The sequence below is a fragment of the Nicotiana tabacum genome, chromosome 11, assembly GCF_000715075.1.
Source record: "Nicotiana tabacum cultivar K326 chromosome 11, ASM71507v2, whole genome shotgun sequence".
Taxonomy (NCBI): domain Eukaryota; kingdom Viridiplantae; phylum Streptophyta; class Magnoliopsida; order Solanales; family Solanaceae; genus Nicotiana; species Nicotiana tabacum.
The window spans coordinates 153,405,076-153,466,023 of record NC_134090.1 but is presented as its reverse complement, the minus strand read 5'-3'; the positions used below and the strand labels follow the sequence as shown (position 1 = coordinate 153,466,023).

Genomic DNA, 60,948 nt, shown 5'->3' with positions numbered 1-60,948 from the left:
GTTGTGTTCTGTACCTTCTGCCGGCAATTCATCGTCAGAAAATGTCACTCGGTTTACCTCGAAGATTTTGTGCACTATTTTCTCCAAATGGTTCACTGAGAGCTTTTCCGGAACATGGGCTTCATTCAGAATCTTCATTAATGCCCGACAATGATCACTTGAATGGATCAACAAGGATAGCAACGAAATCTGGGCCGGGGTCTTCCTCAACTGTTCTACAATGGAGTAGTCCTGTGCCTTCATCTTCTTCAAAAACTCCTCTGCTTCTTCCTCCGTCATTGGCTTCTTTATTGTTATAGGATTGGTCCTTCTCAATTCTGCGGGAGCAAAACACCTTCCTGAACGAGTTAACCCCTGGGCCTCGCATACTTCTTCCACAACCTCCTTCCCCTTATGCATCACTGTCACTTGACTGTAGCTCCAAGGCACAACTTTCTCACTTGTTATCGGCAACTGCATTACTGGCATGATAACAACTGGTTCTACGTGGGCCCCCTTCACAACTAACATTGGTGTGCTTGGTACTCCCTGCAGCACTACCTTGACCGGCTTTGGCTTCTTCGTAATAACAGACGAACCTTTCCCCATTACCACAACTGGCTTGTCATCTACCCTTCCAAACTGTACCACTGCCTTTCCACTGGTCGGCTTTTCACTTGGACTAGCACGAATCATCATTACCGTTTGTGAGGGTTTCTTGGGCTTCCCTCCTTCGTGCACTAGTTCGATCATGTGGGCCTCATGGTGCACCGGCAACGAGTTCTCATTGATGTTGGGTGCCTCTGGTGCCTGAACCTTGATCCTATTTGTGTCAATAAGATCTTGTACGGTAGTCTTAAACTTCAAACACTTCTCAGTATCATGCCCGGGAGCCCCCGAACAATATTCACACCTTATCAAGTGATCCAGATTTTTGGGAAGGGGATTTGGAAATTTGGGATCAATAGGACTCAATAGGCCTAATTGCCTCAATTTGTGGAACAGAGTAGTATAGGTTTCTCCCAGCGGAGTGAATGTTTTTTGCCTGTGCACCTTTTCATTCCTGAAAGCCTGATTTCCGCGGAAGCCTGGCCCTGATTGATTCCTGTAGGCCCTTAGTGGTGGATATGTGCTTTGCGGAGGTGGGTATGTGTTTTGTGGAGGTGGATATATATTCTGGGGAAACGGCGCATGCCATTGTGGGTGAGCCGGAGGCTGGGTGTAAATTTGGGCGTGATGGACGGAGAAATGTGGCTCTTGTGGTGGATAATAGGGTTGTGGAGGGTCGTATGGAGTGTGTGGGTAATTTGGGTGATGGGGTCTGGGTTGGTAGTAAGGGGAAGGACCTCTGGATCTGGACCAAGTACCTGCTTCGACTGTTGCGATCTCCTCTCTCTTCTTTTTCCCAAGCGCACCTCCCGTGCCGCTTTGGATAGCCTGAGTTGTGGCCTTGATTGCCGAATAGCTCATTATCTTGTTGGACCTGAGTCCCTCTTCAACTATACCGCCCATTTTTACTACTTCGTTGAAAGATTTACCAACTGACGTCACTAGGTGACCAAAGTAAGTTGGCTCCAAAGTTTGTAAGAAGTAGTCCACCATTTCTCCTTCCCTCATTGGTGGATCAACTCTTGCTGCTTGTTCTCTCCAACGGAATCCGAATTCCCTGAAGCTCTCTCCAGGATTTTTCTCAAGTTTCAACAGTGTGAGACGGTCAGGGACGATCTCAAGGTTATACTTGAAGTGACCTGCAAATGCTTGTGCTAGATCATCCCAGGTATACCACCTGCTAGGATCCTGCCTCGTGTACCATTCCAGTGCGGACCCGCTTAAACTTTGACCAAAATAAGCTATCAGCAGCTCATCCTTTCCACCTGCCCCTCTCATTTTACTACAGAAACCTCGTAGATGTGCCATGGGATCACCATGTCCCTCATATAGATCAAACTTTGGCATCTTAAAACCTGTCGGAAATTGAACATCGGGGAATGGACACAGATCTTTGTAGGCCACACTAACTTGGCTGCCCAATCCATGCATATTCCTGAAGGATTGCTCCAGGCTTTTCACTTTACGAAGCACTTCATCCTGCTCCGGATTCTTAGCCGGCCTCTCAGTTTCTGCCGGGAGCTGAAGGTGAGGGGTGTAAGTGTATGGCTTGGGTGCTTTGAAGGTGAGTTCGGGAGGATAGTATTGGTTGTCGTGAACCTGAAACACTGGTTCATCGGATGATTTTTAAAATGTGGCGGGTGGAGGTGCCACGAAGACAGGGACAGTTGGCGGAGGAGGGTTTTGTTTGGGTGGTGGAGCTTGGGGATTATAGGAAGTTTCCCCTTGATAGTATTGGGCAATGGGGAAGTTCGTTGATGGACCAGTGGGAGGGTGTTCCGGAGTCCGAACCGGTGAGAGGGTAGGAGTAGGGGGAGGTATTGGTGATGTTTGTCCCCTAGCCCAGGCTAAGTGCATCCCAGCTATCTCTTGTCTCAACCTGTTTACTTCCTCCTTCATCATTTGCATCTCCGTCTTTTCCTCCTCAACACTTTTGTCTGAACCAGACATACTTTTCGGAATGATCCCTTTAGATCTTGTGTGGTAATGGTAATCTGCCAGAACGTTCTAACGAGCTAACTGTTTCAAAATCTCTGGATCAACAACAAACTTGTTAGCGTTAGAGTTTAACACATATTGCAATTTCACGTTGGGGATGCAATGTTCTTAAGCAGTTTAACCATTTCTATCATGTCTTTGTTCTGACTGCATGCGTCATTCCGACTTCTTTTAAGTGCCTCCAAACTTTCCTTTTTTAGTGGTGGTCGAATCTTATGTGGATTGCCTACGTATCATGTCCCCGCATGAATCAGACCGAGCGTAGTTCTGCCACATAAATGCGAATGCAAATTTTGGGAATTTTCCATTTTCTTTACTGAAACATTATATTACAAACTAAACATTTTTTGGGAAGGAGAACAAACCCGAAGTAAAACCAATTACGGACTTAAAAAAATACTACTGACACATTTTGATGCAAAATAGAACATACAGACAGACAACAGACTCTAAAAACAAAAACACTGACTCGAACTATAATTACATTAAAGCTCCAAAAGTTGGTGCCCGCGAGGCATCGTTCGGCCTTGCCGCGGGCTTAGGTGCGAGGTCCCTTTCAAGTTGCTCCAGTTCGTACATTGTCCGCTTGACAAAAATCATTACTGCTGACAAGAAGGTAGTGCGGGTCATGTCTTCACACATTCGGCATCTCCTAATGATGGCATGGGCAATAGTCCCAATCTTGTTTCTGGTTCGACCTTTTTCTATGAGAAGGCGCCTTATCTGATCACTACGGCCCCCCAAAACCTGAGAATCCTGGAGATGCTGCCTCTGCAACTGCCGTAGTTCATCTTCCATTCGAGCCAGTAAATCGTAACAGTGTCCACTTTTGATTTCATAAGCTTCAGCTTGCTTAGCTGCCTTGTCCTCAAGGGTGGTCATTTTTCCTTTTAGTTTGGCGATTGTTTTTTCATATTCCTTCTTCACCTGCTGCAAGTACTGTGTGCGCTCTTTTGTTCTTTTTGCCCATTGTGCCCGGAGCGGTGCTACGGCACCCTCGGATTTCTTCAGGTCATCCCAGTGCTCAATGATTTCCTTCTTTAGTCTGTTAATCAATCTTTCATCCGACCGACTCCTTTGCTGGTTGTCAGCATCTATCCTCATTTGTCGGATCTGAGACTTGAGAGCCTCATTTTCTTGGGCTAATTTGTTCTTCTCTCCTTCATCGGCAACAACTTGCACCCTGTTCTCAAATTTCAGATCCTTAATATGTTGTTTCAGCTTACCTACTTTGGCCTGATATTCGCGCTCTTTGGCCAACTAGTCCCACGGTTCTTGTGACGCCTCGACGAACTCTTGAATGTGAGGTTTTTTGGTTGGCCATTCTGGCTCATCTCTTACAACGTCTCTCTTCCTATACCAGGCGATATAAGCAGGTGAGACTTCGCCTCTGGATAGGTCGTGCACTTGAGTGTTTACTGTTAAGTATTGGCATTCATTCCATATAGAACGGACGGTTTCTTCATGAAATTGGCCATTGGTGCTAACCTCGATTGCATAAACACTGAGATCTTCGTCTTGGTGTACCACCTGACACCTCCCTAACTGTCTCATCACCCGGCAAGGTGCATAAGGCTGAATGCCTCGGAGTCCCATTAAGAGGAAGTAAGGACCCGTGGCGGGCATGTAGACAATTTCTTCAACAGGAAGCCAACCCAATGTCCACCCTATTTGTGCTGCAGTGATGGCGTGAAGGCAAGATACCCAGTCTTCAGACCCTTCTGGCAATTTGAGCCCTGAAACCCTCGTGTTATATCCTTCAATGCAACCTTCGTTTGTAAATCTATAGCTCATATACTGAGGATGATGAAACAAGTGCTCGATCATCCACATCTGCAATAACAAATTGCATCCTTCGAAAAAATCTGCCCCGACTTTACAGGCTGTGAGAGCTCGGTATATCTCACACACTATCATAGGGTCAAGCGTGCTTTTGTTGTTAGTAATTAGGACCTTGACGACTCCAACCACCTTCAAATCAATATTTTTGTCTTTTCGAGGAAACACCACAATGCCCAAGAATGCTACTATGAAGGCGAACCGCCTATGTTCATCCCATTTTGTCCGATTCCCTCTGCTGCAAACCCCGCTTTCCAGATCGTCGAACCCTCCTATATGCCCATACCTCTGGTATATGAACTGCAGAGTAGAAAAACCTCTATCCAACTCAGAGTACGGGACTCCCTTGCTTATCTTCAGTAGATCCATGAACTTGTGCGAATTGACAGCTCTTGGAGCAATCAGATATTTGTGCCTTAGCCCCTCAGTAATGTCCATATAACCTGCTACCTCTTCTAAGGTTGGGGTGAGTTCAAAATCTGAGAAGTGGAATACATTGTGGGCCGGGTCCCAAAATGTAACCAAAGCCTTTATGATGTCACATCTGGGTCTGACGTTCAACAAACTGGTGAGACCTCCCAGATGTAGTTTGATCTTATCTCGCTCTGACTTTTCCAAATCCTCCCACCACAAGCGCAACTCCAAAGGAATCTTGCTCTTAACTGTTACCGGCAAACTTGGACCCGGGCTCATTCTGTATGTGTGTTTGGGATGATTAACACTCATTGGACTCAAAGAAAGAATAAACTAAAATTGACACACATTTAAATAAAACTCCGGTCTTGTCAATACGGCCTTTCAGCACTTCGAAGAAGATTTAAAGGCTGTGTTTTTCCAATCGAAAAAAACCTTGAAAATGACCAAAAGTGGCTATTTTTGCAAAAATAACCTTCCGACGTCTTTTTAGGGACATTCAGCTATTTTTACAAGAATGGAATCACCCGACTTATTTATGACGAAAGATTAAAAATTTTGACATTTTTTTTTGCTATTTTTGCAAAAAGGGGAAGTTGGACCCGATGAGGGCTGCCTACGTCTCTCACATCCTGTGAGAATCAAACCGGCGTAGTTCGGGCAACGACAATAAACTAATTCTGAAAACAAGACTTGTTTAAATAAATTACACTAAAAAACATTTTCACAAAATTTTGGCAGAGTTCGCTATTTGGGCACTGTTTTTTTCCAGAATTATCTCTCTACACTGCTATTTTCTTTTTCTCTTTTTTCGATATTCCATTATTTTCAGAAGCCGGTCAGCATGCAAGTCTGCATCAAATAAATGCGTAAAACAAACAGGATGCAATAGGATGGTCTTTTTCATTTCAGGTCGCTTGTCCTAGACAGACCCAACCCCCGTGTTGAGTCCCCTAAGTCAAGTGCACATGATGCAAATAAGCGTTCCTACTAAGGATCCGGCATGAGGTTCTGTTATACTAGGTTTATCCTGGGTGTTTGTTCTAGACCTGGCTTACCCAAGCGGACAACTCGAGCCGAGGATGGGGACTGCGTACCGGTAACCAAAAGATCATTCGGTTTTGCAACTCCTCCGAATCCTCGTTCTATTTTGTGATATGACACTAACAGAAAGAAGTCACGACCAGCGTGCACTCCTCAAGAGAGAGAAGAAAGGGATTTCGTAGCAGTTTATATATACAGTTCAGATAATATCAAAGCGGTAAAAGCAAAATTTTAGCACATTAAGACGAAACATGTAATAAAATCAGATAATAATAAATAAAGCCAAATATAACAATCCATCTAAGCTCAAATTCTGAACTCTGAACCAGAGATTATGGGTTCGTTCCCCAGCGGAGTCGCCAGAGCTGTCACACCTACTTTTCGCCCGCGCCACCGCAAAGGGGCGCAAAAGGGAGTTTTTTCCAATTAAAGGACAATCGAAACGGGATTTATTATTTAATTCAGAGTCGCCACTTGGGAGATTTATGGTGTCCCAAGTCACCAGTTGAATCCCGAATCGAGGAAAAGATTAACTCTATTTAACAGTCTGCGCACCAGAAATCCGGATAAGGAATTCTGTTAACCCGGGAGAAGGTGTTAGGCATTCCCGAGTTCCGTGGTTCTAGCACGGACGCTCAACTGTCATATTCGGCTTAATTATCTGATTTTTATACAATTATGAACCTATGTGCAAATTTTAACTTTTAACCGCTTTTATTATTATCATTATTATTTTAACAGAGAATTGCAACATCGTGAAAACATATCTCGAACCACGTCACATCAATGTACCCGTAGTTATCGACACATTTCGACTCCGTTGAGATTTGGATTTGGGTCACATAAATGTGCACCCGAGTTTAAGAAAGTAAATCATAAAAGGCGTGCCTAACAGTGACTAACGCGTTATTACTTTGGGGAAGGCCGTGAAATCTGCTAAACGGCCCGTCCCGAATTCTATGTATTCATGATATTCCTTTATTGAGGTCCCCGCAGCTTGTGCATTTTATTTGACGAGGCTCGACTTTTTTTTTTTTAAAAGTAAGCCTAAAGCAACTATAATTTGCTATTTTTATTGTCTCTAAAGTAAAAAGAAGTCCTAATTAATTTGTTTTAATAGCTACTTCCCCTTTAAGAAAGAAACTTATAATTAATCCGCATCGGGCCTCCAAGGCCTACCCGTGGGACAGCCGGCTTTCATATCCAAATCCAAGAACAACTTTCCTAATCAGTTAACTAATTAACAATGGTTACAATTATTAGCTTAATAATACATTACCATTAATTTCCAATCTCGTGTTAACTATTGGCCATTGTCTATTACTATCAGATTGAAAATGTGTACCATATCATTATTACTACAACTAAAATATATTACTTGTCTAAACTACAACGATACAAGTTTACGCATTACAAAATATTGTCTAAAACTTGTCTAAACTCACTAACGACAATATTGTCTAAAACTTACATAAATATATGTATTATAAAATATATATAAAAAAAAGTTACGAGAATACACAGATACAAGTTTAATTCTTAACAAAATATGAATAACGGATGCACTCTTAATCAATAACCACATTTAAACCCATACTTGCTGATTTCAGCTTGCAGCTTGCTTCTTATTTCAAAATTAATACTAAGAAATAACACTAAACCAATATGACTATTACATAATCATATTCCAAAATCCAAACAGTCTCAGAATCAAGCAGCCCAAACACCTTATAAATAATCCTAATTATACAGTCGTCTATTATTCATGTAATATAAACAGTCCTACTTCAAATCCATGCAGTTCATATCATGTCAACAAGCCAACTAGTTAAAAAAACTAAATAAGTACAGCCTTTAACGAACTATAACTACAAGTATTCAAATGAGCTCAACTCTGGCATAAAACTACATTTTTCACTCCAAGGTTGAACTTACATCAAGGGAATTCGAAGCATGTACCTGGTATTGACAATACAAGAAGAGGATCAGCAGCAGCAGTAGTAACGAACAGCAGTTGCAACAGCAGTGCAACAACAAATAACCAGCAACTATGAACGACTCCAAGTATAGAGCAGAAGTAAAAGGAAGAAAAGTTCTAGCTATTTCAGATCCTAAGCGAGGCAATGAAAACAGTAGCTATTCTTTTTCAACTCCCCCAAGCTCTCCAAAAATCAATCTCCCTTCAATCCTAATCCTTCTCTTATATATAGCCATCCAGACCTGCCCTCTCTTTCCCACTTAACTGCCCGACCCCCTCCCCCACTAAAAATCTGCATTTTTCCACTTAAAAACCCACTAAGGAAAGCTTTCCCTTATTTTCAGCCCCCATTCCCTCTTGTTCCCCATTACCTTATTAATTTAAGGACATTTAATACCCCACTAATAAGTCACTAACACTAAAATATTACCCTAACTGTTCCATTCCCAAATCACCCCTGAAACCCCTTTAATATTACTGCCCCAATACAATCTATTCATCCGTATTAAAACCTTTTAACTCTAAAATATGTTCAAGCAAACAATGATCTAAAACTAAATCTGATTAACAGTTATAACCAATCCTCCTGACAACTAAATGACTAAGGTTGAGTTCCAATTGAAACCAATGAACTGGTTGAGTTCCAATTGATACCAATGAACTGAATTTAAATCACAACACAGAACTCAACAGAATCATTAAAACTGAAACTGAAACTGAATCAAAATCAATCATGAATGTAGGGATTCTAAGTCAAACCTATACAAGAATTCAGGATCATTGTCAGCATATTGACAATGCCCTGAAGCTAAGTGTCTACAGATCAGTACATACAACATTCGACCTCAAACCATTTGACGAAACTACTAATAAAACTGAATTAATCGACGATAACTAATTAACCGATTGCCTACAACAATTAACAGCAATCAATCAGAAATAGATAATCATGCAATTCAAGCAACATTGACAAGAACAGGGATTTACAATAAGACTTAACTAATCGTCGAAACTTATTCGAATCGATTAAATAGCCTATAATTATACACAACAACGAACAGAACCAAATTCGACCAAATAAAAAGGTCTGAGGCAGAAGAATAGAACAATCGACAAAAATTAAAAAATCAATATAACAATACTAGACAAATAAGCAGACATTTAAAACATCAAAATAGAATAAAAGGAAAGAAGGAAAAATACCTTAAATGGAACAGAGAACAGACGAACTTGAATCGACTCTGACTTGAACTTTTTGAGGTCAAACGGACCTTAATCGAGTGTTCTCAACTGAGAACACTTCGACTAAGGTCAGTTAAACACCCAAATCCCCTTAAACTTTGGACAGAAACCAGTTTTGGTTTTCTAGGGTTCTTACGTTTTGATTTGGGGTTCGATTGTTTCTAGCCAGATTCGAACCAAACCAACGGTGGTTTGGTCATGAGGGAGGTCAAGGGGTGCCAGGGTGTGAGTTCAGGGCGGATTGGGGTAGGTCCAGGTTTTGCTCGAATCTTCAAATGAAGATTCGAGAAGTTTGAGGATGATTCGAAGCAAATGGGTACTGGATTTGGATTGGGGGTGGTTAGATGTTCTAGGGGTGTTAATTTGGTGACCGGCGGCGTTGTTGCCGCCGGGTTTCAAGCGAAGGAATGCCATGGCGGCTAGGGTTTGGGGAAGGGGCTTCGTCTCTGAGAGACGATGATGAACAGGGGTTTGGACTAGGGGGGCTGCGTATGAGATTTCATTTATATAGTGGGGGGGGGGGGTGGTTTGATCTTGGCCGTTCGATCAAGAGAGATCGAGGGTCCAGATCAGTTCACTTAATTCAAACGGCGTCGTTTGGTCTTATTAAGAGATCGGGTTATGGGGAAAGGCTGGGACCGTTAGATCACTGGGAACGGACGGCTTGGATCAATTGGCCTGATAAGGCGTCGTTTTGGTTAGTCTGAGGGCCTGCTGGACCGTTTGATCTTGGGAGATCAATGGTTTAGATTTTGCACAACAAAACTACGTCGTTTGGGTGGTCTTGGTAACAGACCAGATTGGACCGGGTGAGGGGTATTGAATTGGGCCTGGTTTTGGGTTGTTTTGGACGATTTTGTGTTTGGGCTGGGGATTTTTGGCCCAGATCTTGTTTCCTCTCTTTTATTAATTCTCTCTTTATTTTCTTCTTATTTCTTTTATTCATTTTGATTTCTAAATTATTTTCTAAAATCATAAACCAAGTTAACTTACTAAAAATACTAATTATCTTTTAATAACATTTATCACATACAATTAAATGCCAATTAACAATAAAATCACCCAATTCAACATTAAATGCTAAAAATGCAAAGTCCATTATTTTTTATGATTTTCATTTTCATAAAACAAATCACTGGTTAATTAATCCTAAATTGTAAATGCAAATGCAACACATATATTTTTGTATTTTTTCAGTAGTAAAAATAGAATAAACATACACAGACAAATACAAATAAATCACAAGCAACACACAACTATTTTATTTTGAAGTTTTGTGGGGCAAAAATCACGTGCTCACAAGAGTTACCATACATTTACCTTCAACCATTATACATGGGCACTTATGACTACATGAGTCCTACATTTTCTTTCCAAAATCTCAACTTACTCATGGCCCTCAAAATTTGGCTATCTTTACAAATTTTTAGAATTTTCGGCAGAGTTTCCCCTATAACTAGGACTATACAAAAACTTTAACCTGTCCAGAACAAGCCCTCACACGGGTACCAATAACAATATCGCTCAACAACCAAAAATACACAATATAATATACCATCTTGAACCCACTTGGTCGTACATATACCATAAGTGCATCAAATTTAAATCTTTAAAACTTTTAACTAGTGACATATATGAATACCATTCAATATCAATAATAGCTACTACACATAGCTCCCACATCATTATTATACATGCATGTATTTTCTTTAGTCATGCATACGTCAAGCTGTACCTGAAAAGTATCTTCAAATAAACCAAAAATCTTTCTGTGATTGGATGTCCTTAATAAATATTTTTTTTTGGTAATGTAGAGTGGCACATTTCTATGCTGCCTAAATTCTCAGCTTTCTCAAAGCTATGGCTCATGCTTGGTGGGAGCAAAATTATATTGCCCACTTGGTACATGTAAACTTATCCATTCCGACTCATAGTCTCGAAATTTTCTTATAACCAATACTTTCAAATTAGTCTGTTGCTCTTTTTGAGTCCTGTTTCCAGGAAAGGTTTTCCCACTTAAGACTTTTAATATTCTCTAATCATCAAAACTATTTTGGAATATCTTTTTGTTCCCTCCAAAGATTAATAAGATATTTGTCTCAGATTTATCCATCATATGGTAATTTAATACATACTTTCGCTCATACCTTTAGAGCTCATGCTAGATTCATAACTTGATAACTATTATTACCAACAAGTTTATTCTGAAAGCAATTCAACTCACTTCATTCGATTTCATGACACTAGTTTTCCACCTAATCGCGTACATCCGTGTTCCAATTTTATTTCTTAACTTTTAATAATTTCTTGACCTTATTGAGTATCTTGTGATATTTTTCTACTAAAATTTGGGATTGCATTTATATCCATGTTCACCATAGATATGCTACCGTAGCCCGTACGTTTACAACAGTCGAGAGTCACTGTTATCACGATGGTACTTGCACCCTTTTAATATTAGTGCTCTTCTTTGAACCCATGCCCTTTACTGGCATACTTTATTTTTTGTATAGAAGAGTCTTTGAATCCCAACAAAAACTTTATGGTAATTGTACTCATTCCGATATGAAGTTATCGAATGTTTTATCTTCAACTTGACTCTTGTAAATAAAATATCTGTTTTCTCAAACCATTATCTTTAAGGTGAATCCTTTCTGTTCTGATGCTCACCCACTTAGCAGTAAACCCAATTCAAATTCTTACTTGCCAATCGAAGTCAATATTAAACTTATATTTCACATAGAACTTTTCATTGGCAATCAATTTGTTCACCCACTACAATAGGCTATTTATCCCTCCCAATTAGAAATCTCTATTTTAGTGCTTCAGTCTTTTATCGTACATTGACTTTTATTTTATCATTATGCCGATATGCTCATTATTCTGACAATAGGATAGATTGGTTATACTCATAGGAACTTTCTTTGTTCATTTTCATATCCAAGTATCACGTTGCTACTAGCTGCAACATATATTGCTAAGGGCCATTGTTTTCCGCCCTTACGAAATCATTATAGTTACCACCTCACTCTTTCATGTTCACTCTACCATTGAGATCTCTTATAATATTTCACCCTTCAATCCATGCTATAATAAAGTTCTAGCAAGTACAACTGCCTTGCGCCTCTCAGCTCACGCTTAAGTATGCTGAACTAGTGTGACTCCCTTAGGCTAAATCCACATATCATTATATAACTTTCGCTAAATCCATATATCATTATATCATTTTCACAACATATACTATCTTCACAATGCTAAATGTAAGAATTACACATTTTATCTCTATGTCATCCTCATGTTCTCAAACTGCATATATATATGAGATTCCGTAGTATATCTCTGAAATTATATTTCTTGCTATTAAGTCCTTTCATAAAACTTTATTTTGATGGTATCCCACCGAGTAGGCTAATACTTATGATAAAGATGTCATGCCTATAGGGTCTTAACACCTCATATCTTACATCATAATGCGAACTCTTTGGCCATATATCATACCACATATTTACATAAACACGTTTTATATGATAAATATATACTTGCATATTTTTCCATTCTTCATGGTATCATTGACCTTGTCCATACATATCATGTAGACTTAGTATTCTTGTAACTTCTCAATCTCCAAATCGTTACCATAACCGTTTTCAATTTTGTTTTTGAGCCTTATGTCGTACATATTATATGTATAACTTTCCAACAACTTTAACTTAGCCCATGAGCCATTTCAATATTTATTCTTCTTAAAGCATAAGGATCCGTTCACTCACAAGTTAACTGCTCTTTCAATATTAGGCACATATAGAGTTGTTTTGAGATCATTCTTGGAAATTTATAATTTTTCATTATTTCAATAGAATAAAATAAAACATATCTCGATTAGAAAAACTCAAGATTATTATTCCATATCATTTTTTTCTTCCTTCTCCGACAATCTATATTGCTTCTTATAACCTCCAAGATTACGCCTTTTGTGCATCTCATGCCTTAATATTTTCTTGCTTACCCATTTAAGTTAGCATACTTTATCCTCGCATGCCTTGGCATGTATAATTAAAGACTGACTTTTACTTGTATCACATTCATCATCTGGAGGAATTCAAGGTTGTCATGCCCATCTTTTACATATGACATGCTTCGTCTATCCTCAACTCTTACTTACACGTGGAACTTTATTTCTTGTGTGTCACTTCTATTATATATGACCCAATTATGACAATAACCTATCATGCTCAGAGGAAAGCCGGTCTCTAGTATAATTAAGGTTCATCTCCCTCATATAATATTATTCCCTTTCCGGATAATCAAGAAAGTCTTGTTCTTTTTTTTCTTCGGGAAGGTGTCTTTGGTCATTGTTGACACTGTCTTAACTATGCCATATTCCTTATGAGTCATACTATGTTTACCACAAACTTGATTGATTCATATTGACTTATCAATTAGATCCATATCACCTATCTATATCTTGTCATAATAGTTTAAGTTGCAACATCTTCATTTACATTTTTTTTAACTTTGCTTAACTCGTTAATGGTGATTACCGCAGTAAACAATCGCTCCAAAAATTTGACCAACAACCATGAATTGAAATCCAGGGTCTAACATAGGTGCCCTTATTCACATCCATTATTAAAATTCTTTATAAGTCAGGACACCATCCTGACAATACTATATGACATCATCACCTTATTTTCTTCCATGATTTCTCAGTATTCGACTGATAATTCTTATTCACCAAAGTTATACGTGTTGACTGTATTAGTCCCAATCTATTCTCAACTTATCCTTCCATTTTGAACAAATCTAACACTTTCTGGCTATTAGCCAAAATATCTTATATTATAACTTGAACCTTGAGCATTATTCTCGTCACTTCTATATCTTCCACAACAGGTAATTAATATGATCGATAATCCGTACTCTCACTTCAGACACAAACGCATGATCTGGAGTATGAAGAAAGTGAAACACCCTAGATGTCATTGTAGCCTCCCCGATATAAGTGTGGCTGGCAACACATCGATAAGAGGGACTCTACTAACACGACTCTATAAACTTCCTAGGACTCGTTAGAACCTAGTGCTCTGATACCAAATTTGTCACGACCCAAAACCACGTGACCGGAACCCGGCACACTACCCGACCCGAGCGAACCAAACCATGTGATGCACCCAAATCATATGTATGAAAACTAATTTAACTGCGGAAGCTCCTTGAAAATCTTATATATTTTCAAATTAAATGATAAAATATTTTCCAATTCAAAATCACACAAGACGACCTTTCATAATAATAACAATGAGACTAAGTAAAATAAATACACTTTCATGAATGTTGTGTACAACCCCATTGCTACAACCTTTGACAACTATCTATGGAGCCTTTATACCAAAGAATAGAACCAATGGTTAGAGTAATTCCAACAAAATAAAATAAGGAAGAACATGATAGCTACCATGAAATAAAAGTGGTGCTTCATAATACCTAGGAAAGAGAGTCATCCTAGCCTGACCGCATGCCACGTATCATACATCATCCTGAAACATGTAAAGTAAGCAGGGCCCTAGAGGGGGGCCCTAAGGGCTGAGTACACCACATCGGCACTCAATAAGTGTCATAGACTCTCTCTAACTTAAGTTCTTGGGAAAAACTTTATAAAAAAATAATTCACCAATATTTGATATAAAATGATAAGAAATTTTATCAATTCATGACCCTTGTTATTTTAAATAACAACCAAGTGAAATATAACCCACAATATAAACTTTTAAAACATTTACATCAATCCAAGATTTTGGATAAGCCGTACAAAATCATTTTATATGCTTTAAATCATCGAAATCGCTTTCGGCTCATTAGACCTAAATATAAGAAAATCATCCTTACCTTTCACTGGGAGTACTATACCATCACCGACATAAGAAAGTCAACTAGGTTATGTACCTAGCGGCAAGTATCATATACCCTACTTGCTCAGGTCGTCTCATCGTAGTGTCGTATGAATCGACTCAACCATGCTAATAGTAGCACAAAATAGTACTCTCTCGAGGGAGAGCACTCTGCCGTAGTATATACCACAAAGTGGCCATCTACGCCTATACCGACACGTGTAGTTTCATGAAAACGAACACAATATATCCGAAGTCAATCTCGGTGAATACGATTAACTCCCAAAATATTTGATACTTCAAAAATAGATTCATAGCATAGTAGCTTCAAAGGATCTATTTTTATCAAATCATAGCATTTATAGAAAATCTAAATCATTTGAACAAAAATTAAATAAATAACCTTTTACATGCTAAAGCCTTTAGCAATTTAACATCAATCTTTAAAAGATACCACAAGAGCTATTCTGCACATCAATTTCCAAAAGAAATACTTTCCATGAAAACTTATGTTTAGCACTCAAATATGTATACTCTTGTCAATATGTAAATTTTGATAAAAAACTTATAACATTTACCTTGAGTGTCATTTTGCCAACAAGATTTAAAATAAAATTTTACAAAACGGCATGACACTACATATGAAACATAATATTTAGTACATGGAGACATCCGTACTTGTTTGTCCCCACAAGCATGAAAGCACATTTTCAAACAACTTAAGTATTAACTTGAAACATGCTTTTAGAGAAAGTCCCTCAAGAAGAGTAAGTTTTAATCAACTTACCTCGCTTTCGCTTTATTAACATTCACAAGCTTTCAATCATCTTCCATCATTCCAATGTTGATTAAAAATCTCAACCTCACCAACAAGTCGATATCTACAATTAGATATCCTAATTACATCAAAATATGACCTAAGATATTAATCAATATCCATATATGGCTCATAAATTGGCTACAAGCCTCCAACAACTCAAATCGCCAAATAGATTTACAAGCTGAACCATTCAACTTCATCCTTATATTTTAATACCCATTCAAAGTCATTAATGATACTACATCAATTGTCCAATGCCACCAAGTTAATACTCATCATCTTCCATAATCAAAACTTGCACAATATATAATTCGGATGATTACTTAGTTGATCACTTCCATCTTTTCCTAACAAATAATTCCATAGGTTCTTTGTATTCAATCAATTTCATCGCCAAGATTCACCATTCATCTTCTTTCTTATTTTCTCAAAAGTACTATTCATGCCATGAATTAGAGTTTTATAATCCAACCTTTCAACTAATAAAACTTGTAACAAATACTTCAAATACTTCAAATACTTCTAACTACTCATAATAAACGAGTTTGAAGCATTGAAATTACCTTTAGTAGATCAATCGTTAAAAAATTACAACTTTGGTGGTTTTTGTGTTCTTGAGGATTTGATGATGAAATCTAGAATATGTATATTAGAATGATGTTAGAACTCATGTATATTGAGTAAAAATCAACCCACAACAACACTAACAACTTACCTTGGTCGATTGGACTTGATTTGAGCTTAAAATCGCTCCTTACCTCAAGAACCCTAACCCCCAATAGTCAAAATACTCTCTTCCCCTTGGTATTTATAGGACCAGATTTCTAGGCTTTGGACGCAGTCTTGGACACTATGGCAGCACTTCACTGCCAGTCATTCTTTCGGACGGGACCTCGGATGCTTCGCATCCGCAGGCTCCTCTACCAGCCTTTGATAATTTGGTCATAACTTCTTGTTGGAATGTACAAATATCATGACCCGGATTTCCCACCTCGAGAGTCGTGATGGCGCCTACTAATGTGAGCTAGGCAAGTCAATTATTGAACCATATACCTTTTTACCAATTTTATTCTCTTTAACAATTACGAAGAAATAACATTTAAACAATGAAATATAACATAAGCGGAAGAAACAATAAGCCATCTGAACATGAATATCTATTACAACTGTTTGAGTCTCGATTACCCAGAATTGGTGTCACAATTTTACATACGGTCTAAGAATACTACAAATAAAGGTCTGAAAGAATTAATTACAACACTATTTCCGGAAATACATGTAAGAAATAGAAAATTTGATAGAAGGAGATGCCAAGGCCTGCGGACACCTACAGGACTACCTCGGGTCGCCTGATGATCAAGAATCAGCAATCTCACTGCGATCCGAAGTCCACAACACTAGAGTCTGCACAAAAGAGCGCAGAGTGTAGTATCAGCTCAATCGACCCCATATGCTGGTAAGTGCCTAGCCTAACTTCGGCGAAGTAGTGACGAGGCTAGGACCAGACTACCAAATAAACCTGTGCAGTTCAATTATATACAGTGGGAAAGAAATATAGAAATAAATAAGTAAAGTTGGGAGGGGAAAACATGCTTCGGGGAATAACAGCTAAAACAGAATATCAAGAGAATTATTAAGGAATCAAAACCACCCACTAATAAGAAAAAAGGAACAAAGGCAGATTTCACTTTCTTTTCATATCTCATGACAGGCGTGCCACCCGCTCCCATTTCACCTGTCTTGTGGTAGGCATACCACCCGTTCCCATTTCATTCTATCTTTGTTGCGGTGTGCAACCCGATCCACATATAATGTTGTTGCGGCGTTCAACCCGATCCATATATAATATTGTTGCGGCATACAACCTGATCCATATATAATATTTACAATTATAATGAGAGTCCCGACAAGAGATCAATAAGGTCTACACTTTCCCGGCAAGGGATTCGACAGCATAAGAAATCACGTCCTGGCAAGGGAGAAACATCTATAACCAAACTCGTTACCACACCTAACTACCTCAGCTATAACCAACCTCATTCTGATACCTAACTACCTCATCTATACCCATAATCCCTACCCAACACAAATAATCATCAACCTAAGCATTCGTAATATCAATTAAGAACACAATGCAAGGGAACCATAATTCAACAATAGCCCGGCAAGGGGGCAACATAATGATCTCTTCTCTTTCTAACTCTTACTTCACAATTCACGTCACAACTCGAGCTAATGCTCTAGAGTTTTAGTTATCACTTATACTTTCACAACTCATTTAACAACTCGAGCCAATGCTCTAAAGGTTCAATTGTCACTTATACTTTCACAATTTCACTATACAACTTGAGCCAACGCTCCTCAATGTTCATAGGTCACAATTCTTTCCACAAACTTTATACAACAATTAGAAATCTTTACCAAGGCATGAATAATACAACGAAATCATGAAAATCACAATATAAGACTCATGGTCATGCTTGACACCAACGTATAGATACTCGTCACCATGCTTATACATCGTATTCAACAAGAAGCAAATAGCAAATAGGACACAACTCCTAATCCCTCAAGCTAAGGTTAGACCAAACACTTACCTCGATGCCACGAACACAACTCAAGGTTTAATTATAGCTTTACTCCTTGATTCCACCGCCAATTCGCTCATATCTAGTCACAAATTACTTAATTACATCAATAAATACTAAATGAATCAATTCTAATGCATGAAATAGGTTTTATAAAGATTTCCCCAAAAGTCAAAAATCGACCCCAGACCCGCTTGGTCCAAACCCGAAATTTGGACCAAAACTCGATTACCCATTTACCCCCGAGCCCGGATATATAATTGGTTTTGGAATCCGACCTCAATTTGAGGTCTCAATCCCCAAATTTCAATATTATTAGGTTTTACCCAAAATTCCCAACTCCACCATTATAACCCTAGATTCTAGGATGAAATCTTGTTAAAAGAAGTTAAGGAGTGAAAGAAATAAGTTAAAAATCACTTACTACTGTTTTGGGAGAAGAAGGAGCGTTTGGAAAATCGCCTCTTATGTTTTAGGGTTTGAAAAGTGAAAAATAACTGAAAGGTCCATTTAAATATACTCCTCTCAGACCCTCTCCGCGGACCGCATAAAAAAGACTACGATCGCGGAGCTCCACCGCGGACCACAAGAAATCGAGCGCAGCCGCGAAGGCTTGGCCTTGATCACCGCGGACCGCACAAATCCCACCGCGGCCGCGAAGCTTCCACCGCGGACCGCGAGACCTGGCTTTAGAGACCTGCAACTTCTCTGAATCTGCAACTTTTTTCCTAAGTGTAAAAACATCCCGAAAGTCACCCGAGCCCCCAGGGCTCCAAACCAAATGTCATACTAACTCAAAAACATTATATGGACCTACTCATGCGATCACATCATCAAAATAACATGAAAAATCATGAATTAAACCTTAAAACTCAACATTTTCATCAAGAACTCTCAAAGTTTCTTCAACCGGAAGTCTAGCTCACGTCAAATAAACTCCGATTTTTGCCAAATTTCATAGTTATCTTTCAAATACTATAACAAGTTTGTACCGAGCTCCGAAACCAAAATACGGGCCCGATAACAATGGTTTCAAACATTAATTCTTTTCTTTATTCCTTAGATAATTCAGTAAAATAATTTCTTTCAAAAATTGATTTCTAAGGCTTGGGACCTCAGAATTGATTTTCGGGCATGCACCCAAGTCCCATATTTTACTGCGGACCTCTCGGGGTCATCGAAACACGGATCCGGGTCTATTTGCTAAGAATGTTGACCAAAGTCAACCATAATCACAGTTTTAACTCTAAAATTTCTATTTCTTATATTTTCACATAGAAGGCTTTCCGAATATAGGTCCGGACCATGCACTTAAATCAAGGTGGGGTAAAAAGGGAGGTTTTTAGGCCTTGGAATACTGAATGCACTTGCAACACAAGTGATGACCGTTTGGTTCATCACAACAAATGACAAACGATTTGAAGAGTTAGAAACTAGACTCAAAGACCTTTCATTTGATAAGTTGTCCATCACATAACTCCTTATACATATGTAGATATGCTCGTCCAAAGTTAGGTCTTATGCGTGCTCATTTGGAACTTTAGTCTACCATGTAATTTCCATCTTAATTTGCCTCAAGGGATCTTCTTATGACCTATATCACTTCAAATACACCTCGTACACTTATTATCATATCCAATTAATATTCATCATATTAATAGTCCTCCTCTGCATACAAAATAATGTAATTAGCACACGTGAACTTTCTTAATAGCGCTTAAGTACTTTAAATTTTTTCGGGGTGCTACACTACTACAACCTCAAGGACCAGATCGAAAGATTGAAGATATCTAAAGTCCTTAGGTTTGTTGAGCCTTTGTTATTTTTTTCTCCATTTGTAATTCTTGCTTAGCTTAGTTAGAAGCACTGTGTAGGAAACCTTTGTAAATCATAAACTTGTGTGTTTGTGTCTTGGCTAGAGTTAGTCGAGTTGTAAAACCTTTGTGATAGAGTTACTACAAAGTGGCTTGTAAAAGAGTTGTTACAAGTTAGTGAGGGATTAGGGGGTTAATTTCTAGGTTACAATAGGTCGTAATCTGAAGATTGCTCAGTAGTGAAGTTAAAATCCTACAAGGGCAGGTCGTGGTTTTTAATCAGTAAGCTGAGAGTTTACCATGAAAAACTCCATTGTGTTCTTTATTTACTGCCAATTTATGGTGGGAACAGATAGACAACCTGGTTCCATATACTGTTTGGTTTTATAGTTTGTTGCTTACAGTGGGAACTGATAGACAACCTGATTCTCTATATAGTTTGGTAGACCCTTAAATTCTATCAATTGGTATCAAAGCAGGTTCTTTCTAAAAGGTTAATACCTAGAAAGGATCCTCATCATGGCTGCTCCACCAAACTTTGAGGAAGGACAATCAACCTATAGACTCCCAAGATTCAATGGTCAGTACTGGAGGAAAACAAGAATGCATGACTTCATTATGACTGAAGACTCCGAGCTTTGGGACGTGATTTGTGATGGTCCCTTTGTTCCTATGAAGGCTGTTGGAGAGGGAACAAAGACTGTTTCAAAGACAAGAAAAGAATACAATGGTGCTGACCGAAAAGTTGTTGAGAAGAACTTAAAGGCGAAGAAGATTGTTGTGTGTGGCATTGGACCAGACGAGTATAATCGTATCTCGACATGTGAATATGCCAAGGAAATCTGGGAAGCTCTTCAAACGGCTCACGAAAGGACTACTCAAGTAAATCAATACAAAATAGATATGCTTACAACTGAGTATGAACTATTTAAAATGAAAGAGGATGAGTCCATTCAAGAGATGCATACCCGCTTCACCTCCATAATCAATGAGCTTCATTCACTTGGTGAAATAATTTCAACTAACAAGCTAGTCCGGAAGATACTCAGTGTTCTACCAGGTTCCTGGGAGAGCAAGGTTAATATTATCATTGAAGCCAAAGACCTGTAGAAGCTAACTATTTACGAGCTTATTGGAAATCTCAAAACTCATAAGATGAAAAGAAAGAAGGATTTCGAAAGAAGAGAGCCCAGTAAGGAGAAGAACCTGGTTCTCAAGGCTACCAACAAGGATTCAAGTAGTGATGAATCCGACATGGAGTATCTCACTCAACGATTTCAAAAGATGATTCGACAAAAATGGTGGAATTCCAAAGAAAGGAAGTTCCAATAGGAATTTCAAAGGAAATGATTGTTGTCATAAGTGTAGAAAGCCTGGACACTTTATTAAAGACTGTCCTCTTTATATGTAGGATAATTACAAAACCAAAACTGAAAAGGCGGCTAAGAGGAACCTGGTCCCTGATAGAAAGTTCAAAAGACAACATGGTGAAGCAAGCCCTGGCTGATTGGGGAAATTCCTCCGGTGAATCTGAAGGTGAAGATGACCAAAGAGATACATCTATAATGGTTGCTGACAATGGATCTTCAAAATATGAGTAAATCTTTGTACTCATAGCCAAATCTGATGATGATGAGGACAAGGAGGAAGATGAGGTAAGTTTTCTTGATGTTCAAAGAAATTTGAAAACTTACTCTAAGAAAAAATTGATGTCCTTAGCAAATTTATTGATTGATGCCTATCATAGCCTCATTAATGAGAAAAATGCTTTAATAGAATAAATTGGTGACATAGAACAAGAGAGGGATAATATGGTAGCTTCCATTGTAGATTTGAAGAAACAAGTGGAAGAAGTAACTAGAGAAAATAACTTGTTGAAAAGCCAAACAAAAAAATGGATGGACAACACTAAGGGTAAAGAAGTGGCTAGTGAGGCTCAACTTGAGTTTGAGAGTGAGCTTAAGAAAGTTAAAAACAATTATTGTTGTTGAGCTTGAAAAGAATATACAACTTCACGAGTATTTGAAAAAGGGTTAAAAATGATCTTGATAAGTCACTTAATTGTACCTGGTCCTGTGATGTAATAATGTCTATGTATAAGAGTAATGGTGGAAACAAGCAAGGAATCGGGTTCCAAAAGGCTAAAACCTCATATAATCCCCATAGCAAGTATGTAATTGTGGCTGAAATTGGTTGTATACTTACTGTGGTCAAACGGGTCATTATAAGAACTCTTGTAAAACTAAAATTTAGTCTTTGCAAAAAAACAAAGGTTTTGTTGAAAAGAGGCCTACTAATGAGGAACATGGTTCCCTAAAAAGAAAACATGTGATGCCTGCATGGGGAAAAAGAAGTTTGATCCTCTCGTTCTATCATTATAAGGGACCCAAGCTAACTTGGGTTCCTAAGTCTAATCATTGATTTAGTGTGCAGGCTGGAGTGAGAGGTAGCAGTCAAAAAATGGTACATGGATAATGGCTGCTCTAAGCATAAAATTAGAAGAATAAATGATTTCCTCTCACTCTAGGCCTTCCAAAGTGGGAGTGTGTCCTTTGGAAATGACAAGAAGGCTATATTCTTGGTGTTGGCAAAATTGACAAAACACTCTCCCATACAATTAAAAATATGTACTATCTGAATGACCTGAAATATAGCTTGTTGAGTATGTCTCAAATCTGTGATAAGGAAAAATGAAGTGAAATTCTTGTCCAAATCTTGCACTTTCACCAATCTTAAAACTGGTGAAATGGTATTCATAGCTAAGAGATTCAAGAACATCTATGTTGCAGACCGTGGTTCACTGAATGGTGGTGATATAACATGCTCAAGTGTAATTGATGATGATGTAAAGCTATGGCACAAACGACTAGGTCATGCGAGTTTTTATTTGCTGAACAAGTCAGTTATGGAGGACCTGGTTCATGGGCGAAAAATTCAACACTGCTTGCTACTTGATTAACAAATGCATGATAAGGTCCCTTCTCGAGAAGTCTCTCTATGAACTGCTCAATGAGAGAAAACCAACACTGACTTACGGGAGCCTTTGGATGCAAAATATTTTGTTCTTAACAATGGTGGCAAATAGTCACATAACAAAGAAGATGAAGATGGAGAATTTACAAATGCTCCTGGTGAAGCAATAGATATTGCAAATGGAAAGATCGATTTGATGAGTCAAGTCAAGCAAAGCGATTAAGGAGATGCAACAAAATCTCCAAAAGGCATAGAGGAAACCTGGTCCCTCTATCACCTCGACTGAAGCTGAATATAGGGTTGTTGATGTTGCATTAGGTACTCCTGATGCAGAACAAAAGAGTGGAAGTCATAATTCTGTTGATGTCAATGATGATTCACATATGGAGGAACCTGGTCCTTCAAATTCTGAAGTTCAAGTATCCAACTAGAAGCAAAAGAGTTCACATCCCTTCAAAATGTAATCACACCCTTAGACTCTAGTATTCAACCTAGTTCTAAGGCAGGGAACATGTTTTCCCTCTCAGCGTTCTTGTCTCAAATCGAGCCTAAGAACATCAAAGAAGCATTGAAAAATGCTAACTAGATAACTGTTATGCAAGAAAAACTCAATCAGTTGCGAGGAACCAAGTGTGGCACCTGGTCCCTAGGCCTTCAGACAGAATAGTGATTGGAACCTGGCCCAAAGGACTCTCACTTGAAGGCTGCCAAGGGAATTTTGAGGTATCCTAAGGGAACGCAGGACCGGGTCCTCGTATATTTTTAAGGAGATACTTTTGACTTGGTTGGATATGCTGATGTTGATTATGTTGAATATCTGGTGGATAGAAAGAGCACATCTATAACGACACATTTTCTAGGGGTCATGCTTGATCTCATAGGGTACAAAGAAACAAAATGTGTGATACTATTGAAACTGAATACGTGGTTGCTGCTTCTTGTTATGCTCAACTAGTACAAATCAAGAAATATCTTGAAGACTTTGGTGTATTTACAGCTTGAACGCGTTACAACACAAGAGGACAAAGCACATTGATGTGCGACATCACTTTTTGAGGGATAATGTTGAAAAGGTTCTGATTTGTATGAAGTTCTAGAAGGCGGAGGACCAGATAACAAGCATCTTCACTAAGGCGCTGAGCAGGAAACACTTTGAAAGAAATCGTCTGGAGTTGGGGTTGATCAAGCTTAACTAAGGACCTGGTCCCTCAATAATTGACTATGTTAAGAAGGAAAGGCACAATGCTAAAAAGTATTTTTTGGCGACATCTAACTCAAATCTGTACTGTTACTAGTATATATACATGGCAGTTTCAGGACAAAACAAGTAAGAGTGACATTGCACTTCTAGGAGTTTTTTCTCAAATTTTCAAAAATCGTCAAGGAACCTAGTTCCTGTGACTCAGGTTAGTAGTCTCTTCAATACTTTATGCCTTTTTAAACTACTGAAATGTAATGTTATTAATTTATTCCCATCTCTCTCCAAATTTTTGAAGTCCAAAATGTTAAACCTTTTCTGAACTGACCTATTGCCCCGAAAAATCATTTCCTTCTCTCACACCCAACCAAAACTGATTCTTTTTTTCAAAACTAAAGCAACCTTATCTAAAAAAGAATCATTCTCTCCAAATATGCAAGAAGTGAACCCAACTTTGTCACCTTCCAAAATCTTAACTCCATCTAAATCGAAATCCAAGAAGCCTTTGGTAGATTTTGATGAGTCTTTAACTGAAAAAGAATGAGGTAGATCTAATATTCTAGAGAGTGAGGCTGAAATTGTTGCTGAGTTTGTAGAAGCCTTGAAGGATGGATGAATCAGTGAATGTGCTGGAAAAAGGGGAACTGAATGATAGACCTGGTCCCTCAAATCCTTCTTAGGATGTTAATTCTGATGATGATCTTTTTCTCTTGGGTTCTATGCTTAAATGAACCTCCAATTCAGTAAAAATGATTGATGAAAAATAGGCTGATTAATGGTAAAGTGGTGTGATCTGCTGATGTGGTGATTGTGGAAGAGATTATGAAGTGGAAAAATCTTCACTTATGAGAAAGAATTTAAAAAAAAATGAAGAAAAGAAAGTTGGCTAAGAAATATGCAGCAAATGATAAGGGTGAATAGATTGAGAAGAAGAAGTGGGAGCAAGGCCGCTCAAGGAAAGAAAGGGTAGTGTGAGTGAGGAACCTAGTTCCTTACAAAAGCAAAAGGTTGAGTTATCGGGTTTGGAGAGGTAGAAGACTCTGAAGTCTCAAAAAGTGGGGTTAGGCAGAGTGTTGACTCTGATATTACTGAAAAATGGAGGAACTCCTTAACATTGTTGAGTTCTAAAAATAGAATCACCTCTTTGTTCCTCTAAGTCCCAACATTTATGAAGAAGAAGTAAAAACTTCTATGTTGTATGTGATACTCTGATGCTATGTATGCATGAGAGTGATTTTGTTCTTGATAAGAAGAAGCTTGGGGAGATTCTTGGTGATCTGATTGATGGTTGCTCAGATAGGTAAAGAACCAGGTCCCCATGGACCCTTGCAGAATAGAATGCAAAGTTGATTGGTGAGAATGAAAGATTGAGGAAACAGGTAGAGGAACTGAGAAAGCAGATGATCATTGATCAAAGGAGAGTGAATGAACAAATGGACAAGTTCATCAAGGCCTTAACCCCTTTACTTTTCTTCCTGCCCGGTGATCCTTGTCTTTCACTCCTTCCAAATTCCTATCTTCTTTTGATCCCTATATTTGATGACATTGGTACTTAGTTGTTTAAATTATCATATTATGTATTGTTGAAACTACTATGCTTTTATTATAACTATTCTACTACGGAAAATTACTCTATTTTGTGCAATGACATTCACTTGTTATTCTTGTTATTGTTTATATTGTGCTGCCCATGTGGCATGAGTTAATGTTGCTGAACTTCTTTTTATTTGTGCTTCTTCTGTTATTATTTTCAATGATGCCAAAAAGGGGAAGTTATATAAGTGTCAACAGGGGGAGGAATATAATCGAATTGATATGTTGTGTTGTGCATGAAAGATAGCTCTGCTTCGCAGGGGGAATATTGCTAATAACTTGTTGATTATAGGCCTAATCCGCAGGGGAACATGTGAGGAATCTGATTCTCAAGAGGAACATCAATTTTGGGGTTGTCATCATCAAAAAAGGGGAAATTTCTCTAAGTTTCGATGTTTCATGTTTTGATAATTTTCCAAACAGTCTTGAGGAACCAGTTGTAATCAGTTCCTTAGGTTTGGTTCTCAATGAAAATATGGCTGATTTGTAGGGGGAATAATGTGGAGATCTGGTTCTTAGGGGGTATATCAATTCTAAGTTTGTCATCATCAAAAAGGGGGAAACTGATGAGTTATGCGTCTTTTGTTTTGATGATTTGACAAACTTCACAAGAGAACCAGATAAGGAACCTGATATAATTAGTTCTTTTGCGTTCAGAGTAACTAGTCAAATGTCTGGTTCTCAATGAAATCAGATAAGGGAACAGTAGAGGAAACATATATGGATCAGTTCCCCTCGTCGATGTACAGTCAACTCTACAGTTGTAAAAGCTGCTGCACTATACCGCCTGGCAGCAACACATCAGCACAGCTGTAGCTTGCTAAAGCCAAACTAAAGGACACTTTATTGCATCATCCTTGATGACATCACACAGATGTATTATCAACATGAGGCAAGGGATTTCATCTCTCCAAGACTTAAAAATCAAAAGATAATACTCTCTCAAGTGCTAGCCACCACATCTCTCAAGAACAAAGCTACTGCAACCTCAAGGACCAGATCCAAAGATTGAAGATATCTTAAGTCCTTAGGTTTGTTGAGTCTTTGTTATTTTGTTCTTCATTTATAATTCCTACTTGGCTTAGTTAGAAGCACTGTGTAGGAAACCTTTGTGTTTGTGTCTTGGCTAGAGTTAGTCGAGTTGTAAAACCTTTGTGATAGAGTTATTACAAAGTGGCTTGTAATAGAGTTGTTACAAGTTAGTGAGGGATTAAGGGGTTAATTTCTAGGTTACAATAAGTTGTAATCTGAAGATTGCTCAGTAGTGAAGTTGAAATCCTACAAGGGTAGGTCGTGGTTTTTAATCTCGTGAGTTGGAAGTTTTCCATGTAAAACTCCATTATGTTCTTTCTTTACTGCCGATTTACTGTGGGAACAGATAAAGAACCTGGTTCCTTATACTGTTTGGTTTTACAGTCTGTTGCTTACAATGAGAACTGATAGAGAATCTGTTTCTCTATATAGTTTGGTAGACCCTTAAATTCTATCGGACCTAAACCTCATTTCATTTTTTCCCTCCTCTTGAGGTCCTCACATAAACTACTTATGTCAGGATTCTACTACAGTCAAATCTCTTTATAAGAATCTTATTTGTTCTGTATATTTTTTGGTTGTATTTGCGAAGCGCTGTTATAGAGAACATATATTATAACATAACATGAAAATTAATTCTAAAAAAATTTGGTCATTATAGTAAGTGTTATTATAGAGAAGTCGGACTGTATTTTAATTTTCTTTTATAATGATAGTGTAGAGGTTAGTTTTTATGCATCACGACTATTTTATTTAGTATCATCTGTTACCTCGTATCAAAGACAGTTCCAATAGATTACTTTTCCTTTTCTACGCACCATACAAAAGAAAGTAAGTGCGATCCTATAAGTTTTCTGTCTCGTTCGACATATTATCTATTATTGAGAACAAATTTTCAAATGTCCCTTCTTTCTCCAATAAGCAAATTTTTGTTAATGACAACATTAAAATTACGCAATTCGACTGAAATTCTTTTTATACCCCCATATGCTAAAACTAAAACTTAAAAGGATCAATATCACACGTTAAAAGCTAGATATTTTTCGAAAAAGTTACTCATTAAATTAACAAATAACTGGGTATGTTTTGCCGCCTTCACTCACCCTAGCTAGTTACTCATTAAATTAAGAACCTAACCCTACAAACCATTGACTAAATTAATTACATTTTCTTGTTAAGTGATTAGTGAAAATTGATATAGAAAATTTAAGAAACTAAAATCCATTAGTAGTTACTGACTTGATAGTACTGATTAACAAGGTCCATTTTTTTTTTGGGTGCACGTTTATTCTGTTTATACCGAATCAATGTATAAACTTAGTAATTAAAAATTAAAGCAAGAAGACATATCACGTAACATGGTTAAGCGACAAATATGTATTAAAAAGATACTTGTCACACATTTATTAATTTGGAGTTAACACTAAAAAGAAATAAATTTCACCCCTTGAATCATCATAGAGTATATTTGTCACTGCTTCATCAAAAAAGTTTATATAAATAATATTTCTAAAAATAATATGATCTATACGTATAATTATAGACTGAAATCGCTTGAAAATAATATATCGTAAAGATCAGTTTGGGACATGAATTTAAGCCTTAGAGCCACATATACAGACAGGGACTTAGAGCCCGTTTAGATTGGCTTAAAAGTGGTTTTTCAGTTTTAAGCCAAAAAGTAATAAGTTGGGATTGCCCAGCTTATTGCTTTTAACTTATTTTAAATAGTTTTTAACTTATTTTAAGTATTTTTTAACTTTATCAAATACTGGAAAAGCAAAAATGATCTTGAAAGCTGATTTGACCAGCTTAAAAACCAATCCAAATACCCTCTTAAGCCGATATACAAACCGAGCTATGGCATAAGTTGACCCTGCTTGCATAAGAGCCAGAGGCGGACCTATGCTATACTGAGAGGAGTCACTGACACACGTGAAATTCAGTAAAAATTTCATGTATACATATATATGTTTTTAGAAAAGAGTGATATATTAGTAGTCTATACCCTATATACAAAGCAGATTTTAATTAAACCAAAAGTGCATCCTCAACTTTCAAATGCTGGGTTCGTATCAGAGCCTGCCCGTGTACGCCACTAGCTGTGAATTAGAGGGTGCTCGAAAAAACAAGTAATAGCTTTTTAGATTTCATGTGATCATATAAAATCTAGCAAAACTCTAATTAAAACATAAAGGCAAGAAAGAAAGAACACTTGAGTGATGGCATCCATATTGGATACTTTAAACAGGCGGCAGAGTGAGAAAATTCGTGACCTGTGGGCCGAAGGCGCACGTAAATTTTGACCCTTAAACAAAATAACAGTGAAAAAAAGGTGTACAAAAAAGTTAAGCGACCTTTTGCATCCCAAAGAAGCAACCAAGAAATTGTCCATATATCATGTGAGAAAATGTATTTAGCTCTTTACATAAAATTACTATACTATACTATCATTTCTCACGATGTAATAATTAGTTTGAGAGAAAAATCCAAATCTCTTAGTGATAAACGGTCCCAAAATAAATATAAGAAGAATTGCTTGACACATAGAGAGACACCACTTACGCTGTTGAAAGTTTAAAAGAAATAATTAAATTATTGAATTAATTGGATCATCTTTTCCACGTTTTTATGTTTTTATATGTACTAATGGTTGGCTTTTTGTCACTCCCTTTTCATTTAGCCTTATTCTCCTCAACATCACATTTGTATTATTATCTAGAGAGAGAGAGAAGGTGAAGGAAATAAGCCAAAATGGTAAGGGCTCCTTGCTGCGAGAGGATGGGATTAAAGAAAGGTCCATGGACTGCAGAAGAAGATCAAATTTTGATATCTTTCATTCAAAGATATGGACATGAAAATTGGAGGGCACTTCCTAGACAAGCTGGTGAGTTTGAACGAAATTAAGTTCATTTCCAACTTATTTACTTCTTGTGTTTCTTTTTTCTTTTGATTTATATTATTGATTTTCTTCTCGAAGGGGAGCCTTGGCATAACTGGTAGAGTTGTTGCCATGTGATTAGGAGGTCACGAGTTCGTCCCATGGAAACAGCCTCTTGCATAAATGCAGGCTAGGGCTGTGTACAATAAACCACGGTCCTTCCGTAAGCCCGCGCATAGCGAGAGCTTAGTGCACCAGGCTTCCATTTTTTTTCCTTCTTCTTCTCATATAGTTACATAGTTCAAAGAAGTAGTTATTTCTTGTTAGTTTTGATCTATAACTCTCTCTTTTTGTTTTTTGGTTTAAACTTTTGTTTAGGTTTATTAAGGTGTGGAAAAAGTTGCAGACTAAGGTGGATAAACTACTTAAGGCCAGACATTAAAAGAGGAAACTTTAGCGAGGAAGAAGAAGAAACCATCACTAAGCTACATCAAGTTCTTGGAAACAGGTACAAGATATGCTCACATTCAACAGCACACTTCTTTTGAACACTTTTACTTGGATCTTATTTCTTTATGTAAGTTTATTTGTAATTTCTTGGTCATGTGCATGAAACTAGATATACATAAGGGTACATAGCTACGGGGAACTGAATCTGCCTAGGAATTTTTACGTCCAACATTGATCGATATATCTTATTTTCAGGTTACTAGTTCCATTTTTTATGAACACATTATCAATTATTTTACTTTAAATGATCTGATAGTGTATAAAAATCCTAGAGTTAGCACAAGTGCTAATTATTTCATGTTATATATGTATGTTTTAACATGGATACGTCTAAACAAATGAAGGATTCGTATGACATAGGACACAACCTCTACCCATCAAAAAAGGAAGGAAAAAAAAAAAACATAGAGGTGTGGCATATTAATTTTGTTGCAGTAATTCTATTTATTTTATTGTTCTCGCGTTTGGTCTTATTCCTACTACCTGATGTTGCATTTGCATTGGTTTTGTTGTTACTGTTTTCTTCCATGAATTTTTCACTATTACATTTCCTCTCTTACTGCTTTGATTATGCGTGCCACGAGCCGAGGGTCTTTAAGAAACAGCCTAAGGCTGCGTAGACCCTAGCTATCCTCCGCAGACTATACTTGTGAAAATATATTGGGTATGTTATTATTGTTATACTAATTCTATTTGTTTCTTTTTTCTTCAGATGGTCTGCAATTGCATCAAGGCTGCCGGGACGAACAGATAATGAAATAAAGAATTTTTGGCACACTCATTTGAAGAAAAGAACAGAACACAATAATTATTTAGCATCTACTACAACTACAAAGAGAAGCTTTCATGATATGATGATACCTAAAAGGACAACAAATGTTTCACAAAAAATCAATCATCATATAATTGCTTCAAATTATCAAGCTTCCCAAAATATTGTTACCTATCATCCAACTTGTGATGTTGAAGATCTTCAAGAGAATAACTCATCGAGTTATTCTGAGAGTACTCAATCAAACAAGGAGGAAAGCATGCAATCCATTAATGGTGAAAATATAGGTACTGAATCTGCAAATGAACATGGGGACACTAGTTTCAGCAATGATATGGTTTTTTGGTATAATATCTTCATTAGTGCAGGAACCATATCTGAGAGTTAGAGGTGATCGAATCCAGGTTCTAGAGTCAATAAGTTCAGAATAAGTGAGATCTTATTATATGTATACGCTTTAAATTTTTTCCTATATGTATACAAAGTTCGAGACAAGAAACGTAACATCAATGACCACGGAAATCGCTCTAGATCCGCCTCTAACTTATGAGAGTTGAATTTCCACGACATGATGTGTGTTTACAGTTATCATCTATAATACTTGTGCTTATTGGAATTTTTTGAGTCCAATCATACAGTAAGAAGCCCCCTTATGAAGTTAACGAGTGAAATAAAACAGCATTCAAGGAGATTTACATATTAGGGCTTTCTTGATGATGTTACCTTGCTGCTGAATCGTGCTTTTTCAATAAATTGGAATAGATCTTGTCAATTTTTCTACTTGCTAGAAATTAATTGGTACTCTAGCAATGTCTTAAGTAAAGTTGAATTTTATGAGTTTTTCATTAAACTGAAAGTATTCATACTTGTGATGAGAATGGGTCACTGCTTTCGTGCAATATAAAATACTTTCTTTGTTGTGTATTGAGGTTTTGATGATTAACAAAGTGTGTTCCGAAGAAATGCTCTAATAACCAGATCCTCAACGTAGATGTTTAACTGCTCTAAAAACCAACTCCTCAAGGTTGATGATTGCATGTTCTTGCAAGAAAGTATCTTTATCTCAAGTTACCCAAATCCGAGTTTGTTGGAAGAGGACGGCTAAACATGATAAGGATTGTTGCCCAAGAAGACACGCTTGCATAAGCCAGAGGCAAGAGTCCCAAGATTTGCGGAGTCCTTGGAGCAGTAGGAGTCTTATCAAAGGAGAAGCTGATTACGCATAGGGCTCCTAAAAGATCTCGGAGTCCAGAGAATTTAAATAATATCTTTTGGACTGCTGAGATCATCCTTTTACATATCAACCGAAGAACCACATTTTCCATACTCAAGTTGAGTACTAGTGTTGTGTTCTTCTTGAGTCACTCTAGTAAATGTGTTTTAGGAAACATAGTTGTAATCAAAGTGTCATATACAATCAGGGGAGTTGGAGTGAGTGTTTGATTTTGCAAGTTACAGTAACTTGTAAATTAAATAGTTGAAGTAGGAGAACTGGAGAGTATTGAGTTACAGATTTGTAATCGATACATTTGCACTACAAGAAAAAGGCAAATTTTTGACCGTCAAATCGGTCGAAAATAGAGCTTTTCCGATGAGTCAAAAAATATATGGTCGCAAATAATTTGCAACCGAACCGGTTGGAATTTCCGACGGATTTGGTCGCAAATTAAAAAATAAGGACGCACTTGAATATAAGGGATTTGCGACTGAATTGGTCGGTAAATTTTCGATCGATTCGATTGCAAATTTAAATAATAAAACAAATACATAATTTAAATTTCAGATCGAATCGGTCGTAAAATTTGAGAATAAATTAATTTTAAAAATTAGAAATTCATAGTTTTTTGTGGTAAGATTTGCAACTGATAGGTCACAAATCATCCCTAAATCTGAAAAAAAAATTAACAGAATTCTGCTGTACTTTTAACTATACTACCTACCAAATAAAATAACCAACCAAACACCTAATTTATCATCCACCATTTATAACAAACCAAACACCAATATAACAAGCGAATTATCAAAATAGTAATACACACTCATAATTTAAACATATCTCTATCTTAAGTCTAAAACATAACATCCACGTTCAAATAGCTGCTCCTATTGATCAGATTCAGTCTCCTCGTTATGCTCAGATTCCTCTATTGCTGGTTGATTGCCCTTCTTGCTTTTCTTTTTTAATAATTTCATGATTAAAGCTTGAGTTGTGTTCCATTCTTTACCGCAAGAAGCCATCTGAGTAATGAATATAAAATATTTACATAAAAAAATAATTTAACATAACAAATATAAACACAAAATATACATAATAAATATAATAATATAAACATAAAAAATCAAGATGTTATTAACAATATAAGGTAATTCTATTACATATTACAATAATTTAAGGAATAACATATAAATACTCAACAAGTCATAAAATACACAAATAGCTTAATCCTTATGACTTGTTTTGTTTTTATTTTCTTCATAATATAATTATTCATCGCTTCTTTCATTTTCATCATATAATTCTTCATTGCTTGTTTTATTTTCATTATATAACGTTCACACCTGACTTTAATTAATATACTATATTAATTAATATAGCATATTTGTCAAATTTACAAAATTTCTTTTAATGTAGCAATTATTAAGTTTTAAATTTAATATCAATCCATTAATAAATTAGGAAGCAACAATAAGCTTAACTTCTTAAACTTAAAACTAAGGCTTTAAACTATAAATACTTAATACAATTCCAAACTAATAAACTAAAAGTAAATATTATTCCAATAATAAACTAAGAAGCAACAATAAACTTAACTTCATAAATTTTAAACTGAAGCTTTAAACTATAATTAAGTACTACAATTCCAATCACAAACTAAGAATTTAAAGAATTAATCCCAAATCTCAACCAACTAATTCAGTCGGTTAAATTCTTCGACAACAATCTCAAACCTAGATTCAATCAAATTCTTCGACAACAATCTAAAACCTAGATTCAACTACTAAATTAATATGAAAAATATAACAAAAGCATAATAAGAATAACAATTAGTTGCACCAAACAAATAAAAAAGTGCACACTAATTTACTCTCTTCTTTTTTCGTAAATCATCTCAAACTTGCTCCACTATTGATTCGTTGTGGCTTTTTGAGTTTTGATAACAAAGAGAACTGTGAAAAAAAGAAAATTGCAAACACTAATTTCAGCAAACAATCTGTTTTTCTCTATGAGGCTTGGCAAAAAATAGAAATAAAGAAGAAAAAAATTAAGGTAGGGGGAAAAACTAACCGCAAGAGGGGGGAGAGAGAGAGGTGTCGCCGGAGAAAAAGGGCTGTCGTCGGAGCACCGTGCTACCTGGGGGAAGGGGTTTCCAGCGAGGAGAGAAATAAAAGAGAGAAGGAAGAAAGAGATAAAGAAAAAGAAAGGGGTAAAGTCAAGATAAGAAAGGATAAAGGATGGTGTTTTGCTTCTCTAGAGAAGATGAGAGGCTAAAAATGAAAGTGTTCGCAACAGGGGGGTTTTAAAAATTATTTCCGACTGAATCGGTCGGAAATTTGAAAAAATAAAAAAAATTCGATTGATTTGGTCGCAAATGAGGTCAATGAAGTCAGACTTAGTTTTAATAAATTTTTGCGACCGAATCGGTTTCAACTTTAAATTTTTTTTAATTATTTTTATTTTTTCGATCGAATCGGTCGCAAATGAGGCCAACAAAGTACGAGTGCGTTTTACTAATTTTTGCGACTAAATCGGTTGTATTTTTTTTGTTTTTTTATTTTATTTTTAATTTTTCCGACCTAATCGGTCGCAAATACCTTCGTGGTATTTTCCACCAAATCGTGTGACGGATATAGACGGAATATCTGCCATAAACATTAATAAAAATTGGAAAATATATTTTTAGGCCATTTTCGACCGATTCCGTCGGAAATTTCCAACTACTTTTTCTGGCCGGAATATTTCGGTTGGAACTAGGCCTTTTTAAGTAGTGTTGGATCATTGTTCTAGTGAAGTTGTAGGTAAAATCCTACGTGGTAGGTCGTTATTTTTGCACCTTTTGAGTCGGGTGATTTTCACGTAAATATCTCTTCTATATTTAATTCTCTGCACTTTATTATTTCAGTTGTTTAACGAAGAAGCATACATAAGAACCAAGTTCTTATACATATGTCTAAATAGTGATCCAAACTAACAATTATTATCGGAGGTAGTTCTCTTACACACACGGTTAACACCTAGAGAGATCTTTGAAGCAAAATAAATGCTCCGCTTGGAATTAACGAAGGACAGTCAACTACCAGACCATCCCCGTTTAATGAAAAATATTACATTTGGTGGAAAGAAAGAATGCAACATTTTCTGACGGCTTAGGATTATGAACTATGGATCATAGTGAACCAAGATCCACTAACTCATACTAAACAAAAAGGGTAAAATGAAACTGTTCCCAAAGACCCCTATGAATTTGTAGTAGCAAACTTCAGAATGATGGAGAAGAATGCAAAGGCTAAGGAAATCCTTATTTGCGGTCTTGGTCCTGATGAGTACAACAGGATATCAACTTGGTCTAATGCAAAGGAGATCTGGTATGCACTTCAAACTGCTCACGAAGGAACAAACCAAGTGAAAAGAGCAAGGATCGAATTGCTTATTAGGAACTATGAGCTCTTCTCCATGAAGGAGTCTGAGCCCATCCATGAGATGATGACTAGGTTTACTATAATAACAAATGAACTGAAATCACTTGGAAAGGTGTTTACTTCAGAAGAGGTTGTTAGCAAAGTTCTAAGGATTCTTCCAGCTCCATGAGAATCAAAAGTCACAGCTATTCAAGAAGCAAATGAGCTGGATAAGATCTCACTTGATGAGTTGGTTAGAAACTTAAAGACCCATGAGATGAGAAAGATAGAATTGCGCAAGGAAGAACCAAGAACGGATAAGGCGTTGGTTCTTAAGGCATATGAAGAAGATGAATGTGACAGTGATGATCTAGACCTAGCAATATTTGCTAAGTTCAAGAAGTTCATAAGGAATTCAAAAAATACATCTAAGAGAGAGAACAATGGTAAGCCTAAGCAAATCGAAATAACCACTTATGATGGGTGCTAAAAGTGTAACAAGATAGACCACATGGTCAAAGACTACCCAATGTCGGAAATTGAGTGGAAGAAAGAATGATCTAAAAAAGAGAAACGGAAAAAACTGAGAGAGAAGGGTCCAAACAAAGGGAAAATCATAGGCAAATGATTCACTAAAGTAATGAAACAGGATTTTCTAGCAATATATGAGTATAATAGAAGTGATAAAGAGGAAGAGAAAGAGGAAGAGGCCATAAGTCTCTATGCTATAATTGATGCACATCAGACTGTCACGACCCTAAACCCGGACCCGATCATGATGGCGCCGCTCATGAAGACAAGGCCAACCGACACTTTTCCATCTCAGTTTTAAGCAATTAAATAATAAGAATTAAGTCTAAAACATAATAAATAACCCAAAGGTAAGCAGTGAACATTACAGTTGCAGAATAAAATCCAACACAGCCCAATACCGGTTGTCACCAGTCATAAGCATCTATCAATATACTACAAGTCTGAAGTGTCTACAAAGCTATTACAGAATAACTGAAAGAGAAAGAAATGAGATAAAGGGTGGAGAAACACAGGACTGCGGACGCCAAGCAGCTACCTCATGAACTCCGAAATCTATCGGGAGCTCTCAACCCTCGCTAGCAGGATCAGCAATGCCTGAATCTACACACGGGGTGCAGGGAGTAAAGTGAGTACTACAACTCAGTGAGTAATCATAAATAGAGACTGAGAAATAAGAAATCACGTAAGGCACATTGCAGGCTATAAGGAAGCAGTGAAAGCCAGTAGAAACAATGAAGCAGTAAAGAGGTGTAAAGTCACTGAGTTCAGTTTAAACTTCATAAAAATGCCTTTTTAACAATTAAGCAAGTACATGATAAGCAAATAAGAAAGATAAACACATAAAGGATCTTCCCTCGTGCACAATGTCAACAAATCCTCCCCTCGGGCAAAACCTCAGAACAATACCAGCCCCTCGGGCTATATCTCACATCACAATGGGTAGCCGCGCTCACTGGGGGTGTGTAGACTCCTGGAGGGGCCCCTTACGGCCCAAACGCAATATCAAGCCATCTCGCGGCATTATCACTAGGCTCTCGGCCTCATATCAACAAGCCACCTCGTGGCGTACATATCTCAGGCCCTAGGCCTCATAATCATAATCAGTGTTTCCTCACAACATAGGCCCTCGGCCTTACTCAGTCAGAATCTCACAGCCACTCGGGCAACAGTAAAACATAGTGCTCAGCCCAAAATATCAGCCCAAAATATCATTTAAGTGTTAAAGCAGAGTAAACATGGCTGAGTTATGAAAAACAGTGGAATATAACATGATTGAGTTCAAGTATAAAGTCAAAACAGTGAGGAAATATCAATAAAAATCCCATAAGGGTTCAAATAGTTGGCACGAGGCCCAAATATGGCGTTCAACCCAAAACATGATGTTCACAAATAGATTTCAGTCAAATACGTGGTAAAATAGTCATTCAAGACGGACTAAGTCACAATCCCCAATAGTGCACGACGCCACACTCGTCATCAAGCGTCTACGTTACCTCAATATAGCACAACGATGTGCAATTTGGGGTTTCATACCTTGAGAACAATATTTACAATCATTACTTACCTCTACCCGGTCCAAATCTCTAGCTCGCGATGCCTTTGCCCCTCGAATCGACCTCCGAATTCTCCAAATCTAACTAAAATCAGTGCAAAACCATCAAAATATGCTAAGGGATTAAAGCCCACTCGAAAGAAATAAAATTACAACACAAATCCCGAAATTGGCCAAACCCGATACCCGGGCCCACGTCTCGGATTCTGATAAAAATTACATCAATGGACTCCTTATCACTCCCCGAGTTCATTCATACCAAAATCATCAAAATCCAACCACAAATGACCCCTCTAATCCCAAATTCTAGGTCTCTAATTACAAGCCCTAGTTCTTCAATTTTAGGCTTAATTTCCATGATTAATTAGGTAGATTTCACATAAGAATCGAGTATTGAGTCAATAAATCTTACCTCTAAGTGTTTCCCCTTGAATCCCTCTTCAAAAAGCTCCAAAATCGCTCAAAAATGGTGGAAATAAACCCCAAAATCGCGGACAAGACGACTATTTAAACATTCTGCCCAGGCCTCAATTCCTTCTTCGCGAACACTGTCAACGCCTTGCGTTCGCGAAGAACAATCCAACTTTGACCAAAAATCCTTCTTCGCGATCGCGTCTTGCCACTCGCGAATGTGATGGTTCCTGAGCCTGACTCTTCGCGAACGCACTCCCTCTCTCGCGAACGCGATGAACAAAACGCCTCAAACCCAGCTGCCCAATTTCCTCTATGCGAATGCGGAGCTTCCCTCGCGAACGCGATGCACAATAATCCAACCCTTCGCGAATGCGGAGCCTTCCTCGCAAACGCGAAGGCTAAAATCTCAGCCTTCACCAGCTAACCCTTCGCGAATGCGAGGACCTACTTGCGAAAGCGAAGGTCTAATTTCTCTGCAACACTCAACAGTTTTTCTGCAATTCTCAACAATAAGAAATGGTTCGATTGACCACCCGAAACTGACCCGAGTCCCCCGGGACCTCAACCAAACATGCCAACATGTCCCGTAATATCATTCAAACTTGTTCCAACCTTCGGAATGCTCAAAACAACATCAAAACACCAAATACGCATCAGATTCAAGCCTAAGAATTCAAAAATCTTCTAAATTACGCTTTTGATAAAAAACCCAACCAAACCACGCCCAAATGACCTAAAAGTTTTCACACACATCCCAAATGACACAACTGAACTACTGCAACTCTCGGAATTCCATTCCGACCCCTATATCAAAATCTCACCTATCCACCGGAAAACGACAAAAATTCAATTTCGCCAATTCAAGCCTAAATCTACTTCAGACATCCAAAATACTTTACAATCATGCTCCTAAGTCCCAAATCACCTCCCGAAGCTATCCGAACCATCGTAATTCACATCCGAGCCCTCTAACACATAAGTCAATAGCCGGTTGACTTTTCCAACTTAAGCTTCCTCAAAAGAGACTAAGTGTCTCAAACCTTACCAAATCCTTTCCGAACCCGAGCCAACCAACCCGATCATATATAGAACCGATAGAAAAGCAATATAATGCAGAAATGGGGAAACAACGTGGCAACTCATGAGACGACTGGTCGGGTCGTCACATCCTCCCCCTCTTAAACAAACGTTCATCCTCGAACGAGTCAAGAAACATACCTGAAGCCTCAAACAGGTGAGGATATCTAATCCGCATCTCCTGCTCGATCTCCCAGGTAGCCTCCTCCACGGGCCGACCTCTCCACTGCACTTTCACTGAAGTTATATCATTTGACCTCAACTTTCGATCTTGATGCTCCAAAATAGCTGCTAGCTCCACATCATAAGTCAAATCACCATCTCATTGAACCGTGCTGAAATCCAGAACATGAGATGAATCCCCAATATACTTCCGGAGCATAGAAATATGAAATACCGGATGCACACTCGACAAGCTGGGTGGCAAAGCAAGCTCATAAGCCATCTCCCCAATCCTCCGAAGCACCTCAAAAGGCCCAATGAACCAAGGACTCAACTTTCCTTTCCTCCCAAATCTCATAACACCCTTCATGGGCGAAACCTTCAACAGAACCTTCTCACCAACCATGTAGGACACATCCCGAACCTTCCTATCAGCATAACTCTTTTTCCTCGACTGCGCTGTACGAAGCCTCTCCTAAATTACCTTCACCTTTTCTAAAGCATCCTGCACCAAGTCTGTCCAATAGCCTGGCCTCACCCGGCTCGAACCAACCAACTGGAGATCTACACCGTCTCCCATACAAAGCCTTATATGGAGCCATCTGAATACTCGACTGGTAGCTGTTGTTATAAGCAAACTTTACAAGCGGTAGAAACTAATCCTATGACCCTCCGAAATCAATGACACAAGCACGCAACATGTCTTCCAATATATGAATAGTGCGCTCGGACTGCCCGTCCGTCTGAGGGTGAAAATTTGTGCTCAACTCAACCTGAGTACCTAACTCTCGCTGCACAGACCTCCAAAGCTGCAAAGTAAACTGAGTGCCCTATCTAAAATTATGGAAACTGGGACACCATGCAAATGAACAATCTCCCGGATATAGATCCCCGCTAGTTGCTCTAAAGAATAAGTAGTACACACAGTAATGAAGTGTGCAGACTTGGTCAGCCGATCCACAATCACCCAAATAGCATCGAACTTCTTCAAAGTCCATGGGAGCTCAACTACAAAGTCCATGGTGATCCGCTCCCACTTCCACTCTGGAATATCCATCCGCTGAAGCAAGCCACCCGGTCTTTGATGCTCATATTTCACCTACTGACAATTGAGACACCGAGCTACAAATCCCACAATGTCTTTCTTCATCCTCCTCCACCAATAATGTTGTCTTAGATCCTGATACATCTTTGCGGCACCGAGATGAATGGAATACCGCGAGCTATAGGCCTCCTCCAGAATCAACTCCCGAAGCCCATCTACATTGGGCACACAAATCCGACCCTGCATCCTCAACACCCCATCATCACCAATGGTCACATCTCTGGCATCATCATGCTAAACTCTGTCCATAAGGACAAGCAAATGCAGATCGTCATACTGACACTCTCCAATGCGATCATATAAGGATAACCGAGAAACCACACAAGCCAATACTCGACTGGGCTCCGAAATATCTAACCTCACGAACCGATTGGCCAAGGTCTGAACATCAACTGAAAGAGATCTCTCCCAAGCTGGAATATATGCCAAACTCCCCATACTCACCGCTTTTTGACTCAAAGCATCAGCCACCACATTGGCCTTCCCCATATGGTACAATATAGTAATATCATAATCCTTTAGCAACTCCAACCACCTCCGCTGCCTCAAATTAAGATCCTTCTGCTTGAACAAGTGCTGGAGGCTACGATGATCAGTAAACACCTCACAAGATACACCATACAAGTAATGCCTCAAAATCTTCAACACGTGCACAATGGCAACCAACTTCAAATCATGAACGGGGTAGTTCTTCTCATGGGGCTTCAACTGACGAGTAGCATAAGCAATAACTCTACCCTTATGCATCAAAACATAACCAATACTAACTCTCAAAGCATCACAATACACGGTATATGAACCTGAAGCTAATGGCAAAACTAACACTGAAGCTGTGGTCAAGGTTGTCTTGAGCTTCTAAAAGCTCTCTTCACACTCGTCCGACCATACAAATGAAGTACCCTTCTGAGTCAACTTTGTCAAGGGCGATGCGATAGATGATAATTCCTGAACAAACTGGCAATAATAGCCTGCCAAACCAAGAAAGTTGCGAATCTCTGTGGCTGAAGACGGTCTGGGCCAACTCTGAACCGCCTCTATCTTCTTCGGATCAACCTTAATACCCTCGCTGGACACCACATGCCCCAAGAAAGCCACTGAACTAAGCCAAAATTCACACTTGGAGAATTTTGCATAAAACTTCTTCTCCCTCAATCTTTGCAACACAACTCTCAAATGCTCCACGTGCTCCTCCTAACTACGCGAATACACCAGAATATCATCAATGAAGACTATGACGAACGAGTCAAGATAAGGACGGAACACGCTATTCATCAAGTGCATGAATGCTGCTGGGGCATTGGTCAGCCGAAAAGACATCACCAAGAACTCATAATGACCATATCGGGTCCTGAAAGCTGTCTTAAGAAAATCCGAGTCTCTGATATTCAACTGGTGATAACCCGAACGGAGATCAATCTTGGAGAACACTCTCGCTACCTGAAGCTGGTCGAATAAATCATCAATGCGTGGCAAATGATACTTGTTCTTAATTGTTACTTTGTTCAATTGCCTATAATCAATGCACATCCTCATAGTGCCATCCTTCTTCTTCACAAATAGAACCGACGCACCCCAAGGTGACACACTAGGCCGAATGAACCCTTTTTCAAGGAGTTCCTGAAGTTGCTCCTTTAACTCCGATGGTGCCATACGATATGGCGGAATAAAAATGGGATGAGTGCCCGACACCAGGTCAATACCAAAATCAATATCCCTGTCCGGTGGCATGCCCGACAGGTCTGCAGGAAACATATCGGGAAAATCCCTCACAACTGGAACAGAATCAATACTGGGAGTCTCAGCACCGACATCCCTCATAAAGGCTAGTTAGGAAAGACAACCCTTCCCAACCATACGTTGGGATTTCAAGAATGAGATCACTCTACTGGGAATATAATCAGTCAAACCTCGCCACTCAATCCGTGGCACACCCAGTATAACCAATGTGACTGTCTTGGCATGACAGTCCAGAATAGCACGACACAGAGATAGCCAATCCATGCCCAAAATGACATCAAAATCCACCATACACAATAATAAAAGATCCACTCAGGTCTCCAGACCCCTAATAGTCACCACACACGACTGATACGTGATCGATGCCAACTCCACACTACTAAAAAGTAGGAAGAGAGGGTCGCAATAGATTTTACCCGATATGAGGGTCAGGATCGATTTCCACAGGGAGCTAGGAATGGAGTCGAGTATCTATCTAGACTACAGTTGTGTAATTGCTCCAAATGTCACTTCCATATATTTTTGGGTTTTTGATTATAAACTACTATTATCAAACTATTAATTGATACTAGATTATGCTACGAGATAATTGCTAAGTTGTATCTAATGGGAAGAAAGACACTAGGGTAGTGACTTTCACCTAGGTGGTTAATTGACGGGTAAATGCTTCTAAGGTTCGATTGACATGTTTCGGGAAATATGCTATAACCATTGCACAATTTTACCCACTCTCACACCTCTCGGTAGAGAGAGTGATTTTGCCCAATTGACTCTCTCGAGACCAAATGGGTAGGCAAATTAGCTCAAGCAACTAGGGTTCAAATTGGGTAATTACTCTCTCGAGGTTTAACCCTTTAATTGGGACTATTAATTCTCTTGAGTCCATTCCAATTCCTTGTTGGGTCAATTTTGGAGACTTAGGCTCTCTTTCTCAAGAAGAGCCCAGTCAACTTAGCACAAACTAGTGTTTGCAACCACCAATTCATAGATTAAACCATAAATTTGACCAAAATAACAAACACCCATAGTCAATCTAACAACAGATGGCAACGCCCATCAATTATCCACACTAGGGTTGAGCCACAACCCTAGCTAATGGGTTTAGCTACTTATACTTGAATGAGAAAATAGAGAAATAGATGAAGAATAAGACATATTAATTAAATGCTAAATTAAAATACAAGAATCTATCGTTAATTTGAAGCTAAGATGCCAAAAATGGCTATAGATGAGCTTCCCACGAGCGCAACTCAGTTCTAGATATATCTGATAACCTAAAAATGGTAAAATATTCTATTTATACTAGGCCGAAAAAACTAGACAAAAATACCCCTACGGGTTCAGCGCGGGCCGCACAAAATGGACCGCGGCCGCGCTAGCTCTTGGACTTCAATTCTGGGCTCTTTGAACTTGGGCTCTGCGGACCACGAAGAATGGACCGCAGCGGTGGAGGCAGCTGGCGCGGTCCGCACAATCATGACCGCGGACCGCATGGCTTGAACTTTGGCATTTTCCATCTCTCTGAATCTATCTTCTACGGACCGCACAAAAAGGTAGTGTGGCCACGGAACCTTCACCGCAGTCCGCACAATGCGTACTATGACCGCGTTACCTGAAGCCTGGTCTTGCCATTCCTCTGATTCACCTAGTGCGGCCGCATTCGACTTTATGCGGTCTGCACTAGGCTTGTTTGCTCTCAGTTTACTTTGTCTTTGATACTTGAGCAGGTTTCACTCCTTTTGAGCCATTCTTTGACATTTCATCACTTTGTCGATCAAACCTGCAATCAAGCACAACTTATGAGCCTTTTGGGATTATTTTGTAACAATTTATAATCAAAGCATAGGCAAGAAGGAGCATGAAACTCGTTAAAATCCCTACTTATCAACTCCCCCAAACTTAAGCCTTTGCTTGTCCTCAAGCAAACAAAATAAGACCAACCCGTTAAGGGAAAATCCAAATATCTCCAGCTATCCTAAAGTAGCCTCAACAAGCATCAATTGGGACTAACAATTGCCCTCAATACAAATGAATCATTAACAACATTTAAACTTTGAAAAACTATGGATCAAGTGTGACACAAGAGCATCAAAAGTTGACTCATTACATCAAGGAACTCTCTCAATTACTTTGGTCATTATGGAACCCAAACTCACAAATCCTCAACTCTCCCTAAGCAAACCTCACCTTTTAGAGTCTTAGCACACAAAACGAGGTTAACGGGAATTCACTCATCCCTCTTAAGGAAATGCCACAAGTTCGGCTATAAGTACCATATGCTTTCCCCTCATGTAAGTATCCACTAATGTAAGCGTCATTCAACTCAAGATCATATAGGGCTTTTGAGAAGTCAATGTGAAGGCTTTTGGTTCAGGGTAGGAAAAGTTTTTGGTCTAAATGGGTTCCATCTTTTCTTAAGCACTTCTTTTGATTCATTTGGCACAATTCTCTTGATTCTTTGAGTATCTCACTTCTTTTTAAGGGGTTAGAGAGACATAATGTCATTCTTTCTTATGCACTTCAAAACGTTTCTTCTTTTTCAACTTTTTCCACACCTTTTTCTCTTTTGTTTTTCTTGAATCCCTTTTTATTCTTTTTCACATTGGGCTTTCTTTTTGTCTTCTTTTCTTTTCTTTTCTTTTTCATTGCCTTCCCCTTTTTTGTACCTTTTACCACTTTTTTCCATTTGTCGTCTCTCCCTCAAAACTTAGACTTTTGCCATTGCTCAAGAAAAGATCGGGTGCCAAGAGAAGGTATATTTTAGAACGGGTATAGGCTTATAGTATTGGTTCTTGAAAGAAAAAGGTTTAAGGCTCAAAAGGGTTTAACTAGGGATTATATCTTTGGTGGGATATGGAATTGTTCAACTATCATTTGGATCAATGAGAGCCTATAATCACTTCTCAAGCCAGATTTCACTTAAGATTTCGCCTCAATAGACATTCGGGGCAAGTTCTAGACCATTGGCTCGGGATTTGGACTCACAATTCGATTTCTCACCACACAAGCTCAAGGATTGCTAAAGACATAGAGTCGGGGGCCCACAACAACCTTAGACACGATTGAGCACACAATAGTCCCGAAAGACCACATGTTGATTGTTTGGTCAACACAAGAGTCTCAAGGTCACGACTTTCACCATCCTAAACACAACAACTTGTCTTTGATCATGGGATCAAAGGCAAATGTGTTAGGCCTAAGTGAAGCTTTGCTTGAGGTACCCTTAACTACAAGCTACCAAAAATAAAAACAAAAACAGACTCAAACCCTTAAGAAGGTTGTCACGCCATCCATCATCGGGAAGAGCCACCCAGTTCACACAATACTCCACCTTTGGAAAGAACCATGGCATTAAGAAAACCAAAGGCTTATTGAAAGCGCCAAAAACGAAACAAAAAGCTACAAGCTTATCTAAGAAGCTAAAAACAATTTTTTTTACAAAAATAGAAAATAGAATGAATATGTACAATAAGGGATTTGAATATACAACGGGGGATGAATATATACAATAATGTAACTTTATATACAGACCAAAGGGAAGATAAAAAAAATGCGATAAAAGTAGCTAAATGTAAAGTTATATACAGACCAATAGAAAATCAAAAAAACATAAAATGTAATAATATATACAATCATCCAAAAATGTACGACGCACCCCCTCAAATAAAAGTTGGCATTGTCCCCAATGCCAGCTAAACAAATAAGCACCAAAAAGTATAATCGAAGGATATGAAGACTCCCTAAGCCGTGTCCGTCTGCATAGGATCATCAGTGGTACCCGGGTCCTCTGTATGTGCGGGAACCTCAGACTGGTTCCCGGTCTCCTTCTGCTCAGCTGCTGGGACTGGGGCCTAGACTTGGATGGGCTGAATATCAGGAACATCCTATGGCTGACTGGAGGAAGCCTCCGGTGGGTCCGCCAACTAGATGATCGCCTCATCTGCACTAGGGAGCTTCCTCTTCTTCTTTGGAAGCCTCTATGTCTGCTCTTGCTGTGGCTCTGCTGCTGGTACTATTGCTGGAGCTGGATCCTTAAATAGCAAGTCTAAAGGCAGCTGGTCTGCCTTCAGTTTGTCCACATCCGCTCTAAGCTCCTTCACAGACTCCTTGGAAGCCCGTATTTTGCGCAGCTTCTTGTGCTCCCTAGCAAGCTCCTTTAGCGCCTTGCCATGTGAATCCACTGCCTTAGCTAAGGCATCCTGAGAATCAAGGATCTTCTGCTGGTTGGAAAGAATCTCCTTAAGTGAATCCTCGATAGACTAGGGCACCTGCACTGGCTGTGGTACCAACTGAGCCGCAATGGTGGAGGTCAATGTAGACAACTTGGACAAAGCAGTCGCCATCCAGTTGTTCAAGCTATGAAATGTCTGGCTCAACTGGTGGGCAGTGATATGATGGGCCCAGGAAGATGGAATCCCCGAGCCAGCTGAAGTAGAGGGACCAACAGTAGTGGAAGGTCCGGGAGGCATGTCAGCAACTGTGGAGGCAGGCTCAGAGGAGGGTTCTACCGCAACCGGCTCTTCAGACTGGCCAGTTGGGGCAGAAGCAGGCGGCTTGTAATTCTTGTCCTTGGGGTTGTCTAACCCCTTTAAACTATACCACAGAAACGGAGCCACAGGTTTGACCTTGATGTCAAAAGGTCTCTTCTCCACTTTCAGGTCCCGAAAATACATAGTGAGGGTGTTGGGAAAAGGGTAGTTCTGGTCATGCTCAACCCCCATTGCAGAAATGACGTGGGACATCACATTGCCCATGTTGATAGGGTATCCCGTCATAATAGATGCAACAAGAACAGCCCGAGCAAGTGGAATAGTCTGATCATGGTTAGTGGGGTCAAGCCGACTGCACACAAAAGTCAACCACCCCCTAGCCTCAAAGTTAAAGGTCCTCTGAAGTATTTTGGCCACTGCTTGCAACCACTCTGGAATAGTACCCGGGATTTCCAGGTATGAAGCTAACCAAGGACGAACCTCCTCACCCATTGCCAACTTTTCATTGTAAAGGGTTGCATCTTCTTCATTGAACCCCACGTATTCATTTAGTGCCTTCCCGGTAAATACCACATTTTTGTTTCGCACTTTGGTCACTTTAGTGACCTTCAAGATGTGGGCCACATTGCTATAGAACTCCTTGACCATGTGCTCATTCGCCTTCGCACAATCATCCTGAAAATGCTCCCAACCTACTCGAGCTCAAAACTGTCTATGTACATTGGGGTGTAGGGGCAGCAGTTCTTTGTCAATAAAACTCCTCTCAAGAATCAACTTCCATAGTGGCCACCATTCCCTAAACTTGTGGAATGCCATCTGGCTGACAAATATATCCTCCCAGACTGCGGGATTTCTAGTCCGGTCAACACCCCCAACCTGAGGCACACCACCCCTAGGTACCTCCTCATCTCCCTCATTACCTCTAACACCTTCTCCAGATATTGAAGCTATGGGAGAGGTAAAGTATTCATCCCCACTACCTGCTGCTGAGCCCTTAGATGACCCAGAAGAAATGTTGACTGAAGCTTGAACATCGGGGGAAGAGGGAGGAGTGTCTCTATGTATGGCCCTCTCCGGATACGGGATGTATAGTGGGACTGAATCCGAAGAGATCTCCCGGTAGGGCTCGTACTCATTCCCCGAGTTGTCAATGGCTCTGTCAGCCGCTTTGATTGCTTTCCTTATGTTCTTTATGTTTTTTTTAGCTTGAGGAGTGAGTTTTACCATCCTTTCCTTCCCTCCCCGGGAGTACTCACCTCGGCCGAGTTGTTTTGCGCCTCTACCTTTTTGTTTGACCATTGTTTACAAGCACAAACATTTAGCTTTGTTAGTATCAACATAGGCAGTGAATCAGTTGCGGAAAATGATTTGCAGAACAGAAGCCCAAAAGTTGCAGAAAATGTTACAGACACAGTGCACCGCGGCCCGCACAAAAAGGAGTGCGACCGCACTAGGGGCACTGCGGACCGCGTAAAAGCAACTGTGGTCTGCATTGAGGCAAGGTCTAAAAATCCACTTCTCTGAATCTAACCACCGCGGTCCACACAAAGTAGCATTGTGGCCGCGGTGGGCCAGCGCGGACCGCACAAAATGTAGTGCGACCGCGCTGGGCAACAATTCAATCTTTCAGAATATAAGCACTGCGATCTGCACAAAGTGGTACCGCGGACCGCACAAATGGGACCGCGGTCCGCAGAGGGTGCTTAATCAAGGCACTGAGGTAGGGTTCATGGGTTTTGCCTTTTTTTTCATTATACCCTACTCAGTTTACCCAGTTCATTATACCTCCCAGGCATACAAAAAAACTACATTTAAACTAACCTACGCTAACAAATAGAGAAATACAGGAAGAAGAAGAAGTTACAAGCTAATGGCAGTGAAATAAAAACGAAATTATAAAATTAAGCACAAAGAAATGGTTGAAATGTTACCAGATGTGGATACGAAATGCAAATAATCACTCTAAATAAGAATCACAGTCAATGGGGAAGATAAATAGTAACTTTTAGGTCTGTGAGAGTCAGTTTTTCGAAAAGGGTAACCGGTGACCCCTGTGGTCTATTTATAGAAAAACATGTGGGACCCAATCTTACCTAGCAGCGTGGCCGCACAAAATGGACCGCGGACCGCGCTGGATTTGTTCAGAAGAAGTCTGAGAAGGCAACCTCCGCGGTCCGCACAAAATAGACCGCGGCCGCGGAGGTCCACAGCGGTCTGCACTAAATGGAATGCGGCCGCGGTGGCAAACTTCAGATAGTACCTCACTTGGCCTTCACCAGTGCGGACCCCACAAAGTGCAATGCGGCCACACTGGCAACTTCAGAGAGTGTTCAATTTTTTCCTCATGTTTTGCACTGCATCAACACAATCCCTGCAACATCTCACAACCAATTAGTCCGAAAATCAAACCTAAACTACAAAGAAAATCAAAGAAAACAAGAAGAAAAAGACATGGGTTGCCTCCCAAGAAGCGCCCGATTTAACGTCGTGGCACGACGCATGTTACACGCACATCACTTTAGATGAAGAAGTGCCACCACGTGGCTGTCATCAAATTTCCCAAGATAATGCTTGACCCGGTGCCCATTAACTCTGAAAACTTCACCATTTTTGTTCCTTAGATCAAGAGCACCAAATGAGGTCACGAACACAACTTCAAATGGCTCGCTCCACTTTGACTTGAGCTTACCCGTAAATAGACGTAATCATGAATTGAACAAGAGAACCATATCTCCAACCTTGAACTCCTTACCCCGAGCATATTTGTCGTGAAGGTACTTCATTTTGTCCTTATACAAGGATGAACTTGAGTAGGCATGGAATCTAAACTCATCGAGCTCATTGAGTTGTTCAACACGAAGATTTGTAACAACATCCCATTCCAAATTCAACTTCCTCAAAGCCCACATGGCCTTGTGCTCTAACTCAATCGGAAGATGACAAGCTTTTCCAAACACCAACCGATACGGAGACATCCCAATTGGAGTTTTGTAAGCTGTCCGATAAGCCCATAGAGTGTCATCCAACTTCTTCGACCAATCGATCCTATTAGCATTGATAGTTTTTGACAAGATGCTCTTAATTTCTCTGTTGGAGACTTCCAAACCAATATCTTGAGGATGATAGGGGTATAAATCATATGATTGACACCGTACTTGGAAAGCAACGTGTCGAAAGCCTTGTTGCAAAAGTGAGACCCCCATCACTAATAATCGCACGAGGAGTGCCAAACCTCGTGAAGATGCTCTTTTTAAGAAATGCCACAACACTCCGGGCTTCATTGTTAGGCAAAGCCACGGCTTCGACCTATTTTGAGACATAGTTAACCGCCATGAGAATGTAAGTATTCCCATAAGAGCTAACAAATGGACCCATAAAATTGATGCCCCAAACATCAAAGATATCCATTTCAAGAATGGTATTGAGAGGCATCTCATCCCTTTTTGAAATTCTGCCCACTCTTTGGCATTCGTCACATCTCTTGACAAAATCGCTCGCATCTTTGAACAAGGTCGGCCAATAGAATCCACAACTAAGAACCTTTGAGGCGGTCCTCACCCCACCATGATGGCCACTATAGGGTGAAGAATGGCAAGCCTCTAAGATACTCAATTGTTCTTCCTCCGGGACACATCTATGAATCACACCATCTGTGCAAATCTTGAACAAGTATGGCTCATCCCAATAGAAATCCAAACTATCCCGCTTGAGTTTCTTCCTTTGGTTAGAAGAGAGCTCATATGGGATTATTCCGGTAACAAGGTAATTGACAACATCGGCAAACCATGGCATTCCATTCATTGACACCGCAAGGAGTTGCTCGTCGGGAAATGAATCATTTATCTCAAGGCCGTCACAAAGCCTCCCCTCCTCCTCCAAACGGGACAAGTGGTCCGCCACTTGATTCTCACTACCTTTCCGGTCCACAATTTCTAGATCAAACTCTTGGAGTAGTAGCACCCATCTCATCAATCTTGCCTTGGAGTCTTTCTTTGTCATCAAGTACCTAAGGGCGGCATGATCGGTGTGCACTATAACTTTGGCCCCCATAAGATAAGGTCGAAACTTTTCCATAGCAAACACAATAGCCAACAACTCTTTCTCGGTGACTGTATAGTTCCTTTGTGCCTCATTCATGGTCTTGCTTGCGTAGTAGACCGGATGAAACATCTTGTTGATCCTTTGGCCCAAAACAGCCCCAACCGCAACGTCACTAGCATCGCACATAAGCTCGAAAGGCAAGCTCCAATTTGGTGCGGTAATGATGGGAGTGTGAGCACGTAATTTTTGCCTTACGAAAAACTACTCCAAAATAAATCAAAAAATAAAATAAATTTCTTTTACTGTGTAATTTTTGAATTTGGCGTGGTGTTAAATGTTTGTGTTATGTCCGTAAATGTTTATTTTGTCAAAATAAATCAAAAAATAAAGTAAAATACATATTGCATGCATATAGGATTTAATTATGCATTTAAAAGATAATTTAAATAAAATCGCAAAAAATACGCATTGGTTCTATTTTAAATGTTTCACTGTGTGATTGATGTTTTTGTCTATGTGTTAAATAATTGTTATAGAGTAATTAATATATTTTTGTGAAGTTAAAATGGTTTTATAATTTTTAAATTAGAAAATGAATTAATTGAAAAATAAAATAAAAAAACATACTAGTAAAAGATTGGACCTGGATTAAAATCCAGGCCCAAATCAATTAATTCCCTTCACAGCCCAATCCCAACAGCCCCATGTCCGGTCCAATTCAAACAAATCGAAACGACGACGTTTCATCACCCTTCATCAAAGGCCGTCGGATTCAATTCATCCAACGGTTGAGATACACTACCCTTACCCGTAACCCGACCCTTTAACCCGATCCAGCCTGACCCCAACCTTTAACCAAACGACGACGTTTGGTTAAGTGAATTGATCTCAACCGTAAATCTTAATTGATCCAACGGATGAGATCAATCCACCCCACTCGTATATAAATCCAATCCACACCCCAGCCCCCCAGACCAAACACCCCACCCTTCGGCCCTGTTCATCGTCTCCTTCAAGAGACCAAATGAACTTCACCTTCCACCACCGTGCACCGCCTACCGGAAATCGCCTCACGGCGGCTCCGGTAGTCCAAACCACCCCACCTTAACACCCTCGACTCCTCTCAACCTCCCCATTCCAAATCCATAACACATATACCTCGAATCAGGCCCCAATGTCTCGAATCTTCGATCGAAGTTTGGCCTGAAGAACCAACTGTCTCTGATGACCTCCAAAATAACACCAGAGCTTCCCCTGTCCATCCTCATCACGGATCTGTTAGTAGCATGGTTCGAATCTTCATAGAACTGCTCGAATCTTAATTTGAAGATTCGAGTGAAACCTAACCCTACTCAGATTCCTTCCAAATTAACACCAAATGACCCCTAGACCTCCCTCGTGCCTAGAATACCGTTGGTTTGCTTCGAATCTGCCTAGAAGTGTTCGGATTTAAGATCCAAAATCTGGAACCCTAAGAATTTTCCAATCTTGGAATTTTTCCGATTCGAGTGAAGGATTGAGGTCTAAGAGACTTTAATCGAGGTATTCTCAACTGAGAATACTTCGAATAAAGTCTGTTCAACCTCAAAAATGTCCGAATCCAAGTTGAGTCTGTGTTTGAATAAATTTGAAGATTCAGAGGTATTTTTCTATTTCTTTTGTGTATTCTACGTGTATTGTTGTCTGTTTTAATAGTTTTTTAATTTTTCATATTTGTTTTGATCAATTCTGTCATTTCTGTCTCCTACCCCATCTACTTGATCCGAATGAGAATTGTTTCTATTGGTTGTGATTGTTTACAATGTGTGTAATCGACTCGATTAAGTTCGTCGATTAATTATATTACGAATTCTCATAATACTGATTGAAATTATCTGTTATTATGTACTGTTTGTTGACGGATACTGTAGATAATCATTTTTAACTAATACTCGTTAGTTAAATCATCCTGGTTTATATGAATCTGTCAAAATAAAGGTTGTATATATGTTACTGTCTGAACATTAAAGTTTCAGGACATTGTCAGTATTGACAATGATCCTGTGTGTGTTTGATTCTAGTTCAGTGTTAGGTCCAGTCTGAATTGTGTTGATAATTTCAGTAATATGTTGTTAGTTCTAAATTCAGTGAAATATTACTATAATGTCAAGTTTGGATTCAAGTTTACAAAAGTTGGTCAGATACAATTGTATTAGGAGGTTAATAGGATTGGTTATAGCTGTAAATCAGAAGAATAACTAAGTTTGTACAGATTTTAGAATCTGTTTTGCTGTAGGTTCTGATTTTTTCCAGTAATAACATCAAGATTTCTGGGGCACTTCTGGGAATGAAACAGTAAAAACAGGGTGTTAATGCTAGTATATTATAATGTAATGTTAGTGGCTATTAGTTAATGATACTAATGGGGAACAAGGGATAATGGGCTGCTGAAAATCAGGGAAAAGGTTTTACATAATGGGATTTTCTGTTTTTTTTAAAAAGAAGAAGGGGGTCCAAGAAGCACTTAAATTGCCTAAGACCAGTCTTGTATAAATACAGGAGCTGGACAGACAGTTAGGGGAAGAGAATTTTGAGTGAGAAAGACAGAATTTTAAGGGAGAGAAACAGAATTTTCAGAGAGCTTTTTAACAGAGAGAGAAATTTTTTAAGAGAGAATTTTTAAGAGATTTTGAGGGCTGAGATTTTAAAGGAAGGAAACAGAAAATAGAACATTCACATACACACTCACATACAGATACAGCAGCAGAAACAGAAAATCAGAAACAAACTGAATTTGAAACTGAAGAAAAAACTGAAATCTGAAATGTTGTTCTTTTGTTGAATCTGTTCAACTTTATGTGATTCCACTGTTCAGTTAAAATCCGAAGTGTTTCTTAAAAGTACTTTACTGTGCATCTGGGCTCTTCGAATCCTATTCCTGTTCAGATTTACTGTGTTATCAGTATATTCTACTGAATTTGTTACTGCTGTAACTGCTGAAACTTACTTCTTCTACCTCCATTTTCAGGTATATGTCTTTTAAATTTTAAGTTGGAAAGAGATTTCAGCATGACCCATCAATGAAGTTTGAATTGAAATGCTATTGCCAATTGTCCAAGTTCATTATTTTCATTTTTTTTATGATTAATTAGTAGTGAACTCAATTTGATAGCCATAGGTTAAATTGTCTTATTTTGAAGTTCATATAAAACTTTGTAATAATGTTATCCATGTCAAACTTCATTAGTTAAGTTATCTATGAGTTATGTAAATAAGAAGCATGGTAGAAGGTTGGTTTTATTTACACTTCATGGTGTTGTTAGATAGGTATAACATAATATAGCATTATCAAAGAAAATATGCTATAAGTTTATCTTGTTAGTTAATTAGTTGTTGTTTAAAGCTATATGATGATTAGCTGCAATTTGCCATCTTTTGGCATAATATTGGTGGTGTTCATAATTTATAGTTGAAAGATGTATTAGTATAATCCGTATGTTCAAAAGTGTCAAATATAGTAAATAATATTGTATGCAATATCATTTTATTAAGTCAACAAGACTTATTCTCTTTCTTAGTAATAAAAGGCTTAGGAACTTATACAATGCGAAAATTAATATAGTTAGTAATAATTCACATAGATTGAGAATCAAATTGGTTTGATTATATCTATATCTATCCTAACTCAGTCATAGGCATAACTAAGTAAGTTAATTTCATCTATTAAGATTAAAACGAGTATGTGAAAATTTTTAAATCAATGGTAATTAAAAATAGAATTTGCATTAAGTAATCATGAAAATTCCCGGAAAATATTTCCTTCCTTTATGAATCATTTATTTTCGGTTTCAAATGCAATTTATTCTTTGGCATATATATATGTCACATTTGTTTTAAAGTTAGTATTAATCATATTTTTATTCTGTCCTTTGACTTTGAATAATTGGAATGAATATGATTTATATTCGGAAATTATAGTCAATGGTCAATATTTAATAAATTGTGGTTTACTTTCCAAAGTTTAAAGAATATCTTAAAACAAGATTTTTCGTGATATAACAAACATTTTTTTTAAAATTCCATAATATCATTACAAATATGTTGCGCAATTAGGGATGCGTTCGCGTACCCTGATTATACTTTTAAAAACAAAACTTCGGATTATGCGTACGCGCAATTTCGAGCGAATATTTAATAAAAGGATTTTTCTAAAGGCGTTAAATCAATTTCATAAAAATCCGATATGTACGGTTCATTATTCGAAAAATAATTATTCTTGATTCAACGCAATCTCGAAAAAATGTGCTTAATAAATATATTGTCAAAAGTAATTGTGTACACGTGCGCGTGACACAATTCCGCATTTACAACACGAATATACGTACGCGTAATTCGATTCAAAGAAGGTTTATTATTCATAATAAGTATAAGCAGTAGTAAAATCAGATAACATCAATATTTAATAAAATCAAGTTGATTAAGCCAATAATAAAAACAGTTAAGCGACCGTGCTAGAACCACGGAATTCGGAAATGCCTAACACCTTCTTCCGGATTAACAGAATTCCTTACTCAGGATTTCTGGTTCGCAGAAAAATAAACAGAGTCATATTCTCCTCGATTCAGGGATTATAATTGGTGACTTGGGACGCCTCAAAATTCCCAGGTGGCGACTCTGAAACAAATAAACAAATCCCGTTTCGACTGTCCTTTAATTGGAGAAAACTCCCCACGCGCCCCGCGGGCGCAGGTAAAAGGAGGTGCGACAGGGAGTAGAAGTAAACTTGAGCTTGAGAAGCTCGAATGCTTGCATACAACTCTCATCGAACAAAAACTTTGCATCTTTCTCTAGCAACTTGCACAAAGGGTGTACCAGTTTAGAAAAATCTTTTATGAACCTCCGGTAAAAACCTGCATGCCCAAGAAAACTCCTCACCCCTTTGACAGAAGTAGGGGGAAGCCTTGAAATCACCTCTATCTTGTCTTTATTCACTGCAATTCCTCGCTTCGAGATTTTTTGACCCAACACTATACCCTCTTCTACCATGAAATGACACTTTTCCCAATTGAGAACAAGGTTAGTGTCTTCACACCGGGCCAATACTCTATCCAAATTTTTCGAACACTCATCAAAAGAATCCCCAACCACGCTGAAATCATCCATGAAAACCTCCAAGATATCTTCCACCATGTCGGTAAAAATAGCCATCATGCAACGTTGGAAGGTCGCCGGAGCATTACACAATCCGAACGACATTCGAGAGAAAGCGAATGTGCCATAAGGACATGTAAAAGTTTTCTTCTCTTGGTCCTCCAGGGCAATTAAAATTTGATTGTACCCCGAGTAACCATCCAAAAAATTATAGAAAGCATGCCCCGCAAGAGGATCTAGCATTTGGTCAAGGAATGGTAATGGGAAATGATCTTTTCGGGTCACCTTGTTTAGTTTCGGGTAATCCATACATACTCTCCACCTGGTGACCGTGCGAGTAGGAATGAGTTCATTATTGTCATTGGTCACCACAGTCATACCACCCTTCTTCGGCACACATTGCACCGGAGAAGTCCAAGAACTGTCAGAAATAGGATAAACCACACCAACGTCTAACCACTTGATAACCTCTTTCTTCACCACTTCTTGCATCGCCTTATTTAATCTTCTTTGATGCTCCAAGAAAGGCTTTGCATCCTCGTCGAAGATAATTTTATGCATGCAAAATGCGGGGCTTATTCCCTGAATGTCAGCTAGAGTCCATCCAATTGCCCTTTTTCGCTTTTGAAGCACCGCCAAAGTGGCCTCAACCTGCATGTTAGTAAGGCAAGAATAAAGAATAACTAGTAAAGTAGAATTTGAACCCAAGAATTCATACCTGAGGTGTGGAGTAAGTGGCTTCAACTCCAACACCGGTGGCTCCTCAATTGATGGCTTTGTTTGTGGTGTTTTCCAATTTTTAAGATCCAAAGATAGCTTCCTCGGCTCATAAGAATAAGAGCTCATCCCATGTAGGCATTGACACATTCCACTCTACTAGCATCATCATTGACATCCATGTTCAAGAGCACTGCTTCAAGAGGATCTTCCATGTTGATCATAGTACTGGTATCATCCACAATCACTGCGTGACAAGGTCTACAAATGAGCACACCTCAGTGCTATTGGGTTGCTTCATAGATTTGCAAACGTGGAAAACGACCTTTTCATCTCCCACTCGAAAAGTGAGTTCACCCACTTCAACATCAACCAATGCCTTCCCCATTGCAAGGAAAGGTCTGCCTAAGATAATAGAAACCTTATAGTCCACCTCACAATCCAAAATCACAAAGTCGGCCGGCAATATAAATTTGTCTACCCGGACAAGCACATCATCAATAATGCCCAAAGGTCACTTCATCGATTGATCCGACATTTGAAGTCTCATTGAAGTTGGCCTAGGTTGCCCGATAACCAAAGTTTTGAAAACCGAGTAGGGCATCAAATTGATACTAGCTCCCAAGTCACAAAGAGCTTTGGCAAAATCCGCACTTCCAATGGTGCAAGGAATGGTGAAAGCACTTGGATCTTCAAGCTTCGGGGCCATTGAATGCAGTATAGCACTAACTTGGTGAGTCATCTTTATAGTTTCACAGTTCATAGAATGCTTCTTTATAACCAAGTCTTTCATGAATTTTGCATAACCCGGCATTTGTTCAAGTGCCTCTACCAATGGAACATTAATAGATAAACTCTTCATCATATCAATGAAATTTTTAAACTGATTATCATTCTTCTGCTTTGCGAGCCTTTGAGGATAAGGTGGAGGTGGCCTTGGCAAAAGAGCCTTGGCTTTTGGCACAACCGGCTCCGGCATGTCAATTATGTGTTCCCTAGACGGGTTCACATCGTTTTGGGTTTCCACCTCGACTTCTTCAATATCAATCCTCACTTCATTGTTCACATTTTTATCAACCACATCTTCAACTACCAAAGGAACTTCGTCATTTTGCAACTCAACATCATCATCCACGACTTGATTTTGCTTAGAGGCATTCACATCACCGCCTCTCCCACTTCTTGTTGTAACCGCCATCACATGATTGTTATTCCCACCCTTCGGGTTCACTTCCGTATCACTTGGTAGAGCACCCTTCGAGTGAGTATTCAATGACTGAGAGATTTGGCCTAATTGCACCTCCAAGTTCCGGATAGAGGTGTTGTGAGAAGCTAACTGTGCATCGAAATCTGCATTCCTCTTCATCATCTGCTCGAACATCATTTCAATTCTGCCCATATCATTACCAGAAGAACTAGGACCTTGAGAAGGGAAAGGGGGTGGATTGTTCGGTTGTTGGTACATTTGGGGCCTTTGAAAGCCTTGCCCCCGGTTGCCTTGGTTTCCATTGTTGTTCCACCCGCCTTGACTGTTGTTGTTGCCCCAGTTGTTGTTATTTCCATTCAAATTGCCTTGGTTGTTGTTTTGATTACCCCAATTGTTGTTTTGGTTGTTATTGTTCCAATTACCACCACTTTGTTGTTGATTTCCCTAATTTCCTTGGGGTCGCCATTGTTGGTTTGAAGAGTTGCCTCTATTGCCTTGATAGTTGTTGACATATTGTACCTCCTCACTTTGGTCATCATAACCATCATTTTGACACCCATCATATTCATCAACAAATTGCTTCAAATTTCCTTGATTTTGTTGCCTCCCTTGCCTTCTCTTGTTGACAAGCATACTAACACCCTCCATGACATTCACTTGGCGAGGATTCTGAACTTGTTGCAACTGTACTTAGCCAGTTGGTTCATAGTAGTTGTAAGCTCAGCTATCGCTTGCCCGTGATCATGTAATTCCTTGTGCAAATGGATAACCGTAGGGTCACCTTGAGGCACATTTGCTATACTCTGCCATGCTGAAGAAGTGTCCGCCATTTCATCAAGTACATCAATGCCTCCTCATAAGAAAGCTTCATAAAATTGCCCCTAGAAAATTGATTAACAATGCATTTATTTGTAGTATTTATGCCCCGATAGAAGGTTTGTTGGATCATGGCCTCGGTCATATCATTATTTGGGCATTCCTTCACCATCGTTCTATACCGCTCCCAAATCTCATGCAAAGGTTCCGTTGGCTCTTGCTTGAAGGCTAATATTTCATCTCGAAGTGCCTCCATATGACTAGGAGAGAAGAATTTGGAAATAAACTTATCTGCCAACTTATCCCAAGTTGTGATGGAATGGTTGGGGAGTCTCTCGAGCCAATCCAATGCCTTTTCCCGAAGTGAGAACGGGAAAAGTCTCAATCTCAACGCGTCCTCGGATACATTCATCTGTTTGCTCCCCCAGCATGTATCTACGAACCCCTTGAGATGTTTGTAGGCATTTTGATTTGCAGTGCCCGTGAAGTACCCACACTGCTTAAGTAAGGTCAACATCACATTGTTTATCTAAAAGTTGCCTGCCGGGATTCGGGGTGGGACAATAGCACTTGCGTAGCCCTGGTTCGGTAATACTATGGGAGCCACTCTTGGAGGTGCCGGGGGAGGGTCTGGAATATTGTCATTTGGATTAGCATTGGCATTCCGGCCTCTCCGTTGACTTTAAGGTGCAATTTTCCACAGGGAGCTAGGAATGGAGTCGAGTATCTATCTAGACTAGAGTTGTGTAATTGTTCCAAATGTCACTTCCATACATTTTTGGTTTTTGATTATGAACTACTATTATCAAACTATTAATTGAAATTGGATTATGCTACGAGATAATTGCTAAGTTGTATCTAATGGGAAGAAAGGCACTAGGGTAGTGACTTTCACCTAGGTTGCTAATTGACGGGTAAATGCTTCTAAGGTTCGATTGACATGTTTGGGGAAATATGCTATAACCGTTGCACAATTTTACCTACTCTCACACCTCTCGGTAAAGAGAGTGATTTTGCCCAATTGACTCTCTCGAGACCAAATGGGTAGGCAAATTAGCTCAAGCAACTAGGGTTCAAGTTGGGTAATTACTCTCTCGAGGTTTAACCCTTTAATTGGGACTATCAATTCTCTTGAGTCCATCCCAATTCCTTGTTGGGTCAATTTTGGGACTTAGGCTCTCTTTCTCAAGAAGAGCCAAGTCAACTTAGCACAAACCAGTGTTTGCAACCACCAATTCATAGATTAAACCATAAAATTGACCCAAATAACAAACACCCATAGTCAATCTAACAATAGATGGCAACACCCATCAATTACCCACACTAGGGTTGAGCCACAACCCTAGCTAATGGGTTTAGCTACTCATGCTTGAAGGAGAAAATAGAGAAATAGATGAAGAACAAGGCATATTAATTAAATGCTAAATTAAAATACAAGAATCTATCGTTAATTTGAAGCTAAGATCCAAAAATGGCTACAGATGAGGTTCCCACGAGCGCAACTCAGTTCTAGATATATCTGATAACCTAAAAATGGTAAAATGTTTTATTTATACTAGGCTGGAAAAACTGGACAAAAATACCCCTACGGGTTCAGCGCGTGCCACACAAAATGGACCGCGGCCGCGATAGGCTCTTGGACTTCAATTCTGGGCTCTCTAAACTTGGGCTCCGCGGACCGTGAAGAATGGACCGCGGCCGCGGAGGCAGCTGGCGCTGTCCGCATAATCATGACCGCGGACTGCATGGCTTGAACTTTGGCATTTTCCATATCTCTGAATCTATCTTCTGCGGACCGTACAAAGAGGTAGTGCGGCCGCGGAACCTTCACCACGGACCGCGCAATGCGTACTGCGGCCATGTTGCCTGAAGCCTGGTTTTGCCATCTCTCTGAATCACCTAGTGAGGCCGCATTCGACTTTGTGCGGTCCGCACTAGGCTTGTTTGCCCTCAGTTTACTTTGTCTTTGATACTTGAGCAGGTTTCACTCCTTTTGAGCCGTTCTTTGACATTTCGTCACTTTGTCGATCAAACCTGCAATCAAGAACAACTTATGAGCCTTTTGGGACTATTTTGGAACAATTTATAATCAAAGCATAGGCAAGAAGGAGAATGAAAAGAAGGAGCATGAAACTCATTAAATTCCCTACTTATCAGTACATACGGTCTACAATAAT

General features: G+C 39.0%; 3 protein-coding genes across 3 annotated transcripts; all 3 read left to right on the top strand.

The window, feature by feature from the left end:
- The first annotated feature begins 20,816 nt into the window (after positions 1-20,816).
- LOC142166073 (uncharacterized) lies at positions 20,817-21,323 on the top strand. Its single transcript, XM_075224489.1, has one exon. The coding sequence runs from the start codon at positions 20,817-20,819 to the stop codon at positions 21,321-21,323; it is 507 nt and encodes a 168-aa protein (XP_075080590.1).
- Positions 21,324-29,669: 8,346 nt separating this feature from the next.
- LOC107815309 (transcription factor MYB14) lies at positions 29,670-31,676 on the top strand. Its single transcript, XM_016640869.2, has 3 exons — positions 29,670-29,896; positions 30,269-30,398; positions 31,113-31,676. The coding sequence occupies exons 1-3, from the start codon at positions 29,764-29,766 to the stop codon at positions 31,558-31,560; spliced, it is 711 nt and encodes a 236-aa protein (XP_016496355.1). The 5' UTR covers positions 29,670-29,763; the 3' UTR covers positions 31,561-31,676.
- A 3,982-nt stretch (positions 31,677-35,658) lies between these two features.
- Positions 35,659-35,979, top strand: LOC142166072 (uncharacterized). The gene has a single exon (XM_075224488.1). It carries the CDS (start codon positions 35,659-35,661, stop codon positions 35,977-35,979), a length of 321 nt encoding a protein of 106 aa, XP_075080589.1.
- The last annotated feature ends 24,969 nt before the right edge of the window (positions 35,980-60,948 follow it).

What these genes read in the sequence shown, in the direction of transcription:
- LOC107815309 (XM_016640869.2), top strand. Translation starts at nt 29,764, where the DNA reads ATGGTAAGGGCTCCTTGCTGCGAGAGGATGGGATTAAAGAAAGGTCCA. An exon ending in GGCACTTCCTAGACAAGCTG is followed by an intron (nt 29,897 to 30,268) that starts GTGAGTTTGAAC and finishes ACTTTTGTTTAG; the next exon opens with GTTTATTAAGGTGTGGAAAA. An exon ending in CATCAAGTTCTTGGAAACAG is followed by an intron (nt 30,399 to 31,112) that starts GTACAAGATATG and finishes TTTTTTCTTCAG; the next exon opens with ATGGTCTGCAATTGCATCAA.
- LOC142166073 (XM_075224489.1), top strand. Translation starts at nt 20,817, where the DNA reads ATGCATGACTTCATTATGACTGAAGACTCCGAGCTTTGGGACGTGATT.
- LOC142166072 (XM_075224488.1), top strand. Translation starts at nt 35,659, where the DNA reads ATGGAGAAGAATGCAAAGGCTAAGGAAATCCTTATTTGCGGTCTTGGT.